A 71,521-nucleotide genomic window follows, 5' to 3' on the forward strand; every position below is an offset into this window, starting at 1 on the left:
GATATATACTAATTATTAACATTCTCTTGAAGGACCAAAGCTTTGCGTAGGAATGAACGTGTCACATATGTTCCCAATGTAAAGATGAAGAAGAAACCGAGGAAGAGATGCTCTTCATCCCCGTTGCAATTTGCAATTTACATGGTAATTACGCAGAGCTATGTCACAAAATGGAATCAACTCGCACAAGACCGGGTAAACTTAATTGAGATCATTGAGAGAGGTGGGACCCTGCGTGCGCTTATGGTTGCGGCAGGGGCGTAGCCAGAAATTTTTTCGGGGGGGGGGGGGGTTCAACCATACTTTATGTATGTTCGTACGTGCGTTTGTATGTGTGCAAAACTGAAAAATTTCGGGGGGGGGTTTGAACCCCCCCCCCCAACCCCCCCCCTTGGCTACGCCCCTGGGTTGCGGGTACTCATACTTCAAGAAGGTGGCTTCTCTTTTCCGTTCTTTTTTCTCTTTCATTCCATCCAAGGAGGAAGGAAAGCTTTCCTTCCTCAATGATTCCATCCCGTCAGAGCTGACAAGATGGCGAATTCGACAAATAGTCCAGTTAAAGTCCAGTTGTGGTGGTCAGTGTGCCTAAAGTCCCTAGATTTTTCCTTTTTACTAGATTTTTTTCTTTTTACTTAAGTACCGACAACTGCCTCCTCTCACGGCCCTCTCTCACGCGCAGCTGGCGTCCGACGCCATTTTCTTCCTAACTTGGAAGATTTACAAAGCCATGTGCGTCTAGTACATTAGCCACGCATCTTTCAGCGGACAATATGCTACCGCGACGCGCCTTTCTCCTCCCGTCAACCCCCTGTCATTAGTGAATGGGGGACGCGTTTCACCGGGTGCTGGAAAAGCGTTAGGAAGAACATGGCTACCGAAAACGAGCGTTAGCCAATGACAGGGAAAAATCTAGGAACTTTAAGTGTGAGGGGTCATTGAAGGTACAGAACATTCTGTCTCGTGCCGTGGTTTCTAGAGTTTCACAGTATTTCAGCCACGGTTAGAACCAACGTTTTGTTAGAACCATAGAGTTTCCTACATTGTTGTAAGAAACTCTATGGTTAGAACCAATCGAAAGGTGCCCGAGAGCGGGCATCGCAAAAGATTAAAGTCTGGGACTGATTTGACGCCATAACCACTGGGGAAACTTATAAGGAGGAATTGAAATGAAAGCCCAACATATCGCGGAAAGCTGCAGCCAAGTATTCAAAGTTTACCGAATGTTTACACTATTTTCGCTACTTAATGTAGAGAGCGCTCGCGAGCATTCCGCTACAAAGCCTCGCCAAATACCATCATCATCATCGAACACGCTGATGTGTACTACATCCTCTCATTTGTCCATGCCTTTCAAGTTAGCGTTGATGGCGTCGGATATGCGTGTATAAGTTGCAAGTGTATGTTGCATTCTGCGTGACCGTTTAAAGGCATCACCATGGGTAAAGGGTACAACAATTACATGTGCAAAAAGCCATTTCATCCTGCCTCACGGGACAACATCAAAAGGGTGAGGAATGCTGCAGTTAGCTGCAATGGCGCAGTGGTGCAGATCGCTGCTATGCAGCCTTGATGCTGTGCGCCGGTTCTGTTTACAGCTTAGTTACGCAAGTTTATAGGCGAAACCTACCGGTAGACTGCCGTTCATTCCGTTTTGCTTCCTGTCAGCATTGTCTTGTGTTCAGTTTTACGCCGGCTAGCCTAATTGTCGATCTCAGCACAAGCAAGCGAGCCCTGCGTGCCTTATGACGTACTAGTACAGCGATCGTTCCCGTGTTTTCTGTAACGAGACCATGTCGTGCGGATTGGCCTTCTGAATGTTTTTTTGTCAGGCCGTGTCAGCAAATTCCGTGATCCCAAGTTCAACGCGCGATCGGCGCTGCTTTGATTTGCGAGGAAATGTCTTCGAAAAGCGGATGACTGGCGCTGTTTTTTTTTTTTTTTCCTGCCCCCCCCCCCCTTTTTTTTTTTCTTGCAACCTGCATCTCTGAGCCGTTTAGTGCATGTCAGCATTGTGTAACGCTGCTTATGAAGTAAGTGGGCTCATCAGCGGGTATTGGGGGCCAGGTATTGAAAAGTTGCGCGTGCCCGCTCTTATGTTTAATCTCTGGGATTACCTTCTACAGGCTGTTTTTGCGGTGTGTGCTGTCTGACGCTTACTTTTTGCATCGTTTTAGGCATGGATGGCAGAACAGAGGACTGAGAATGAAAAAAGGAAGCAAGAAGAGCTGAAGTTGCAGTATGAGAAAGAACAGGACCTTTATAACAACAGGTAATGCCGTTGGTGTTATTGTTAGATTACGTGGAACAGCAGGTTGCGACAGGTATCTTGCGCGAATTAGGAGCTTCCAGATAGCAAGTCGCGCTACAGCTAATGCCACACTAGCCCACTAGAAAACGAGCTTGGAAATGTATACTTATTCGCTGCCCCTTGGCTGTGCTCTGTATGGCTGTAGAGTTTTGCTGGTCCTTTCAGTGGGATCAGCACCTGAAAATAAGCATTAGCTTTCAGCAAAGAACAATCGGGGTACTTGTTAGTGAACAAGGTAATTCTTCATTGTGTTTTCCATCCCGCAGTAGGGATTTGGGGCGCCTGCAATTTGGTGCAGTTTGGTAGCTTATTGGCTGGGTGATGCGGGCTCTATTTTCTGCCACTGTGGTCACATTTCGATGGAGGCTACATGCAAAAACACCTGTGAACTTGGTTTTGGCTGGACGTTAAGAACCCCCAGCTAGTCAAAAGTCATCCGGAGTCCCCCACAGCGGCATGCCTCATAATCATAATGTGGGTATGGCATGTGAAGCCTCGGAATTTGACAAGTACTGCTGAATTGGGGGAGTTGGTGCATCATGTTGCATTGCTTTAGCACAACACGACACGGTAACAGGATGAGTGCACGTCCTGTCGCCTGTATTTTTCCTTCCTTGCTTCTGTCCCTTTCCCTCAGGCTCATACCGAGTCGTGCTGAAGTATTATGCATGGCAGCAGAACAGTAACCATTTATGATAAAAAAAGGCATCGCTGTAGGCATTCTGCACGGTGTTGTGTGCTGTAAACATACTCGGCAAGCTGCTGGTTCCATGCTGCAAAGAAATTTCTAAATTTTCTTTTTATCTTTATTGGGCGGAATTAGAAAGTTCTGTATGGTTGTCATGCACTACACACTTTCACCTCATGGCTCTAAGCTCGGAGCATTGGTGGTTAGGACGTCTATTTAGTATGGTCTGCATTGTTGACTCCGGATTCTTGTAGCGTGAGAAGTTCATTAACAACCCCTTAATGCATTTTCTTCATTGTTTATATATTTTGCTTGTGTTGACTTAGTTGCTTCTGCCTCTTTCCAGGTCTCTGGTCAGTAAGGAGAGCAAGGAAAAGCTGTCACTCAATTTCATGTATGAAGCCCCACCAGGTGTCAAAAGAGGTAGGCCTTACATTTTCAGTGGCTTTGTAGTTGTCATCAGAGGATAATGGCCTCCTTTGAACTAAGAATATAATTCAAGGGACACTCTTCTTTCTTTTTGTTAGCTGTTTATGAAAGCTCTGCAGAAGATAAAAAAAGCATTAATGAGGTGTAGCTCCTGACATGATAGCAAAAAGCTGTCTTGTTCAGCTCAGCAAGACCTTGGAGTACCACATTTATATGAAAGATGAACAGGGCCGCAACAGTGCAGTGTATTTATTAGAATGATATTGCACACTTTGTCAGTGGTTCAAGAGGCACCCTACCAACATTATCACTGGGATCAGGCTACATAAAGATATAGGTCCAAACAAGAGAATTACTTGCATTAGCAGCACTAGGTTGCTTTTTGGTCGCACATCTTCATGATTTGAGCATAAATGCCATACATAGTGTTACGGAAAAAGACGCCAGCTCAGAGGGATACGTATCCCTGTATTATTTTCAGCTTAGGCGAGCAGCACAACCGACGCGAACAGCACGCGCCAGTCTGCCTGTTTCGTCCTTCTCTTCTTCTCCTTGGCCGCGATGTCACTGGTACGTAGCATTACCCCCGGCGGCCGAAGCACTGTCCCGGAGCTTTAAAGGTCGTTTTCGGAAGCGGTGTTGTAGGGCTTGAGCCGTGAAACGTGAACAATATCACTGGACCGAACAGATGGCGATGGACAGATGGGGCCAATCTCATAGGTAACAGGTGTTACTTGACGCAGTACACGGTAAGGTCCCGTGTAACGAGACAAAAGTTTTTCGGATAGGCCCACCCGATGATGAGGGGACCACAGTAGCACAAGGGCACCAGGAACGAAATGTGCGTCTCGATGAGAAGCATCGTACCGGCGTCGTTGCTTGGTTTGCGACGCCGTCAGCCGAGCGCGGGCGAGCTGTCGGGATTCGTCGGCTCGTACAATTGCGTCTCGGGCATACTCGCTGGTGGACGAGGTGGAGGTAGGAATGATTGTGTCCAGTGGTAAAGTCGGCTCTCCTTCGTACAGGAGATAAAAAGGGGAAAAGCCTGCCGTGTCGTGACGCGATGAATTGTACGCAAAAGTTGCGTAGGGTAGGGCAACATCCCAGTCTCGGTGGTCCGGCGACACATACATAGCGAGCATGTCCGTAAGTGTGCGATTAAAGCGTTCTGTTAGCCCATTGGATTGAGGGTGGTATGCAGTGGTCAGTTTGTGCTGTGAAGAACAGGAACGTAAGGTGTCGGCGATAACTTGAGACAGGAATTGACGGCCACGGTCTGTGATCAGTTGTCTTGGGGCACCGTGAACCAAGATAACGTCCCGTAGCAGAAAGTCAGCAACGTCGGTTGCACAACTTGTCGGTAGAGCCCGTGTGATCGCATAGCGTGTGGCGTAATCTGTGGCCACTGCGATCCATTTGTTTCCTATGGTTGAGACGGGAAAAAGGTCCAAGAAGGTCTAATCCAACGCGGTAAAAGGGTTCCGTGGGTATGTCCAGTGGTTGAAGATGGCCAGCGGGTAGCAGCGACGGTGTTTTGCGGCGTTGACATAACTCGCACGTGGCGACATAGCAGCGTACTGAGCGAGCAAGGCCTGGCCAAAAGAAACGGCTGCGTACGCGCTCGTATGTGCGAGAGACGGCGAGGTGTCCAGCTGTCGGCGCATCGTGAAGTTCAGTGAGGACACTGCGTTGTAAATGCTTAGGCACGACAATTTGAAGGTCAGGTCGGAAATTTCGATGGTAGAGGACGCCCTCTTGAAACACAAAGTGGCGAACAGAGGCGTCGTTTGGGGAAGATTCCGTGCGGGTGATGAGGTCAAGGAGCACGGGATCCCGTTTCTGTTCTTCCCCAATGTGAACCAAGTTGGACACTGAGAATATGGAGCAGATCGTGTTGGCGTCAGTGTCATCAGGATCGTCGACAGGGTACCGGGAGAGGCTGTCGGCATCCTGGTGCATGCGGCCAGATTTGTGCACGACTGAGTAGGAGAACTCTTGGAGGCGCAAAGCCCAGCGACCAAGCCGCCCTGAGGGGTCTTTAAGAGAGTTCAGCCAGCAGAGCGCGTGGTGGTCGGTAACGACCAAAAACGGGCGCCCGTATAGGTATGGCCTGAACTTGGCGACCGCCCAAACGAGAGCCAAACACTCACGCTCTGTGATTGAATAATTGCGTTCGGGGGCGGATAAGAGGCGGCTGGCGTATGCAATAACGCAGTCGTGGCCACGTTGGCGTTGAGCAAGCACGGCGCCGATGCCATGACCACTTGCATCCGTGCGGATCTCAGTAGGGGCAGCAGGGTCAAAGTGGGCCAAAATTGGAGGAGTAGTGAGGAGCGCGATGAGATTGGAGAACGCAGAAGCCTCTTCTGAGCCCCATGTAAACGGGACTTCTTGCTTGAGGAGCTGCGTAAGAGGTCTCGCTATATCCGCAAAATTTTTCACGAAGCGTCGAAAATACGAACATAGTCCGAGAAAGCTGCGGACATCCTTCACAGATCGTGGAACGGGAAAGATCTTGACTGCGCTGATTTTCGCCGGGTCTGGCTGTACTCCGTTAGCGTCCACTAAATGGCCAAGTACTGTAATTTGGTCGCGGCCAAAATGACATTTTGATGAGTTCAGCTGCAGGCCAGCACGACGGAAGATGGCTAAGATGGCTGAGAGGCGTTCTATATGAGTTTCAAATGTTGGGGAAAAAACAACGACATCGTCCAAGTAGCACAAACAGGTGGACCGTTTAAATCCTCGGAGCAAAGAGTCCATCATTCGTTCAAAGGTTGCTGGGGCGTTACAAAGGCCAAAGGGCATGACCTTGAACTGATATAGGCCATCGGGGGTGATAAATGCCGTCTTTTCACGATCCATATCGTCCACCTCAATCTGCCAGTACCCGGAACGGAGGTTGATGGAAGAAAAATAGCGGGCACCATAGAGGCAGTCAAGGGCATCATCTATTCGTGGCAGAGGGTAGACGTCTTTTTTTTGTAATTCTGTTTAGGTGGCGATAATCGACACAGAAACGCCATGTGCCGTCCTTTTTGCGCACTAGCACAACAGGGGATGCCCAAGGACTGCAGGACAGCTCAATGATGTTCTTGGCGAGCATTTTGTTGACTTCAGCTTGGATAATTTGACGCTCAGTCGCCGACATGCGATATGGGCGTCTATGAATAGGAGGCTGGTCAGCTGTGTTGATGCGGCGGGTTACACCAGTAGCTTTTCCCAATGGACGGCCGCTGAGATCGAAAACGTCGACGTAGGACAGCAGAAGCTGGTGGAGCTCGTCAGTCTGCTGCGGCGTTAAGGTGCAAGCAATCATCGACCGTATCGCGCTGTCGGGACAAGGATTAGATTGTTGCTGGGCATGGGGATCGGACAGAGCGGTCACCGTGAGAGCAGCCACCGCGCTGTCTTCTAAGGTCGAAAGTAATGCCAAAGCGATGCCTTGCGGGAGCACTTGCGGTGTCAAACTAAAATTGACAATGGGAAGGCACGTGGAGTTCCCTGTGACAGAAAGAACAGTGTGTGGTAGCGTAATACCACGACTTATCAGGACATCGGTGATAGGGGTCCGTACATCGTGAGGGGCAAAGTGGTCCTGATGGGAAGAGTAGGCCTTAGGGGCAAAGTGGGCTGGAGGTGCGTAGTGGGCCGAGGGGCGAAGTGGGCAGGAGGGGCAGCGTGGTCTGGGCTGGTTGCAGAACGAGGAGCGGGACGATTATTGAAGGAAGGCGGGAAATTTTGTGCAGGAGGACCCCAGCGACTTCGGCAATGACGAGATATGTGTCCTATTCGGTGACAGTAGAAGCATATGGGCTTGTCATCAGGTGTTCTCCATTCGGACGGATTACGGAACGCTGGTGGCGAGATAGACGGGGTCAACGTGGGGGCGTGAAGTGCGGCGGGAAGTCGGTACGGGGAGGCGTTGAAATAGAGCAGATACCCATGCTGGCAATTTCCTGTCGGATGACTGCTTGAAGAAGGGGTAAAGGGACGGAAGGAGGTGTGTCAGAGGATGGTGGTGCCACGGTAACAGGGGCGGCTGCTTCAAGTTCACGCCTAACGAGTCGGGTCAAGTTATCGCAGGCGTCCGGCTGCCGGTATGTAGCGAGGCAAGAAGACGTCACTGCGGTATTCGGAAGGCACGGGAACAGTTGGGAGACACGCCTACTTTTAGCCTGTTCCAAGCGACGACATTGTTGAAGTACCGCATCGACAGAGGACACGACACGTTAGTGCACAACAGCAAGTTGAATGCGTCGTCGGCGATACCCTTGAGTATGTGCGCAACTTGTTCTTGTTCAGACATGGTTTCGTCGGCTTTGCGGCAGAGGGCCAGGACATGTTGAATATAACTGAGGTAGGACTCAGTGGAGCTTTGCGTGCGAGTCGATAATTCAGTCTTTGCGGCGAGGCGACGTCCAAGAGAGTTGCCAAAAAGTTCGCGGATCTTTTCCTTAAAGCTGTCCCAGCTGGTAATCTCATGCTCATGGGTGTCAAACCAGAGACGAGGGGTTCCGTCCAGGTAAAATATGACATTCGCGAGCATAAGGGTGGGGTCCCACCTGTAACTGGCGCTGACGCGTTCGTACAGGCGCAGCCATTGGTCGACGTCAGAACCTTCGAGGCCCGAGAAGGCAGGCTCTTTCACGGCGGGAAGCGTGACGAAAGTGGGTGCAGCCGGTGGGTTGGCAGGTAGGGCAGGAGGCAATGCGGGCGGCGGGGATGTAGCCAAGTCTTGGGAGGCCATGGGGAAATCCTTGAGACAACGTCCGCTGCGGAGTTCCGTGGCGAGGTAGGGGATCGCACCACTCCACCAAATATGTTACGGAAAAAGACACCAGCTCAGAGGGATACGTATCCCTGTATTATTTTCAGCTTAGGCGAGCAGCACAACCGACGCGAACAGCACACGCCAGTCTGCCTGTTTCGTCCTTCTCCTCTTCTCCTTGGCCGCGATGCCGCTGGTACGTAGCACTAGTGAGAGCCATACATCATTCTGAGGTATTTTGTGTACAATGCTTTTTAAAAGGCCCCTAAACCACCCAGAGGTCGAAATTTAGTTGTGGTGTGACAGTTGTGCATGATTCTGCGACGAACACGTAGCCGTGAGAATCAAAACGCTGCCATTGCTCGTTTCACTCTTTCCTTCGCTACCTTCCACTCGTCTGCTGGTCTCCTCTCCCAAAGCCACTTTGCCCTCCTCGCCGAGTGCCCCTCCCAATCTCACGTGACATACCGTCATCGCTGATGTGCTCTTTGAAACAGCGGGCACTTCCGGTTGCCGCGACCATTATACTCTTAGACTCTGTTGCCTCACTAATACCATGCCCCAAAATTTTCCAAGTACACCACGTACAAGCCGAGTTCACTTTACATGTATTAACAAGTGCAAAGGAATGCTAACACAAAGAAGAGAGACATAGATAGTACGGTTGCTCTTTGTTGTCTCTTCTTTGTGTTAGCATTCCTTTGTGCTTGTTAAGATGTCTAGGGTCAGATATCGCCAACTAATCTGAATTTCTGCATTGAAAAGCCAAGTTGTCACACAAACCATGCCCTTTATCCCTCGTTTCATTACTGCAGGCGCTCTGGTAGCTACATAAGGGAGGAAATCGGCAAGGGAGCAATTACATTGCAGCACATCATGGCTGTCAGCATTATTTACCCTTCTTGTCACGGTCACTGCTTATCCCTTCAGTTTAAACCCTAAATCTCTTTTGAAATGCTGCTGTTTTGGTTTTTCAGAACACCAGAAGGAAGATGACGAGCCTGAATTCAAGTTTGAGTGGCAGCGCAAGTACAATGCACCACGAGAAGAGTAAGCCTGTCATTTTCCTCTGACTACTATGGCACAAGTGCTAATCCAAAGGGGGTAGTTTTATCTAGAACAGTCCGCTTTAATATATATGCAGGAGCCCTGCAACACTTATCCAAGTAATCATCGAAGGACCTTGCTATTGAAGTTTATTGCCTCGTAAATCAGTTGCTGCAAGTTTAAGTCCGTTAAGTATGAGTCGAGTAACAGGGATCTGTCGCACTCTTTAAGCGCTTTCTCTCTCCTTTTGTCCCGATGAGCTGTTGAGAGCTACACAAGGGGGGGATGACAAAGGGCCAAGAAGCTACCTCGTCATACGTCGTGACCTTGAGCACTTCCTTTTCTTTTTCTCTTTGAACGCATCAGTTTACTTGCAGTGGGACCATGAGTGCACTAGTGTAATTCAGTAGTATGTAATTCAAGCACTATAGAACTCTGTGGGTACATCGTGGTACCCTGTGGCGGCCACGGTAACTGCGCAGCACATCAATGCTCAAATCAGCCAATGGCCAAGTCTCTTTGCCTATGATGTAGGCAGTACATTTTGCCGAGGAATTTGCCAAGAGATGAGCGAGTGATTTCTAGCTGTCTTTGAAACATAGTTGTAAATTCTTTGCCTTGTGCAGTGCTTTAATATTTGGCTCATGTTCAATGGAACCTTGACTACCGATGGGCAACGTTTTCTCACCATATTTGAAAAGAGTTGCAGGGCTCCTTTAAGAGACCAAAAGTACTTAATCACCAAGCAAACTTCAGCCCACACAGCTGTATTTCTGAGGCTTAGCAGCTATGGGTTTGTACTGTTCAGTACAATGGCATGGGCTTGATTCCTGGCCAGGGCACCGGCATTTCAGTGGGGGCACAAACACCCAAAAACTTAAATTGAGGTGCACATTAGAGAACACCAGGTGGTCGGAATTAGGAGTCCCCCTACTCATTCTAATGTCATAGTTTTGGCATGTAAAACACCAGAATTTCATTTTGTACTTTTGCCTCTGCTGGTAACAAGCTGCAAGAGCATCCGCTCCAGCAGTCTTTTTAATTTCTCATTGACGCTTGAAAACTTTTCTTGTGTAACCAATGTTTTCTGTGGGCCCTTTAAAGGAGTGTACTTACCAAAATTGGACGGTAAGCTGACTGGAGCAGGAGCTCTGCATGCTTGCAAGAAATGTTGTGATGAATTTTGGTAGAGAACAGACGGCTCAAAAGTAATTTCTTCGAATTCTGAAGTCTAGGAGTGATGTGTGGCTTTTTCTCCAGACTTAATATAATAACCATCAGCAAAACGTCGGGAGAGAGCTGCCAATGGCGTGAAGTTGGAGATGTGTACGGCAAATATGATGAGGCTTCTGAGGGAATATAACCGCCGAACCACTCTGACCGCGTGTAGTATGCAAACATTTCAGCGTCTTGTGCCAAAGGATAAAGAACACAAGTGGTTTTCCACCTCCACTTGCTCGCATCCAGGCAAACGCTCGTGGTCGGATTCTTCAATGACGATAGTGATGACAACATGGTCTTGCTGCCGGGAGGCGCAGCTGCGCATTTTAATAGAACTGGTGCTGCAAAGCGGTGGTACACATTTTAAATGTAGCGGACGACACATCTGTTTGCCAGCATCATGACTTTCGTACTCCATGTGATGATGCGGTCACACGATACTTATTCATGTCGTCACTCGTAGGTTTTCCACCGCTTGGTGGGAGTTTTCAAAATCGTCAAGTGCGCCATGTAAATTGTGGAATACCAAACCACTTGGGATGCTGTCGTGTGCAGGTTGCTATCAGGGTCCCCCATAAACTGCCTTCCACATAAAATTATCGTAGAAAATACTGGTGTCTACACTGCTTTAAGTTTGTGCCATAGAGAACAGACTGCTTTTTGGTGGTATCAGTCTTGAGCAAAAATGGGCAAAAAAAAAGAAACGTTTTTTCACAATCTGTCTCAGTTTCTTCTGATCCTAAGAGGGATCGTTTATGACTCCAGTGTGCATACCACTTGTCATACTTGTCTAGAATTGCACGTGCAAGACAGGTTGCCAGGCCTGGCTTCACAAAACCCTTTCCAAGATATATTAATAAGCATCTCCCTCCCTTACCATTGCAGCTTCGCCAAGGACAACAAGGAGATTCGTGACCAGCCGTTTGGCATCCCTGTGCGCAATGTTCGCTGCATTAAGTGCCACAACTGGGGCCACATCAACACTGACAGGGAGTGTCCGATGTTCAACCAGGCTTCTACATCTTCAGGTGAGTCAGGTGGCTCTGCACGAAGCACAGCATTTTATCTGCCACTTAACATAGAGCGGTAGTTTTTCCTATACCTTCGTATTTTGATGGGATGAAAGTTGGGAAATACGACGATTTGAACATTATTAGAACACCCGTTTCATACTTCTAGTAAAATGGTGGTTCTCATTTCAAGTTCAGGGTTGATAAGAGATGGACATTTCCCTTACGTGGACAATAGAGATGAATGTTAGGTGCGCTTATGTGGATAAATTTTTCTTGAAAAAATTATTTTTGTTGATTTTGCACTAGTATGCTGATTATAGAGCATTTGGACCTTTGGGCCTCGGTAAAAGTTGTTGAATCCTGCTAACTTCACCTTCAATTTTTTGCTGGTTCTTTTACTAATAACCAGACAGTGGCAATTATCCTGCATCATGGCAAGCTGGTATGGAAATTGATTGTGACATTGTAGCCCGTCTTTTGTTTCTGCATTTTTTCTTGCTTACTGAGCCTCCAAGCTTGTTAGGCCAGAAACAAAAAACAAAGCTTGCTTACGCTTGCCATGTCCCCAGAATATAAAAAGGACAGACAGATGGGCTAGTTGGTATGACATTATTCATACAGTAGCGTAAAGCACCACATGGCCGGCGGAAGAAGCACTGAAGCGCTGTGTCCCATCTCCTTCTTTCACCATTCGTGTACTTTTTTTTCGCTGCTGTGTGAATAATACTGAGGCTTAAGAAGCATAAGTTTTTTTCTTTGGTGACACAACAGCAGTAATGGAGGTATCAGCACTTGACATTCCCTGGTGCGTTGACAACGCTGGTGACAACGCTGGTGCGTTGAAATATGTGTGAGTAGATGTGAGTGTAAACGTAAGCCGATATAAGGCTAATAGTAATGCTGAAGATGAATGAGAGGACCATAGGTCAGCGAAAAAAGTGGAGCTCGCTGAGACTACTCAAGAAACATATTTTGCGCTTAGGGCCCACTCGGACTTAGGCTCACTAAAATTTTTCTCAACCAGACTCTCTCGAACTCGCCAAAATATTACTCACCCGTACTCACTCAAACTCAGACTCGCGGACCGATCTGAGTCTTAGTAAGACTGAGTGAGTCGACTCATGCATGAGTTTGCCGACCTATGCTTATGACAAAATAAGAAATCAAAGATGGCACATTACCAATATTTCACTGCTGGCACTTGTGTGGCACACATATTTTTAAATATAGGAAGCCGATCTCCAAAGTTGTTGCATTCTCAGCAAGGTTTGTGTGTGAGAAAAAAAAAAATAAGGTAAGCTGCCGCACCTTTTCGTCAATGTTAAACTGTGCTGGCGAGCATCACCTGAGTTAATTTGTTACTGAATATCTGCCACCAGTATTGTCCATTGTCCTTCATATGAGAAGGAAAAAAAACAATGATTTGTTTCTCTTTGTGTTTTGTTGCTGTACTGTGGAGAAGTCCCTGCTTCCTGAATTGCGAAGAAATTGCTGTGTAGCACTGTTTCACACACATCTGCATTTCTTCTCTCCGGTGCTGGCATGTGGTTCACCCTTCAGGGATGACTGGAAGATTTGTGGCATACTAGCTAAATGATATCACTACTGCTAGGTGGATGAAGCATTTCTCATCGGGATAAACTTTCACCATCCCCTCCATCTTGGCACTTGGTTTCCATGTTTTAGGAAGAGTGTGCCCCTTCACCCATGATGGCAGCAAACGGCATTCGAAAGCAAATACTCTTTGTGGTTCATCTGAAGCCGAGCATGTCGTTGAAGCAGCCAGCCTGTTTTGTGTAAAGTTGGGTTGAACGAGAGAAACAACTTTAATAAAACCAGGGCCCCACTGGCTATTGTGGCTCACTGGGCCTGATGAGGTGTCAACAGTGTGGCGAGTTTTTGGAGTTGGCTGCCTGTATTGAGCCTGTCCACACAAGGTTTCCTTTGATCTCGTCTGCTGCTCCAGCCAAAACAGTTTTCATGCTGTTTCTTTGCTTGCACCAAGGGGCTTTCACCACTAGCAAGGTTCTGTATTGCTGGTTACAAAGGCTGGTTGCTAAATGTATAGAACACTCACCATATTTTTGCGCATGTAGCCTGCACAAGCAGTTCAAGAGATTTGAACACAAAGTAAAGTTCTGGTGCTGCTTTGTAATAGTGGTCAGCCTGCTGCAGTGCATGGCAGGGCAGTGAAACCGTGCTAATATGATTTCAGTTGATGTGCATTTCGGTATAGGCACTGGGCGCGGGACGAGTTTGGACTGGTGGCGCCTCTATCGGTGGAAGCGCCGAACTAACGGCATGTGGGTGCCAGAAAGGGGCAGGCGCTGCTGCGGGGACACGGGGCTGGATGTTGGCTGAGCTTCACTGTGCTTGTGTCGCTTGTGTTCTGCGCTGCCGAAATGTAGGGGTGCGAATAGCAAATTTTAGAACCGAATCGAATAGTGATGACCACGAATCGGATACGAATAGTACAAATCGAATACTGTTCGAATAGTAAGACAACCATTTTCAAAGTAGCTCTAGGCTGGTAAGGTAACAGTTTCTAAAACAGCCCAAGAATTCCACAACATTTTATTTGGAACAGATATTCACAAGCTTTAAGCAAAAGAACATTACAATTACTTTTAACTGAGTAAAAAATATTGCAATTATTTAACCTGAGGCAAGCGCGTATACAGTAGCAACTATAGAGCCTTCGAAATATTTTGTAACTGCTGGCTGAAATATAGCAGTGACTACAGTTTTCGAGGTGGTACTTTGTCAACAGCTTTTAAACAAAACTGATTCATAAATATTAAGCAAGTTTCATGAGTTCATATTATCATGACTGTCATGCTAGTGCATTGATGTCATGTCATCGCGGATTGACGACACTGCCACATCGGCGACACGAGTTTTAAGCAAAAGCGCCTTCATCCTGTGATCGATATAATAATAATAATAATAATAATAATAATAATAATAATAATATCTGTGGTTTAACGTCCCAAAACTACTATGTGATTATGAGAGATGCCGCGGTGGAGGGCTCTGGAAATTTCGACTACCTGGGGTTCTTTAACGTGCACCTAAATCTAAGTACATGGGCCTCAAACATTTCCGCCTCCATCGAAAATGCAGCCGCCGCAGCCGGGATTCGATTCCGCGACCTTCGAGTCAGCAGTCGAGCGCCATAACCTCTAGACCCTTGTGGCGGGGCATGTGATCGATATAGCTTCGGTAGTCCCGTAAATACATGGGCTGCACCTGGGTAATTCGATGATTGAAACAAGAAAAGTTACCCCTCCCAGTTCCAACGTCTCGTTACTTCGGGCATTTTTCGTCATTGCTGATTATTCGATAAATATTCGGTATATCGAATATGCACTATTCAATTCGAGTACCGAATCGAATAGAATGCTACTTCGATTCGTTATTCGCAATTTTCGAATATTCGCACACCCCTACCAAAATGCCTCGGGGAACAAAGTCCGAAGCAGGCATGTTGCACTGTAGGCTGCACAAACAGCTAAGCAAACATGGATAAAGCTGAAGAGTACATCCAGTTCCATCGGTTCCCGTGTACAATCGCCGTCGACTATTAGGAACGGCTGAAGCTTCGAAAAAAAAAGAAAACGGGAACAGGATTGCGCAAATACAACTAACGTGTGCGATTGGCGAAGCATCTCGTAAAAAAAGATGAAAAGTGAATGGGAGACGTACGCTCTCCTTTTTTAAATGTTAGGAGATAATATTAATGTGTAGGCAGAATAACAAAGTATTAAGAAAATATAAAAGGTGCTACCTATGTCTAGCTCCACATCGTAGCTTATCACATTGTTTCGTCTGCGGGGAGCACTTGCAACACAATTTGCAGTCGTTGTCTAATTTATATATTCTGTGATATCGTGCACGTGACCTGCTTCGTGCAATCGGTGATCCTTCTCTAGAGCAGACGCACGAAAACGCGTACGCCAGCTGATCAAGCCTCTAAACCACAGCGGAAAATAACTGGCAGCGATATGGGTGCACTTGCGCATTCAGGACTCGCCTTCCCACGAGGTGCCCTCTACAGACAACAGCGAGTTCGGCAGTTAAAATGCAAAGATGCTTATTTTACAACGTGTTGCAATCGGGCCTGTCTCATTTGCAGTACTGAAAGGAAGGAGGCATCGTGCCCCTTCTGGTCCGCCTCCGAACGAAAACAAACGCCTTAAAGCACAGCACCCCACAGAGAACCTCCCTCGTTCGATTTTGCGACGACGCTCCTCGGTGGGAAGACATGAAAGGGTAACGCGTCATCCTTTCTAGGTGACTTGGCGACCGTTAAATGCGCCCACGACCGCAAACGACTGCGCAGGAGTCCCAGAAGCCTGGGGACGGGCCCTGTTATCTGAACACATGTTCGACAGTCGAACGCTACGCGCATTGTTCAAAATAACACCGTTGCTGCCGCTTCTCTTTGCTTGAGAGCTAAACGGCAAACGCTATAGCGTACAGCTTCGCATGGTACAACAAGAAACGCCGCCGCTTCTTTTCGAATACGGTCCCCAACGTAACAGAGCCTACTCCGCGTCGTCTGCTTCACATGCCAGTCTCGTCTCTGCCGCCGCTTGCGGCGCTGTTCGGGAGGGGCGCTGCTGGCGCCTTAAGACAGCCGCCCGGTGCCTATTGCACTGCTGGTAATGCGTTTTTACACTTTCATGAGTGAGCGTCTCGTATCTCAGATCATACGCAACCCAGGTGAATGCACGTTTCTTTTGTCCCAGTACTTGGCAGTGGTGCATATGCTAGCTCTCTGCATCGCTGAGCACATAGGCTGCTCGTGCAAACTTTCTTGGAGTAGTCGAAGCCACATATATCGAACTCGCAAGAAAACTGGAATTCGGTATATCGTAGAATTCGGTATAAAACTTTTAAAGAATTTACTGCATTTTTTTGAAGAAATTGCTCCAGTACAACTACGGGTACTTAACAGCAAAATTTACGTCTGCAGCTCCTATCTCAAAAAATTGAAATGGAGAAATCATTTTGCTTGGCATATACTGTACAAAGTTCAATCAAGCTTATTGCATTTAAATGAGAAGTTTAACATGTAAGGTCTCTAAGAAACATAATTTTTAAAATTTAGACCGTCAATCCCTTACCAGAATTCTTAGAAGTTGTGCCAAAAAGAATTAAATACGAAGTTTTCAGCTTTCAAATACTGAATAACAGTAGCACAATTCCGTATGCTTACACTTATGGTTAAAGTGGACAATATTTGTATTACATGCACCACTCTTAGATATACCACAGGTCTTTCAGTAAAACTTTTGCTAGCCCTTGCAAGCTTTAACATATATCCTGCCTAAGTATATCAAATTTGTCGGCTTTAGGGTCTCTGACAAATAAAGCTTACAGCACTCCTATGTCCGTTCTGATTCGGCACTTGGGGAATAGTGCGTATTGGAAGAATCGCTGCTCGACTCACTGGCAGGCAGAGCAACCGGCGCACGCTTCCATGGCGTAAGCGAACTGTGTCAGTGAGCGCACGGAAGAAAACTCTATGGTTGTGCGGCCCATCTGGAAAGCAAAACGAGTGAAAAAGCTATAGTAATCCTTCGTCTTATCGCCAACAAGACGTAGTTAGTTTTTCCGAGACCCCAAAACAGGAAATGCAATCACAGCAGCGTTGTTTGTGTAATTTAGCGCCACACGGAAACAGATGTAATCGTGCCCCGGGGAGCAGTAAACGAGAGAGTAACAAGTGGTCACCCTTTGAGAGAATAGAAACCAGCTTTGCGAGCGCAAGAAGCGAAAACCACCCGAAGGATGAAACCAAAACCAGCCGGACCGCGTGCGCGCGTTATGATGCGCAACTGAAATCCACCGCACCGCTTTGGAAAGCAAAAAAAAAATAAGACTGAGAGGCATCGGCGCATTAAAAAAATTCCACGTACTCCCGAAGCGTCGCAGCACATTCCAAACAAGAGAAATAATCGAAGAAGGCACCGCGGGTGCACTCGGTTGTGCAAGCGATAGCCGGCGCGCCGTTTGCGGAGCATAAAGAAAGCAACAACGGAGAGACATCGGCGCATGAAAAAAATTGCACGTATTCCCGAAGTGTGGCAGCACATGCAAAGCAAGAGAAGTGATCAGAAAAGGCACGCACTTTAAACCAGCTGCACCGCGAACACGCTCAGATGGGCAAGTGATAGCCGGCATGCCGTTTTGGGAAGCAAAAAAAAAAATACAATGGAGAGACAAAGGTGCACGAAAAAAATTCCACGTATTCCCGAAGTGTGGCAGCACAAGCCAAGCAAGAGAAATGATCGAAAAAAGGCACGCGTTTTAAAAATAAACGCTATGCCTTAGATGTACGAAGCTTCCTGGTACCTTTGGTACCAGGAAGCTTCTGCCGTACATGTACGGCGAAAACCCTCAAGGGATTAGTTAAAGGGACCGATAACTGATTTTTCTCGACCTAGTTTTTTACGGCACAATAGAAAACTCATCCTTCGTAGTGTTTGTAGGTGCAGCGGTTAATCCCAAAAGCATGTGGTTATCTTATTAGCAGTATTTTTCGACCTGAAAAGCCCTTGAACTGTACGTAGATGTCCTCCAGCAACGCTGAGAAGCAATACCGATGCCGATAGCCCTCCTCGCATTATGCTCAAGGTTTTGCTTTCACAGGAGTGGGTGAAACTGTTCTTAACCTCCTTCATATTGATATTTTCAACCGTTTCGGAATAAAAAAGCACGTAGAATAAGTTTTCCGAACGCTTGTCGTCATGTGAGATCTCTTTACTGCCTCTCAAGCTGGATGGTCGTGGCCTCCGTGATTAGTTCTGGCAACGCGTCGCCGGAGGTAATCTCTGAGGCCGCGAGGCACTCTTCGTACTTTTCCAACACGTTCGTAGGCGCCTCTAGGCCTTTAGCTAACAATGTTCATGCTGCCGCTCATGAGCATGGGTCATACATCAAGCGAAGGCAGCGCCACTGTTCTGCTCAGTGCAAATGAATGCATGTCTGCACGTTTTACATTAGAAAAGATTATAATAAAATGTGTGCTGCATTTCAACGCTAATATAGTGACAATTGATAGCGTAGACCAGTAAAAGGTCACGTAATAGGTACATGTGCACGTTCTCTTTTTTGCGGCCGAGGCGCCAAAAGTAATTTTGAGTAAAGAAATAAAAATATAAATTCACGTTTAATTAGAAAAGCAGGGTTTGTTTTAGACTATACAATAGACAGTCCTTCTGTTGGGTTATTTCAGTTCGTGTTCTGATCGGTTGTCAGCCACTTTAATACATTTCAATCTTGTGAAAAATATCAAGCGTGCACCAAGGGACTTTAGCAAACATGCAGTATAACCATATAAGAACTTCTCTTATGGTTGTCATGGTGAACTACAACGTACTTGTGATTTCAAGCAAAATAAAATTTACGACATACTCACTTAGGAGAAAATCAATTCCTTTTTGTCCACTGCAGTGATGTAGTAGCTACGGTGCTCGGCTGCTGACCTGAAAGTCGTGGGTTCGATCCCAGCCGTGATGGTGGCATTTCAATTTCGCGCAGTACGTGGGCTAGAGGCCCACGTACTGTGCGATGTCGGGGCGTGTTAAAGAATGCCAGAAGGTCTCAATTTTCAGAACCGCCTCCACTACAGCGTGCCTCATAATCATATTGTGGTTTTGGCACTTAAAAGCCCACAAAATATTATCATTCTAAAATCAATTCTCTGGGGAAATTTATACTCATCTGGATTACATATCGCATCTTGCTTTCCTCCTTTGAGTTCAAGCTGAAGAGTTGAGTTAATAAACCAACATGTGCCTTTTTCTTTGAATTCATTGTTTTTCATTTTATGACGCCGTCCTTTTCAACCAGGCTTTGTATATAAAACGATGATTGCTTTTGTGCAGCCTGCCTGGAAATAAAATTTTTACTAGCAGCTGTAGGCACAATTTCGCATAAGTGCATTAATTTCGACAAGCTACATTTATGCACAGGTTCTTTGTAAGCTCATAAATAACAGATGGCAACCTTTTCGAAAAATTCTGTAGAACACTAATTACTTTAAAAAGCCTTAATCGTCATTCGTGCCTTGTGGAAAGGGCTGGCTGTGCATCACACAATAGTTTCTTTGTGTGCATATAATGGTGTGTTGCTATACTGCCATTGACAAAAGGTGCAGAATGTAAGCTCAGAAAAGAGGAAGCAATCTGCTGCGTGGAAGACACATTCTTGTTCCGCTAAAAGCTGCATGCACAAACTTTAACAGGATTCTGCCATGTGCTGTTTAATATTGCTCAAAATGGCGGGGTAAGTTGCACAAATCTTTTTCCTTACATTTTTTTCAACTCCTTTAAGGACAAGGCCTTTTGGGCAGTACCAAGATGTGGTAAGTAACTGTTGCACGCTGAGGTCTGCATCTTGTTCACTCTGATCGGCAGCCAAGTGTTGTTGCCACATTTAGGGCAACATTCGTATTTTATTTCTTCTTTTTCTGTTTTTTGACTAATTTTGGTCAACAGGGATTGTTGTGAAGCCTGTGTGCTAGTGGAAGGCATGGTCTGCCGAAAACTTTCCTTCTTGTTGCTGCATGAGTTTGTTAAATCGATTTAGAGGATTGTAACTGGTCATATAACCAAGCCAGGACATGAACAAAGGGCTTTCATTTTGGCGCATAAAATTTCCATTTTACATCATCGTTGGCTACAATATTCAGTGTGATGGCTATTTCATGAATATCTGCGTTATATTTGGTGGGGTTGCGCTCGGCAGTTCTTATGTAGGTGGACTGGCTACAGCAGCTTTTTGTCCATTGGGTTCTTCCAGGCACGAGGTTGGAGGTTCTATTCCTGACCACATTGTTCCACATTTCTGCACGAGTTCAATGCGAAGACACTTGCATACCCTTTTTCGTGGTTCACGTTAAAGAACTCCAAGTTGTGTGGACCCCTTTACCAGAGCATTTCTCATTGTATGTTTCTGTGTTATGTCATACCAGATATTAATTCAATTCTGCTTTGTAAAAAAACCTGTTAATGTCTGATAGACTAGGCTGGAGTTTATTCCCCATGTTCCACAAAGCTTGGGGCGTAATTGATCTTTCTCTGGCAAATCTTGAAAGTGAGAGATGCAAAATGCTTATGCGGACATGTGTCAGATAGGTACTGATGTTATGGTTTTCATAGCAGTAGAAATTTGTGAAAATTGCCTCTGGCTGTACTCACTTAATTGTGTAAGATCACAAAATGGTTCTCTTTGTCTTTGTCCAGGTGGTGTAAGCATGGACCCTTTGGAGTTGATGAAACAAATGAGGGATGATGGCCTCCAACTGAAGGCCAATGCCTTGGGACATCGCTTCAATGTGAACCAAGCAAATCAGGTGAGTGAAAGCTCTCCAAGATATCCAAGATATCATACTTCTTTTGGAAACTTCACGCCATTTGTATAGCAGATTCCTTGAGGTGTTCTTTAAGTTTAGAAGTTTTATGCTTTCCGAGGTAAAGCTGCTGCTGAAGACAGAAGTTCTTGTACTGTATAATCAGGTCATCCATTGGTGTACCTGAACTCTATTGATGAATTAACAATTTGAGCTGCTTGAATTACAAAAATGACCAATGTGACGTGTTAAGCTGATATCTCTTAGAGAAAGATTGTGTTGCAAGCTTTCAATGCAGATTTCAATGTTACTGTTGCCTGTAAAAGGGACAATTCAAAATGATGTTGTGGAACATTATCTCTATTACAGAAACATGGCCATGTAGTAATCATCAAATCAAGAAGTTTAATTGTGGGTAAAGGGACAAAATAGTTTAACAAAAATGAAAGGTAACCCTTAAGCTACAGCCAGTGGGTTGCATAGGTTAGCTACAATGGACTGCCTCCGCAGCAGGTACAGACTGTGGTACCTGCTTCCTGTATGGCATTTTTCTTATGTAGCAATAGGTGCTTGTCTGCCTGTGTGTCTATATATACGAAAAACTCTTTGCGTGCTATAGTTTGCACAAGTTGCCATTCATCTTCCTTTTCTCGTTTCACATGGCAGCTGCTTGTCCCAAGTGACGACGAAGATGGTGATGACCCGGAGGTGGCATTTTTGAAGTCCCTCAGCACCAAGCAAAAGAGAAAACTCTTGCTGTAAGACCATTTTGATATTCATCGTACTTTGTCTTTCTCAACATTCATGTATTTGCTGACAACTTGTTTCAAACCTTGTTATTACAGCCCTATAGAAGCCTTCACATTAGTACTCCCTAGTTTGTGTACAGAAACAGTATACAGTGTCAATGCACATCAACGTTGATACTAGAGGTAAACATTTAATCGGTCCAGAACGTTGCTACGGTAGAATTTCGTCCAATGAAACCGGAAGGAAGTGTAAAAACCTGTTCCATTTAACAGGAGTTTTGTTTATTCAGAAAGATGCACAGGAAGTGCAGCACTCGAGTGCACAGCGAACCAAATTAGTGGTAATAGTTCTTTCATCTAACACTTTCCTGTCCGCACCTATACTCATCGGCAGTATACTGCCGATGGTTTCAATAAAAAATTTTATCGCGTTCGGAGCGCTTACGGACAGCTAGCGCTATCCAGCGCATAAAAGGAGAACTCTTTTTCTAGTTTCACTTTTGTGTTGCCTTTTTCACCGCGGGGGGATTTTTAAAGCGCCTTTTAATCGCGCTTGGCGAGTGCTCGTACTTTCCGACATGGTGTCGACGTCGCGCGTAGCTGCCCCTCGGAAACGGCGAATTTCAACGGATTCTGATGAGTCTGCATCAGAATTTTGTGATGGTGGTAGCAGCGAAGACTCGGGAGATGACTTTGATTCATCAGACTTTAGCACGGACGGTGAAAGTGCGTCAAGTAGCCCCAGAACGTCGACAGGTATCCGCCGGTAAGTTCCGCTTTCTACTCCGAACCGTTTCATCGCGGCGGCGATCATATCTAAAGACATCCGGCGTGTTCTAAAGGTCTCAGTTCTTATCTGCAGGGTGTCAAAGTTGTTTGGACGGGATCACTTGGCGGCGGCGGCACAAAGAGTGGAGTTTTGCGCGAGAAGACTGCCGTGTGTTGACCTCGGCATTGCGCTCCGTAGTGCCACGCGGCGCTTTGTAAGAGCCGTGGACTTCTTCGCGCTGTTCTTCACAACAGAAATAATTGCAGAGATATGCAACATGACTAATAAATATGCGTGGATGCCTATTTTGGAGAAGCAGTCATACAGTCAGAGAGACGGATCATGGGAGGAAGTGACTCCCGATGAGATGAAGAAGTTTATCGGTCTTCTCATTTACATGGGTATCGTGCAAGTGCCGCGCTTGCACTGCTATTGGAACACGCGGAAATTATTTTCTGGCCTTATTCCACCTTTGGTAATGCCAAGAAATCGATTCAAAGCACTACTTGCATTCCCCAGTGTGTCCGACCCCGAGAAGACAACTGTTGCGTCCCATGGTAAGCTGCATCGCGTAGCTTCACTGCTGAAGCACATCAACGCCTCATCCGCTCAATTTTTCCGACCTGATCGGAGCCTCTCCGTTGACGAGAGAATGGTAAAATCCAAAGGCAGATCTGGAATTCGACAGTACATGTGGGACAAAGTTATCAAATGGGGATATAAATTGTGGGTTTTGGTGGACTCCAAATTGGGTTACACTGTTCAATTCAATGTATACACGGGGAAGCGCGAAGCACCAAGCGCATGTGGGCTCGCATTCGTTGTTGTGATGCGGCTGGCAGAGAACTACCTGGATCAAGGCTACATAATTTATTTGGATAACTTTTACACGTCGACTTTATTGTTTGTGCACTTGCTGGAGCGCAAGACGCTTGCTTGTGGCACAACGCGCAAGGATCGTCTGGGCTTTCCAACCGAGCTGAAGGACACTCAATGGGAAAAAAAAAGCAAAGAGAGGAGATGTTCGGTAACTACGGGATCAGGACGTTCTGTATTTACAATGGAAAGACAAGCGTGTTGTTCACATGATGTCAACAGCCCACACAGCCAACAAATTCGTGCTTGCGAAGCGCAGAACGAAAGTGAACAATACATGGCAAGAAGTATCTGTGAAAAAGCCTATGCTGATTGACAAGTACAATGTGGGCATGCTCGGCGGCGACAAATCAGACCAGCTAATTGGGACCTACAATGTTCTGATGAAGTGCGTGCGCTGGTGGAAAATGCTGTTTTTCCACTGTATAGATATTGCTGTTGTAAACAGCTTTATTCTATTTGATGAGCACCGTCGGCAGCATCCCGAAGAGCCTGAATTGTCAAGAGGTTCATGCTTCGATCAGTTCGCGTTCAAGCTAGAACTAATGGAGCAGCTCCTAGGACTTGATCAGCAGCAACATCCAGGTCCCAAGGCTCCTGTGGCTGTTCCCGCTGCAAGTGCCCCTAAGGATCAACAGCACAAGCCCCAGAAGCTACAAAGATACAGGAACTGCAAACTGTGCTAGCAAGAACGGAAAGTTGAACAAAGAATGAATGTTTTCTGCGAGACATGCTCTGCACACTTATGCTTCACCACATCACGCAACTGCTTTGCACGGTGGCACGATAGCCACTATGGCTAACATTTTTTTTTTGTATAAAATTAACTTGTACAGATAGAAAGTTCATCTTTGCAGTAATGTTGTATATAGCCTTCTTCTTTAAAGTGTATATTTGGAAATTTTTTTAGGTTGCATTGGTGCAAAGCAGCATCGATGTTCTTACGGAGTTTTCTCGTTTTTGTTACAAATATTTTCATTAAGTATTTTTCTACAAGAAATTGTTAAAAATGTTTGCTTGCAAATAATACCATTAGAAAGCACAATTTTTCAGCTACAAATTGATACCATACATTATAATATAAAGCATTTGGTGTAGCAGTAAAAAAATTGTTTACTAGACCACCCAAAAACTGCTTATTTTCCTTCGGACAGGAAAGTGTTAAGCAATAATCAACTGTAACTTACTTTTCTAGTAACACTGCAGCATTGATATTTTAGTATGACTGGGCCAGCAACCTTGGGAAGTCATGCTTTATCAGGCTCTACTGCCTGCCTTGAGTCAGGGGCCCAGACAGAGAATATCGTAAGCTCCCTGCATGTACTGTGAAAGCATTGTCACTATTTCATTGGGCTGCTCACCTCACCCCATCCTTTCCTTTCATTGACCTCAGATGAATTGAATGGCTAGTAAATGGATTCAAAATTTTTAATGACCTAATTTGGGACATGCTTTGGAATATTAATGGGCGGTAGTTGTGAGCAATAACCAGCAAGGACTGCCATATTTACTCATATAATTTACGTGCTTCTTTTTCTTATTTCGGAGCTTTGAAAAAAGAGGTGCATAAATTATGTGAAAGTTTCGCTAGCACGATCTCAGTAATGTCTTGGGTTCATGGCACGGGCAACTTGGTGGGTTTAACTTGGTTCTAACCGAATAATTTACCGATTACTATACATAACAGTTATATTATCTGACCGAGAGTAGTACCAAGTGACATTAAGTGCCGGCAAACCCCCCAACTTTCTCTGTCTACACGTCAAGCACTCTCAACATTGGGAAGAATAGGGGATATGTGTTGCGTCATAGGAGAGGCAGAAAATTTAAAAAAATATTACACCATCTCCCGCTAAAGGGGACCATGAGGCGATGCGAAGCCAGAGCACTTGCACGATCGCGTTCCGTTGGCGTTCGTTGGGCATGCTACCGACCTCGCGTCGTGGAACGCAAAGAGGGACGCTACACGCGTCGTATCTTCCATCTAGCCTGGCCGTTAATTCTCACAGGGCGAGCGGGGAACGCGGTCGACAGGCGGGCGAGACGGGGGCAGCGTAGGAGAGGAGAGAGAAGGGGAGGGGACGCGCATTCGCTCGAGCTCATCGCGGCGTTGCGCAGGAGAGAATTTCGGCATGTCTAGCCCGCGTTTCAGAGGAAGAGTGAAAAGGGGGAGGGGAGAGGGAAAGTGGAGACGGAAAGTGGAGAGGGTGAGTGGAGAGGAGGTGTGTGGAGAGGGTATGCGCATGCGCAGTAAGGGTGGTCACGCCGCACACCACCGGATTGAGCTCGGCCTTAAGATACTTCGCATCTAATAAAATAAAATGCAGACAAGGGCACACCTTCTTGATATGTACCTATGGAAAAGGGGTCTAACTGTGCACTAAACAACAGTTTGTACTCGCAGCCAGATATTACAAGGCCTTTCCTTTTTACCAAATTGGGGAAAAATTCTCTGGCTGAAACACACAACCGTGCAATTGCGCACGGTGGTGATTCCAAGAAGGGTTTCAAAACTTGGACAGGGATCATGCCGCAACATGATCTCAAAGCAGACGAGCCATGCGGCTTTCCAGAATCTGTCTGCATAGCTGTTTGTATGCTACACTGAGTGGAAAACAGCACTGCTCTGTTGAAACATGGTATCTGCTGCTGTGTGGATTTGACCATCCATATAACTATTTTTGTACAGCCTGGGCCTACTATAAGCTTATGTCATCACTGTGTCGGGACCCTCGGTGTACCACAAGCATATGTTTGTCATGGGAGTACTACTTGTGTAGTGGGGCATCTTGATGCCTATACTGGTTTTGACTGTGCATGGGTGCAGCACGTATGTTGATGGGCCAGTGTGGCAATTGCGAGCTGCTTGCATTCGTTCCTGCATGCGATGTGCGCTTGACGCAACCCTGATCAAGGAGATGGCAGTGAACAGAAATGCGGCATGGTTTGGTTGTTACCTATTAAGAGCGTACAGCACTTTACAGCAGTACTGCGCTAGACGCGCTGCAGAGCAGGCAGTTGAAGATGCCTATTGTGATAGGCTTGTCAATGACAATTTTTACCGGCGTGTTTGTCGGTGTCCACCATCACGCATCCATCCATTTCCTGCGCATATCTGTATAGGCATTACTGCACTCATGCCGAAGTACGAATCATTGGTCAATCAGTCTGTGCACTTACTGAGAATGAAGATCTCTTGCTGCACATCGTGGCGATGGCCACGCTGTGAGCTGGGTGTCACAGCCTGACAAAAGGTGTTGTTAAAAAGCTGAGATGACAAAGAAGCTGTGGATTGAAGGATGCAATCAGAATAATAAGTTTATTTATGCAAGGTTCTTGACACTGTGTACTAAATGTCTAGGATAAATTCAGCCAGCAATTGGGGATATTTTCAGCTTCGGAACCCCCCCCCCTCCCTCCGCTCTTGCCTCATAACTGACACCTCTGCATGTAAGCCTCTAAGCGTCATCATTCCTTGGCTAGCGCACCGAGCATCATCAAATACTCACCTATGCAGGACTTCATGCTTTCAAACAGAGCCTGTCCTCTTTCTTCTCACTGGTCTTACCTGAGCTGTAATCTCTCACTAATTGCACAGGAAGCTAAACAAGATGGCGAAGAAACAAGACCCAAAAGCTGATAAGAAGAAACGGAGCAAGGACAAGAAGAAGTCCAAGAAAAGAAAGCACAAGCATGGCGGCAAAAAGGGAAGTTCCAGTAGTGAGAGCTCCGACTCTGGTGAGTAGCTTGTGCTTCCTTCTTCTTCCCTTAGAACTGCAGGAGCAATGGCACCCTCAAAACTACGCCACAACTTAGGTTATGGAGGATGTGGTGGTGCTACCATTCAGCAGCTCATTCTTTAGACAATTGGCTCCTCGAAACACGACCCAAAAATAGGTTCGGCATGTCAAGATCTTCTTGGAAATTTTCTGGGAGTGTTTGCTGAAAGGACCGGATGTGAAACATTGTGGATCTTGTTCCTTGCACAAGGTAACCCTTAGCTTTGATTTTCACCATTGCGTGGACACTGCCTCGTGTATTGCATGATTATTCAGGCCCAAATTTTGATACCGATCCGGCCAGCTGTTGTATTGTGCTGCTGAGGTTGAGGTGAAAGCCATTAGTATTTCTGTATTGTTTGATCAGCTCTTAATCTCCGCCTTAAAGCAAAGCACGAGCGCAACCCATTCCCTGTTGCGTCTGCCAGGCAAATTTTGTTGTGCATACCACCACGTGGCAGGCAATGGAACAAAGCCTGTGTGAGGCGCGGCTTTTAATGTCAGCACAGTCCGGTAGGTAAAATACCGTTGTGCTTGCTATGATGGAGTCAGCAATAAGAGTGGTAACACGCATTGGTCACAGCCGTGGCCTTCAATCCTAGTGTGCAATGAAAAAGGTGTGGCTTCAAATGCTGAAATCCTTGGTCAGAGTATCCGTCACAGTGTAAGTTGAAGCATGGAGCGTAAAAAATGATCAAGCACCAGCATTTGAGTTTGACATTTTGCTGGCATTTCCCATTTCATGCAGCCTTGTGCTTTTTTTTCTTCGCTTACACATGTAATTGGTCACGCTACAGTTTATTCTAGCACTGAGCTCTGCAGGCACACAAGGTGGTGTGTTGTGTGTGTGTGACAATATGTGATATGAGAGTCGTGGCTAAACAAGCCATACTTCCCACTGAGCAAGATGTTAAAAATGAGTATACTTGCATGTTAGTTAGTTCTGGCTCTTGGAGCAGGTGCTGGGTCAGTTCCTCCAATGATGCGTTTAAATTTTAAAACAATGTATGGAGCTTGTACCACAGCTTTCATTTTGCAATGCTCTCAAGACGTCATTTAGTCATCAGTCTTTCATAACGCCATGATCTTATTTATTATGTATTATGCTTATTTATTTTGATGAGGCAGCGTGAATGGTGTGCTTTTGAGATATCAAACACTTCGTGCCCTCCTAACTTGTTTGTAGCAAGCCAGGGAGCTCCCGATGAGTTTCAAGTTTTCGTTTTTGTAATCTGACGTAACAGAGCAGACATCTTTACTCATGTTTGTCGCTGTGATCTTTCAAACTGCAGTGGTTTGTAGCTAATCTCTCTAGGTTAGAGAACAAAAAGGGATAGCCAACATTCTAGCTCACATTTAAAAAAAAGAAAAAAAAAAAGTGGACCTGGGCAGGCCATGTAATGTGAAGGGAAGATAACCGGTGTTCCGTTTTTTGAGTGACAGGTTGGGCACCATAAGATGGGAAGCGTATCCAAGGACAGTGGAGAATTAGGTGAAGGGACAAAATTAAGATGTTGACAGGCACAAAATGGGGTCAGCTAGCGCAAAGTAAAGTATATCAGAGATCACTGGGAGACGACTTCATCCTGCAGTGGACATAAAATAGGCTGCACATAGTGAGAATGGTGACATGGGGATAATGGTGAATGTCTGTTGTTATAGCGGCCTCGCCGTGGTTCTGTGAAAGGAATAATTGTAACAACATACTGAACAATTTGTAGCAGTGCTTTCTCCAACAACATACTGCAGAACTTTGTTTTGACTGTGAATTCCCAAAGAGCTAAGAGATTTGATGGTATCAGTGCTGTTGAAACAATCTTGCTCTTAAACGTGATAGTGGGATGATGCCACTTGGTAGGTGCAATTAGTATTGGCCTCGAGGCCCACCACTGGAAACGCCGGCGCCACCGTCGGCGTGACGTACTTGGCAGGATCACGTGGTCTCCGCCGCCGCGTCGGCTGCTTGTGGCGCACTGCCGCGTGCTTTGAAAACGAGTTTCAAGTCCCACATGCGCTGCGGTCTGTTCAAATTCGGAAGTTTTCTCTCATTTTCTACTCAATTGAAACCATTTTAATAGAGTGGCTGCCTCCGAAGGCGACGAACATGGGGCTCTACCGCTCGGTGCCGCAGCGCCGCGCTTACGCAAAGGAGCCCAGTGTCAGCCTGCACTGGTAACCGCGGGACAAGAAACAGCGTGAAGCATGGGTTGTAAAGCTAAGAACCGGCAAGTAGCCATCCGCTACGAGTCTTGTGTGCAACAAACACTTCCACGACGAAGACTTTTGGTGCTGCGTCGGGCCTGCGATGTTCGGTGAGTAGCAGACAGCGCGCACTGAGACGATGGCTCGCGCGCGCTTCCCGCCGGCAAATGATGCTTATCTGCCACAGGATGGTAAAAGCGCTACATTTTACCACGTGCGATGCCATCTCAGAACCCTCCAATGCGACCTCTTGATCGTCGGCCCCGTGCTCAGCGTCCACAAAATCGGCTGCAGATGCGCAAGTCATTGTTTAGATACGTTAAATTAAAAAACACACAGGGTTCCTTATGCATTCGTTAAAGATGACTAGAAGGCGAAAGCCATCTTCTTCTTGTCAGTCGATGTGCTGATTCTCCCACGTTACTGTATTTTCTTTCTTTTCCTAGGCGTGGCATGCTAACATGCTCGGTCTCGTAGACTGGTTCTCCTTCCACCAGCAATCTCGAAGTGGTGAAGCTTTGGTCTATGAATTTGTTGATCAGAGAGAGCGGCAAGTTCACTGGAATGCAAACGGAACGATAATAAGGAGCATTAAAAAAAGGCGTCGCATTTGCTCACGTTTTGTGTGAGCACCAAACGAAACGAATGCGCTGAATAAAGAAACAGAAGCAGCGGCATTTGCCCGCTGAGAAGACCGATCAATACGCAGTGCGAGACAACTTGTCAAATGACATTGAAACGTACCCGAATTTAGACCGAAAAAGAAAAAAAGAAACACTGAATCGTCGGGACGGCAGATCACAAAGTTGTCATGCGCACCGAAGCCGCAGTTGTAAGGAAATTGTTTTTGAACTGCTCTGATAGCGTCCGCGCAACAGTAGTTGTTTGTTTACTCACAAATTCTCATGTTTTGCGGCCTAAAGTTCGCAGCGCGGTGCCAAAACGCGCTCGTAGCAAAAGCGAAACCAGCAGTACGAACATACATGCAGACGCTCATACATGTAGAGGCACCGTCAGTCGTCGCGAACCCGTGCGATCGCTGGCTTGAGGCTTCTTTCTGTTATGCTCCGTTTGGTTATACAGGCAGTCTACTCTAACGAGATATTTCACATAGTTTGCACTCAGCGAGTGACTACCTTTCACGTAAGAAGCCGGTTCAGCGGTCTCCAACGCGGTGACAGCGTGAAGCGGGTGCTCGGTTTTCTGCAAAGGGACAGCGACTGTAGACTATCTTGTGCTTTCAGTTCGTAGAAAATGATTATCTTGACAGTAAAGAACACAGTTCATTTCGAAAGTACTTACAGAAATGCCCTGGAGGGCTCCCGCGAGGTGTTTTTGTAGAGCGCCGACAGCAAAACCTATGGGGAGCGCGCCGGCGGCATCCTGCCTAGCACGCAATCGAGGCGCGTCCGATAGAGGGCGACTCCGTAACTCCTCGAGGCCAATACTATTGTATGTGGTTTAGAAAACATAACGATGGAAGTTTGGTGCAGCGTGTGCGCTTGCAGACTGTTTTTGGAAAAAAAGAAACATGGTTGACTCTTTGTCATAGGAATTGGTTTAACAGGAAAGTGAAGCGTGTCTTCACGGGAGTAGTTGATTGTTTATTGTACATTGATGTATGAGACCTTTCACAATGTCTATTGGTGTTTGGCAGCTATAGCACCGTTGGACATGGATTCACCCACATTGTCGCCTAATGGCACATTTCCATCCCGATGACTAACGTCCATGACCTTGACTTAACCCTTGTGGTTGCTGAAGTAGTTAACATACACCCGGACACAGCATAGAGTGAATTCCACACAAAGATGGCATCAGCAAGCACGTAATGAACACTGTACCACACAGTGCTTCAGGAACGTGAGAGGCAGAGTTTGTAGCTTGAGCCGTGAAAGTGAGAAGGTGTTCCGCTAACCACTGGCATCTCTCGCTGTACCAAATCACTCTCTGCGCGACATTTGCCCGTCGACGTCATTGCCCTTCTGTGCCGCTTATTGCAGCAGTTTTATTAGGCGGTGCTATCGCACTCAAAGCCGTAGGCGGCGGAGAAATGCCATTGGTGCATGTGGAAGCTGTACTACTCTGTCGACGAGTGGTCACGCTAACATGACACTAAAGGCAAAGCATGTGCTGCATCGTCACCAAACTGAGTCATTGTGTACAACGCATTGCACCGACCGTACAATTTCCTACAATAATGCATTGAAAGCCTCTGTTGTGCTGAAACTATGGAAGCACTCCCTGTCGGCACTCGTTACTGTCACGATGCATTACTTCACTTCACCGCTTCCAGATGGCAACACCGCCGCACCAACATGAGGGAGGTGTGAGAGATATAAGATGCACTTTTAAGGCCTCATGCATGTGTGTCGGTAGCGCAGTGGCTAGAGCACTGGGCACCTGTCGTCGTGGACCGATAGGTTGTGGGTTCGATTCCCAGGTTATCCAAATCAACCAAATTTTTTCTTCTGGTTTTTCTTTGTCATTGGTTCGTGTACATTTTAACGATGTCACTTCCGTGATGAAAATATCTGGGTGAAGTCTTGGTGGACCCTGGCATAAAACACTTTCATGTTAATAAGCGTCTTCCATCCCAGGGACAGAGCATCTGCCCAGGTTACATCGCCTACAGCAGTGGCTGGCTTTGGCTGTTCTTGGCCTTAGTGCACTTTTTATGGTGAAAATGGTGGGATGTTAGTGTTCTGCAATTTCATGGTACCAATGCCAGAATAAGTATACTAATCGTCAAATCTATACCAACCCGTGATGGTTGTATCCTGCTGTCTTTAAAAAATTATCAGCTTTGAATCTAGCAAATACAGTACAGTAAAAGCTCGTTAATTCGGATTTCTAGGGACCGGAAAAAATGTCCGAATTAACCGAATGTCCGAATTATCGAATGGTCGAAATAAACACAATAAATGCACGAGTTTTTTCAACATACCTTTACTTAACAAAGTAATCGCGGATGCTTGTCTGTTTTCGAGCAGAAATTCGCGCGGACACAATTTTTCTGAGCCCTTCAAGGTGCTCAGCAGCTCGCATGATGTCTGCAGTACCGCAAAAGTTTCACCCGTCATCCACGCTTTTCGGTTGGCACGGTAATCCACGGGAAGATTGTTGATGTTCTTAAAGCAGCGTGGCTTTTGAACCTTTCCGATAACGAGAAGCGGCAAGCGCTCTGTTCCCGTCACGTTGGCGGATAAAAGTACGGTTACTCGTTCCTTGCTTCTTGCCGCCGATTGAAGGATCCCCTTTCATCACTCTTCATCACTTCTTGTCGGGAGAGCCCGTTATTCAGAGCACGCAAAATTTCTACTTTGGTGGTGAAGTCCTTGGCCTCGTACTTGGGCCGCTTCGCCGGCGTTGCCATCGGCGGAGAGTGCGGTCGCACGAGAAGTCAGCACAAAAGCACCAGCAACGATCAAGCTAAAGGAGCCGTACTGAAACGTTCCTCGATAAATCGGCGATCAACGATGCAGCACACCAACGGGAACAAAGCAACAAATCCCACACGCGAAAAAAAGGCGTTCAACCAGTCTCAATCCAAGCCAAGTCGATAATTGATGTCCATGGCGATGCTGCGTTTGAGCTTCACTTTTGTTCCGAATTGTTCTTTTTTCGTTTTCGAGCCTTGCCAGCGGCCCGAAAGTCGCCGAATTATCCGATTTGCGGTCAAATCTGTCCGAAATGACGAGCGCCCAGTCTCATAGAGTGATGTGTATATTTACAGGGACCAGATGACGTGTCCGAATTAACCGATTTTCCGAATTAACGAGAGTCGAATTAACGAGCTTTTACTGTACTATTGTGTTCTTTCATATTGATTAGTTGCCAGTGCCACTTAACTGCTTATCTGCCATCACGCATTTATAATTCTCCTTGACTCATGAAATGAGGATAAATGCCTCCAAATTACGCATCTATTTGTGAAGTCATTTGCAGAGATCTCGCACAGGGATATCGTTTATGTAAAGATGCATTGTATTATTATACTGTATACACGCTGCAACTATTGGGAGTGCTAACAAGACCACATACACCATTTTGCAGTCCTGGTCACAGCTTTTACTTTGCTGCTAGAGGTAAGCAAATTGTTATTATGCTTATCTCCAGCAGCACAGTAAAAGTGGGGGCCTTCTCTGATTATATAATAAGTGAAGGCTCTGAATATATGTATGTGCAGTCGGCATTAGAAGTGCAGAGGCCACGAGACACAAGAAAAGGCTGAATACATATTCCCGCTGCCTTGGCAGGAAGCCTTGGATATAGATTTCTGGCCTCTTCTAGAACATGCTAACAACACGTACTGTGCAGTTCTACCAAATATACTAGTCACAAATTGCTGGGAAATTCAGTTTCCTCGAGCCTAGTGGTCTCTTAACTGTTGTCGCCGACTGTGCATAACACATACACAATGAGAAGGCTTGTATAAAACCACCAGTTAAAGCTGCACCATGTCTACCTTTTGATACTCAATCCTACTATGTCTTCATAAAAACTACCAATGTTGTAAGACAGGTACAAGTGGTCTCATTTACTTTGAACACGCTGAAATTCTGAAAACTTAACATAGGAAGGAAGTCCATATGATACCACCAAACCATAATAATACTAGTAATTGAAAATTGCATTTTATTGAATGCAGCGGCTATCGCAGTGCAAACCACCCTGAAGCTTTGCTGTTGATGTTCGGAGGGCACGAAGTGTCTTTGTGGAGATTGTAAAGAATAGTCCAAGAGGTATATCAAAGTTCTAGGACCAACTGAATTGTGCAACATTTTACATTTAACAAGAGCTCAGATCAGCAGTCTAGCTGTTGTAGTAGCTCAGATCCTTTAACATTTAATTAATCCTAACTACTTTCCTCGTGTTGGGCAGGCTACTTGTTAGTCCATTTGTGAATTGAAGTTAGAATGTCAGGAAGGTAGAGCTAGGCTTGTCTACAAGCAGTGTGCATTCTTGGATGGTAAAAAAATCACCTTATACGCTTACGCATCAATGTAGAGCATCATTCATGAGGGTTTATTTAGTTCAGCTGTTCCAAAATGCAGTGCTACTGCTGCTAAATCAGTTGTAGTTTTGTGCATTTCTTGTGCTTTGACATTACACATTGGTGTTTGCTTTAAATTAAGCACGATTCATAGTTATACACTTTGCAAGGTGCTCATTCCTGTAACTGGACCTATCATGAAGGGTATTTTCGGGTACTATTATTAGTTGGAGTGTTTCAATATGTTGTCATCGGTCCTCTGCCCAGTCCACTACAGAATTTGTGTCGTGTTTATGTGCTGTCTGGTGTGTCGGGTTCACTTGATGTTTGCATTGTTCACGTTTGAGTTATCTTTCCTTTTTATTTACACCAGATGTCAGTTGTGTTCGTGTGTGCTTTACTTTTAGTAATATGCAATTTTAGTTCTTTTTTGTTTACAAAAGAGAATAACTCAGCTGAAAGAGCAAAATTACATTGGTTTCATCCATCAGATGTGGCTAAGCGAAGAAAAGATCGCAAACGGAAGAAGCATGCTGGAAGCAGCAAGAAAAAGACATTCAAGAAGGGCTCCAGCCACGAGAGCAGCGGATCGAGCAGCAGCTCGGAGGAGTCGAGCTCTTCGAGCGACTCTAGCAGTCGCTCATCCTCTTCAGACGGCAGCGACGACCCGCGCTCACGCAAGCGCCGGGCCTCTGAAGAGCCCAGCACAACTACAACCGACGTGTCATCCTCCAAAAAAGCCAAGCATGGCCGCAAGAAGAAAGAGTCCAAGAGACACCGGCATGGCAAGAAAGCCTCTGGCTCAAGTGACAGCGAGGGCAGTTCCACAGGGGACAAACACCACAAGAAGAGGAAGAAGCACAAGTCCTCCAAGGACAAGAAGCAGCACAAGGGAAAAGCTCCGATCAAAGAGAAGACAACCAAGGGCGTAAGCAGCAGCCTCGTGGATGAACTGAAGGAATTGCTCCCCAAGACGGGCGTAGCAGGATCCCTCTTCAGTGATGGCAAAGCGCAGAAGCCTCCAGGGCTGCTTTTCAGCGACCCCTTGAAGGACCTGCTGCCGAAGCCGGCTTCATCTTTCTTGGACGATGACTTGGAGGAAGCCATTCCTAGGAAAGACCGGTCTTCCTCTCACCACCTGGCTGACTCCTTTGCAGAGAAATCATCAAAGAACGGCCCCTCCATGTTTAGTGAATCACTGAGTGACTTTTCAAAGTCAAAGGACACCTCTGCAATGTTTGAGGAGTCCTTGAATGACCTACCAATGAGGCATGTGGCTGAGCCTCCAAAGGACGTGCCTGCATCCAAGCCGATGTTTAAGGACACTTTCAAAGAGCTTGTCACTAAACCCAGTGTTGGAACAACCTCTGGTGTGTCAATATTTAGTGGAGACCTTGACGATCTGCTGCCCAAAGGGCACGACTCCTCTGATGAAGAGTTGAGGAAGCCACCATCGCCTTCCAGGGCAGGCACCAAAAAGGAACTGGGCAAGCCACAGAAAGTGATTGATTTCGATTTCAACTTGGAAGGACTCGATGAAGAGCACGGCTTTGGTGGCAGCGCAAAGAGTTGCCCCAAAGTGACTGCTGGCGGCAGTAGCCAGCTGATCCACTTTGACATCGACTTTGAGAACCTTGAAGCAAGCAGCAGTGTACCGAACAGCTCCAAAGAGAAGTACTCGCCATCATCTCCAACTTCAGTTATGAAGAAGGATTGTGGCTCAGACCCTGAGCCTGACATGCTGAGTTCCCTGCTGAGGAATCCATCTCCACCACCACCTCGCAGAAACAGCAGCTCCAAGTCAAGCCCGGACCTGTAGCTGTGTAGGTGTTTTGTTTTTATGAAAAGGGAAACCAGTGCTGTAGCTGTATAGACACACACATTTTATCGCATTACAGCTTCGAAATCACTGTCGTCTTGATTACCAACGTCTCCCACGCTATGTTTGTTAAATGCATTATTGTATACGTAACGGGTTTCAAGCCAGCACCTTGTGCATCAGTGTACATTTAAAAATTCGATAAAGGGGTGAGGTGACATGGTCTGTTGATTTTTACTGTATCACACTCTGTACACAGGTGGAACCAAAGGTATGTGGAACATAGTGCTGGGTTTTAAGTTCACAAATTTGCACCATTGCGAAGTTTGCAAGGCATTAAAGTGTCAAAGCGTGAGCTTTGACAAGCATCAGTGCAGTTAACACAGTGCCTTGTTCTGTTTAGTTGTGGTTCCACCTCGTACATGCCATCTTCACGGCAGCACACGGCCTGTTGTAGAATGTTTGTCATCGAATGTGCATTTGCCACTATTTTGTACACAAGCATAACATGTTTACGGACACTTTTTGCTTGTGTATAATCTGTGCAGATGTGCATTCATGAAGTGTGACATAGCTCTGGAAGGCTTATATTTTAGGGTGGAGTGGTGAATGGCAGCAGCGCTGTGAAGATTGCCATCTTATTTGCTCATCGTAAGTAACCAGGAACTTTTCTTTGTTTTGCTTTTCAAGTTCAAGCTCTTCTTAAAGCAGACAAAACGTGCTGCAAAGAAGCATTGGTACAAATTTCGTATGGAAATCTTCACTGTAGCTAGTCCCACCGTACTGCGAAACCAGAAGTTCCACTTTTAACTTATATAGTGCGAGCTTTTGCACCTCAATTTTGTTGCCTCATCCCCCCCCCCCCTCAGTTATGAAATATGCACATGTCTTGTACAGCAAATCCCACATTGGCATCGTTTTTACCCAATATGCTGTCATTTTCTTATTGTGGTGGTGCATTTGATGATTTAAAGTACTTATGTGCATTTGAGCCTTCATAGACACAGTATGTTGCCTAAAAAAAATGAATAGAGTTAATCTTTTGTCAGTACATGTTACTTTAATTTCTCTTTTATTGCACACAGCCAGCGTGTATGTACGCAGGCGATTTTTTCTCCGCACATTGTCTCAGTAAATATAAGTCCATGCCTGCTTTGTTTTTTCCATCTATTTTGCATGAAATTTGTCTTGCCAGATCTCTTCTGTGTAGTGACTGCTTAAGCTAATGCCCAATGGAAATAGGACAATGTCCCTATGTGTCCAGTACTCTGTAGAAGCATGTGAAAGAAAAATATCCTTCTACTGTTGTCATAAATGAATAAAGACACTGGGTGTTCTCCCCAAAATACATTAGTGTTGTCATCTCTCCAGTGTTTTGAAATAAGTTGCTTACAATTGGCCACTGTCAATACACCTGTTCATAAACTTTAAAAGTGACATGCAGCCTTACCAGAGAGCCTTTTGCACCAATCTTTAACGACTGCGGTATATATTGTGGCATGCGCAGCAGTGGCTACGCATACCTTGCGGTATATATTGCATCTGGAACAGTTGATCACTTGAGCTGTACCTTTGGTTTAACAAACTGTGTCACTGTAGTGTGCCAGTTGGCACCTTCTTTTAGTCATTTGGTACTAGTTTTTTTTTAGTGCACGATTCCTATCGCCACGCTGTGCAGTTGTCTCCTCTTGATTTCTTTAGATTCATAACTGGCAGTGCACCAAACAGTCATGTTGCTGACAAGCTCTAAGTCTGTGATACCTTTCAACTGCCGGAATCTGAATCATCATATTGGCTTACAATCTTTTTGGCATCGCAGTAAATATGGTGTTAGTGTGCACATTTTCGACAAGTGGATCCGCACTCGAGACAACCGTGACCTCGGTACTGTTTGAAACAAGAAACAAGCCTGTATAGTAATTGGGACTGCTCTTAATTCAGAATACAATTTGCAACATGCAGTGGAATCTATGGACGACCTTACTATATAAAGTTCCCGTTTTTTTTTTGTTTTTTTTTAACTCGTAAGTCGAGTCGCCTGTGACTGGCACTTTCTGGACCGCGATACGAACTCCCTTTGGAGCCTGCGCAAAGGGCGAAATCGCGATCGAGTCTCCATCGAAATGAGAAATTTATGCCAGTGTCAAACGATGCATTGCTCATCGCAATTAAGCCGGCTGGGGATCGAATTTCTCAATAGTGATTGGCTGCCTTCTGCAGCTTGCCTAAAAGAGTCAATCACGATTAAGAATTTCGGTCCGGATCAGGCCCGATCGCGATCTACAGTGACCGTTTCACACCGGTGTTAGATCCTGATCGTGTTAGATTGCGATCGAAAGTGTACTGCGTGATACACGTTCACGAAATTCGATTCCGCTTGTAAGGGAATCGAAAGTGAGCCGTGTGTACGAAATGCGAAGTTCAACGGAACGGGACACCACCCGTTAGAACTAGTATGCACTGAGATACTATTCGAGTCCGAAATCGCGCATCTCCGTGACCCCTAGCCGTCCTTCTGGCGTCGTTGCGTAGACCGCTCATCCGAGTGATTGGCATCGAATGAGAGCGAGCGACGATTTTTCTAGCGTCCGCTTGATCGATCAGCAGGGTGCGGCGTCCGTCTCAGCACTCTGCTCGGGCCGAACGCCGTCCGAGTTTTCCCATATTCCTTATTCGGTTTATTTTATTCCCTTCGATCTGGGAGCGTCGCCCAGCCGTAGCAGCTGTCGCGCGATTCCGCACTCGTAGTTTCCACTCGAGTCGCCATCGAAATGGGCCATCGCGCCCGTGCGTTGCGGAAACGCGGCGAGCAGCGATCGTTTTGCTTCCGCGCGCTCGAATCCGCTGTTGCTGCGCGCGCGTCCCATCGATCGATGTGAACGTTCCTCTCGCCGACACTCCCTCAGCTGCCGCCACCGCCGTGATGGCGACGACTTCTGCCGCGCACTCGTACGACCGCACGAATGATGACGACGACGCGGAGCCAGCCTTCTACTAGGGGCCCGCCGCTACCCGGGAAGTGTCGGCGGCAAAAAGAAGGCAACGCCATGCCGTAGCCCGTGGCCGCCGTGCTGCTAGACTCTCCCCCGGTGAGTATCTTGATGTCACTCGGCGCTTTGGTCGCAGCCCGCGCTCCCAGCATCAGGTGGCTACCGCCGAATGGCGTTGAATGCGGAGCCGTACATACGTGACTGCGACCGTGTCTTTTGAGACAACGCGCGGTGCGCGAATTGGTGCGCTGTGGCGAAGCTCCGTTTCGCCGCCTGAGTGCTTCGAGAGCGCGGGCCGCATCCTGGCATGCTCGAGCGGTTTCACTTGCTTTGAAACGGGCACAGCATATTGAAGTCTTCCGCCTTATTCCAGGATTATGTGCTTTTGTACTATTGCGCTGAAGTGAAATACTTTATCGGGGAGATCTTTATGTCCGATATGCCAATAGTAATGTAATAACAAGGGTGCCATAAGGTGCAATCAGTTTGTGGTAATGTACAGTTGGGTTTTTAATTCAACTATTGTGCTGAAGTGAAATATTTTGTCTGTGGAATCTGTGTCCAATATGACAGTAGTAATGAAGTAATCAGAGTGCCATAAGGTGCAGTCAGTAAATGCCTAATGTACAGTCGCAGCGGAAAAAGATTAGCACAAGTCGTACCGGAGCAACAAATTCTGGAATAGCATTGGAAATTTGGACTTTGGGATTGGTTAGCCAGCAACTCCTACTTTAACAGGCAGATGGTGCCTGCTGCACTTATCATCATGCGGTGAACAAGACGTGCAATGTCGCAAGTTTCTTTGTGCGTTATTTGCCGCTTATGGCAATCTTTCTTATGTTGCAACTGTACATGTGCACCTAGTAAAGAGTTTTGATAGCTATTTTAATGTATGGCCAGGTTCATTCAGTAATACCAGCTGTAAACCAAGAACTCTGCTAGAAACATTTGAAACACTGACATTAGAGTATAAGCTCTAATGTCAGTGTTTCAAATACTGCGAAATAGCCATGTCGATGTATACCAAACTAGACTTCGTTTTGGTGAACGCTGAGAGATAGTTGTATTTCACCTTATCTGTGGGGCTTGTTTGGAAATAAAATTAGTAGTGAGATGTTTTCGTGCATTCAAGTTTTTACATGGGCTCTTCTTTTTTTTTCTTTCCAGAGCACCTTCTTCACCCCGGTAGATTTAACCTTAATGAAAAACCCTTTCTACACACATTAAAGTGGAAAGAAAAAAAGGAAATCAACAAAAAACCTTAAAAGACAGACAGAAGTGATTGGTTCATAAGTTCGCTAGGATGAGTGGAATGGCCGAGGACTTGGTGGGCGCTGAAGAAGAGCCCGACTATTCGGTCTTTGAAAACAAAACGGGGCTGGCCGAAGACATGAAGTTTCTGGCGAGCATGCCGGAACTTTGCGATGTAACTTTTCTCGTGGGAGACACGAGAGAGCCCGTCTGTGCCGTCAAAGCCGTGCTGGCTGCACGGAGCAGGTAACCACGCAACACTCTTCAACAAAAAAGCGGCAGCGGTTGAAGGCTTGCGTGACTGAAGCATTCTTACTGCTGTTGCTTTGTTTGACTGATGGTTTTTTTCCATTTTTTTTGTCCCAGATTTCTTTTCGTTTCTCTTGTGCCACTCATTGTGCACTGACTTCCCCAGGCCTCAGCAGCGATTAGTCTGGGATTATCCAAAATCGAAACCTTTGTTCACCGACCCGTGCCATCTAGTTTTGCACATCTAGGAGGCATTGGTCGGTGTTTTCTGTTCGTTGAAGAACGTAGCAGCCACTCATTGCTTTCACCAGTAGCAACTGTGCAGGTTTTTCACCTTCCATTTTTCTCCTAGGGTATTCCACAAAATGCTGTATGGTGGCTTCCAAGGAACTCCAAATCGTGACCGTGATGCTTCGTCGAAAAAACGAGATCTGAATAAGGAGACGAAATTGAAATTATTCTTGAAGAGAAGCAGTGAGCCTATGCTGAACATACAGTTTCCTCAGGTAAGTATGGCTCTGCCTTTGTCACTAGAACGAGTTGCCATGCCAACGGCTTAACCTTCCATCTTTTTGCCACTGTTCCAGAATGGACGTTGTTAACGCTGGTAAAAAAACGTGCAGCCTGTATTGCCCGTTACTGCTGTGGACAAATAAGAGTGCTTGTTTTTCTTTTGTTGCAACGCTGCATGTTTAAAAACAAGGTACTAGCTGTACTGTAATATGCCTAGTGCCAAACTAGCTGCGTTTATCCTACAATCTCTTGACCAAAGTACAGATCGTGCATTTTTTTTGATGCAGCACTTTACCGAATTACTTTTCGGTCACTTGCTTAGTGCTTATTGCTGAAATCATTGGAAGTAATGAGAGTTTTGCAAATTCATGTGACTTCAATTTTGTGTACATAAAATATTTGCTTTTTTGACAAAATCGCAAAAGGGGTACTGGCACAGTCGGACCCAGGACTCGAAATCATATCGGCTTCAAGAATCTTGTGCATCCGTTTGTCATGGTCTTTGTCAACAATAGAACAGTAGTTAAATGGCAGCCTACAACTGCAGCTTGTACAGTGATGTGCAAGCCAGGCATTACAGGAATTTTGCACATCATTTGCGCAATTTCCAACATAGTCATTGATGTGGCAGCCCATCTATGCTGTGCAACACTGTGTGTGCCACGTTGTATGTATGATAAAACCGTAGTGTGGTAAGCATTGGTGATGACACCGGCCCTTTGCTGCAAATGCCACAAAGCCAGTTTTGGTCTTGCATTCTAATGTAATGCTGCTGCCATTAGGGTGCTGCTGCCATTAGGGTCAGGCGTATTCATCCTGACTAGTCAAGTTACAGAACTCCTGATGTTCACTTTAAGCGCCTATTTTTATGGATTTCACCAAGCAAGACAAGTACGAGAAACAGCTGTGTAATCTAAACTAAGCTATGCTTTAGTAGTCCAGTGTTGTGGAAGGAGGTGATGTTTTTATGGGAGCGTTAAGTTAACCCACGAGTATGTAAAGTATGAATGAAGTACAGCAACAACTGCACACTATGTCTGATAATCATATGCAAATGTGATTTGCCATCTTAAGAGGAACTTGCTGTTTAACGCACACTGGTCTCAAGATAATGGGATCTGCAAAAGGATCAAGCAGGTGTTTCATGGGCAATTGTGAAGAATATACATACAAGCTGTAATCTGCATATAATTGTTGTATGTTCTTTTTCCTATACACATTCATTTCAATCTTTTCATGCAGTTTCTGCGCACATGAGCAGTTTGAAATCCTAGCATTTTTCGTTCCTTCACACCATCAGTTGCAGCACCTATATCCCTGGTCTTGTTTACTCTGAAATTCAGTCGCACTTATGAGAGAAAGAAAATGTCCATGCTATCAATGTCTCCTGGTGCAACGCTTGTGCTGACCATTGGAGTTTTTGCAGCCACAGACACATCAGACTCTGATCATAGAGGAGTTTGAGCCTGATGTATTCAGGCAACTCATTGAGTACATACACACTGGCTGCGTCACCTTGCAAGCCAGAACACTCCTGGGTAAGTGCTCTATGATGGCTCCTCTGATTTTCTCTCTGGTACTGTTGAGAACAGGATTATAAAACATAATTTACTGAAAGGAACTTAAAGTGTAAGGAGATTTTTTCGCCGGGCGGATTTGTTTATTATATAGGAAGAAAAAATGCTACGCAACTTAGACGAGGATTGTGCTAGCATTTATCATTCACCCTTTTGTGCGTTATGCGCTTTCAGTATCTCGCATGTCGACTCACTACATTCATGTTGGCTAAGTGTAAAGTTGGCTGTCAAGGGAACAACTATGGTTTTCCATAGAAAATAGGTGCACTGAGCATAGAAAACAATTGCACTGAGGTATCACAGATGAATTATCTCAGAACATGTGGAAAACGTTGCAAGTTGGTTTCCTGCTGGGAAAATTGTTTTTGACACGCGTGAACACAGACGTATTTGCATAGTATAAATATAACTGTGACAACACACTTGCAACGCGTTTCAGTTGCTCGATTGCAGACAGGATCAGAGTGCCCATTTTTTGCTGCGTTACGAGTTCACTGTGCTTCCAGATAAAGTTTCTTTCCCATTGCTATTGGCTAAAGCAAGTACCCATTTGACGCATTTCCTGCTACAGTAGTGCACAGCATGGATGCCTCAATGCAGTGTGGCTCTGCATTCAAAGTATGTCACAATAGCAAACACTGTCAAGCAATTTCTGCATTATAAATTCTAAATATGCATCATGCTTAATTGCCAGGCTTGAAGCACTGAACTATTTGCCTTTGGAACTTGTTGTGGTGTCCACAAACTGTAGAAGTCATTGATAAGTATGTTTGGCTTGTGGTCATTTCCACAATTACAATAATAGCTCGCATTCTTCATGATTTTCGTTTCACATATTAATGTACGCACTCTCTCCTGAGATTGATGCTGGTCATTTGTATAGCTTTCTTTGCATGCCGCAGTTTTGACATTTGTGGGGCTCAAATTTGAGTGCATAAAAGATATACAGTGTCAGTGTTTCGAAGTATGAGTGTTCATGTCTTTTTCTTAAAAGGTCATCTATCTACAGCGTTTCAGTGGCAATTCTTAGCTGCGTTTTCTCATTGGCACTAAGCAGCTGTGATACAGAGCTTTGTGAAGAAAAAAATGCTTGAAAGAATCGAGCTAGTTGCTCTCAATTCAAATTTTGTGTGTGCATATACCATACTGTATGTTTGGAATCGCATGGCTTAACATATTTCACTGATTGTAAGGGGATATCAACCTTCCGCTCGATGTTTTAGGACATTTGAACACTTCTGCTTTTTGTTATGCAAACTGCTTTCGAAAAGTACCATATTGCAGACCCTGTGGAACTAGAGGCGCAGGGGCAGCACAAGCGGAGCTGTATTTGTATTTGTAGAGCAGGGTAGCGAGTGAGGACACTTGCTGGGTGCATTGATGCAGAGATGACAAGCAATCAATTACATAACATACTGTGAGATTTTTTTTAATAGTCATACTGACCTTTGACTCTGTTTATTGTGTTGGCACAATAAACGGAGTCGGTATGTATGTTTTTACAGACAGGCTTAATGAACAACTTTCACACAATAAGTTGCCGGCATTTGCAATCAATACGCGGTGCCTTACATATTGGAAGCTGAAGGCACGCAGGCAATGTGTATCTGGATGTAGTAATAACTTCATATGCTTTAGTTCTAAATTAATATATTAAGAAGTTATCCTATAGAAGGATCTCCTCAAGTGCCATTCCACTGCAAAACGTGCTGATTGTGACAACTCTCTTCTACCCAAGTAGCCTCTGCATTGAGAGTGGTTTTTGCATGGAAGTTTGTGAGACTGCTTCGTAGCTAGATGACGCGTGTTCATGCTCCTTCTTTTTCATTAAAGGTTTGATGAATGCTGCCGATTACTATGGACTGGAAGAATTGAGGAAGGGCTGCATGGGATTTGTCCAATGCTGCATTAGCGTTGACACAGTGTGCGCACTGCTGGCGTCAGCAGAACGTTACATCCAGTACAAGTGTACAAAGTCGCTTGTCCAGAAGGTATGTTGCTTGGTCAAGCTTTCTATGGGCAGGGTCCTGTTGAAGCATTGCACTGACACTGAAAAACCTTTTTAAATGCTTCCAAGCATAATAGTACATATGGGTGAAATTAATATATCATAGCCTATGTTTCTGGTTGTTGTAAACTTTGTACTGGCTTACATTAGTACATGAAGGCTAGAAATAATCAGACTTCTTTTTTAATTCAATCCTGCACCAGCATGAGACTGTTCACATCAACGTATCTCATTTGTAAGGGTGTTTATTGTTTCTTATAATAACTTTCATGGCTCAGGATACCCAAAAAATCTTTAAAAAAACACTAAATTCAAGCAGTGTGAATTGTAGCAGAATTCAGTGCTTAAAAAGATGAAGTGAGGTATGTGGCCAAGGTACCGTATTTACACGATTGTAGGTCGACCAATTTTATCAAAATTTGAAGTCCGAAGTTGGGGGGTCGACTTACAATCGAAACTGAAACTAGTTTCGAAAATTTTCTAAAAATCCCCGCGTATTGCCGCGAAGCTAGCTTTTCTGCACAGCTTTGAAGCACTGTGGTGAAGCCATCTTTGTACACCAGAAATTGAGATTGTTTTCTTCAGCGACATCGTAAATAAATTTCCTTTATGAAATGCTCTCGCACTTTTATTTTTTCTCTTGATGTGCAATTTTAGGGGGTCGACCTACATTCGAGTCGACTTACAATCGCGTAAATACGGTAGTTTGAATTCCATAATGATATTCACAGCAAATGTGCAAATCTCTGAGGCCATGTTGCAGGGTGCATCATATCCTATGACTAGGAGGTGCATTTGCTCAGGTGCTTGAAGGATGTTGACATGAGTACCAATCCTGCAACGTTGCCAATAATTTCTTCAATTGTGTATCCTGCTCATTTGTAACCAATATAATAGGAATGAAACCTTGTAGGGTTTGGCCTTTAATGAGTACAAGACACATTTGATGCCTTGCACAAAAGGTTTTGCTGAGGTAGCGTCTACTAGAACACCTGCTTTTGCACAGCTCGACATACGAACTCGTTTATGTCACTACCTGTACTACATTCACCACTGCTCTCATACTTGTAAAGTTCTTTTTCATTGTTCTTTTAGTGCAGAGAGCCTGAATACATGTCCTTTTTTCCAGGTGCTTGAATTTGTTGACAACCATGGCAATGAGGTCCTGAGCCTTGGCTCATTTGCCCTGCTGCCAGAGCATGTTGTACGGCTCATATTGTCACGTGAAGAACTTACAGCTGACGAGCTCACAAAATTTCAGGTGTGTAGTTTTGTTTACGCCCATTCTTTTCTCTCTCACCATTTTTGATAGGCATTCAAACATTGTCACGAGTTCCAAAAAGGACATCAGTCATTTGTTGCAACAGTTGCAAAATTTTATTCGGTAACCACAGAAAGTGTGCTGTAATTCTGAAGAGTATTCATATTGTAACAAGTCAAAACTAAGAAATGAGACAAGCAGGTATTTCTTTGTTATTTTTATTTGGATAGTGACTTACCTATTTTAAATTGTTTTCTTACATGCTGTAATTTCTGTAGAATTCCTTGAATTGCAAGAAAAAGGAAACAAAATTACTGTACAGTTGTATCTTTTGGGTGGTGGCTAAGACTATCACTACGGAACAGGCTGCTGTGCACTGGAGCAAGCGGTACTGCGACACCATGCCGGAGGCGGAGCTCCGGGAGGTGATGGGCAACTTCCTCGAGTGTATCGAGTTCTACAAGATACCGGCAGGCGTGATCATGCGGGAGGTGCACCCACTGGGCGTGGTGCCAGACCACGTCATAATGAATGCACTCGCCTTCCAGGCAGATCCCTCCAGCGTCGACATGAACAAGATCAGCTCGCCCAACCGCTTCCGTCGATCCACCATATTCAGGTGCGCACTTCTCCGTATCTATGGGCATTCTGCGTCTGGCACGCTGCGATTGCGGGACACTACCAACAGCAGGGTGCACGGAAGAAGTTGAGATTTGAGACTAAGGGCCACATTCTCAGATGTAGTAATAGATATGGAACACTGCTTCACGCAAGGACTGGAAGACAAAAGGATAAGCATAGATGAAGCACTTTGTAGCACTCCTAACAAAATCTTTTATGCAATAAGTGCAAGCAAATGAGCTCATGCTAATCATGTTTGGCTACCGAAACGTTGAGTGGCAGTGGTGTAACTTAGCCATTGTCGTTGCTCAGTTCATACCACTGGCTATAGGATCTTTTGAGCTGCGATTTATTTCACAGTGTGAAAGCACAGCACGATTACACGGAGGGGACGACATGCCCGCCTGTGTTCTTGCATTCCTGGGTTGTGGAAACAAGCCCAGCAATACAGACAAGACCAGACACATTTGCTGCTTTCACTCCCTAAAAAGATTTCTGGGTTAAAACAGTGCTACTGTGAAGATGAGGGAAATTCGAGAACTCTGGACAGTACTCAAGGCAGTATTCACAATCACTGGTTAGGATATACATATGGCGAATTCCATTGAGAGAACAGGAGTAGGGGCGCCGTGCAGCGAGGAGTGGGGGGCAGAGCTCTGAGAGCAGTGTCACTCGATCTGCCACTGGAATGCATCACGCTTCCAGAGAGCAGGTGGGAGGGAGTAAAAAAAAACAAGTGAGGAGAAATGTTATGCATCCCAGCATCCTCTGCTGCGAAGCATGTGTGATCTGAGCCGGGCGGTCGGGGAAAGCACATGTGGCAGTGATCGGAAGGACGCACTCGCTTGCTCGCCATCCTGCAAAGTTGCCGCTTCCTACTATTACATGATGGAATCGCAAGCTCAGCACATCCTGCTTTCTTTGATGCAATGTCAGCCACCGTCTACTACAGAAGTTAAAGTGAATTTGATTGCTTTTTTGCTTGTTTGAGCGCGCACGTCGCACATGCATTTTTGCGCACGCGGCCACGCGTTTAGTGATTGTTTGTAGGGACCCTAGCCCACTAGGCTTACCGTAAAATGCCGAGCAAGCGCCCCCCTTACGGGGAAGGATAATCCGACCAGATTTGAAGGGGGGGGGGCTTGCTTGTCCCGAACCGAAATTCAAGATTGTCAATTATTTCGGCAAGACGACGACGCTTTGCTGCCACCGTCCCCCGTGCATTTGACGACAGGCAAGGTAGACGAACACTACCAGAATCTACCGCAACGACGTCAAAATTGTTGGAGCCAGAGTACCACAGACGCTTCGCTGCCACCATTGCCGTCGTACACGAGCAAGCGAAATACAAACAAGTAAGGAGGATTGTTGGGAGGGTATGAGCAGATGTGACGTTAACAAGTCACGTGACTTCCTGCGTTCTCCGCTCACTCCGCTTTTCAACGGGGAGCAAACTGAACTGCTCTTCGCTGCTCTCGGCGCAGCAAAAGCGCTCTTGCTCTACCAATGGATGACGGTGTTCCAACTCCTGTTCGACCACTGAAACACGCCGGCTCTGAAGAGAGCACTTTCAACGTGCTTTTGAGTGCTCCTGCTCTCCCAATAGAATTCGCCAATAGTATCATCCACTACGTGTAACTCGCGAAGCAAGCATGACAAATACAGTCTTGCGCACTTCGGCAAATGCATATTTGAGACTGCACAACTTATAAAGTGACAGTAGATGTCATGTCACGCAAATATAAAGAAACTGAAGTTGACCCACCTAGAATGTGGCCTTCCGAGTTACATGTGTGATTACCTCTCATAATCACTTGATTGTGTGCCATCTTTTTGCAATGTCACTGAAATATGTAGTTGAACACAGCATCACTTTTCTGCTTCACAACAGCACTGCACTGCTCTGAAAACATACCTAATCAAGTCTGTTTAGGACACTTTGTTGCTCTGTAGTACGCATGTGTCATGGCTCGGAAAGCGCTTTTTTGCCTTAAGGACCAACGTACAGGGTTTGTACGAAAAGTATTGTCATTGATTAAATTGTAAAGCATCTATACCTCACAACAGGCTAGAACCATTTGATATTGGTGGTAGGGGAAGTTAGCTTACGCACGTGCGGTTGCACTGTCATGTGCTACCATCTGGAGAGTAAGGCAAGACTTTTCCATGAAACTCATTTTCATTTCACGTGCTAGCCACAATGCAGCGCTCAATAGAACAAAGGATTGCCATCAAGTTTTGTGTGAAACTCAACAAGTCCGAAGTGCAAACTTTTCCTATGATAAAGATGTTTGGTGATAATTGTTAGTCGTAACGTCAAGTGTACCGGCGGCACAAGGCCATTTTAGAAAGTCGTAAAGAGGTCAGCGATGAAGCTCATGCTGGACGGCCGTCAACGACCATCACCGATGGCAATGCGCCAACCACCTTCGTCTTGACCCGCTTCCTTGTCAATTCAAAGGTGCCAAGGGCTCCCCAGTTGCCCTACAGTCTTGACATGGCTTCTGCAGACTTCCTTTTGTTCACACGCTAGAAAACTCCCATGAAAGGGCATCATTTCGGGACAGTTGACAAAGTCAAAAAGGCTTGCACCAAGTCTTTAAAGGACATTCCGGAAGAGGCCTACTGTGACACCTTCGATGCCTGGAAATCTCACTGGAAGCGGTGTATCGTCGCAGGAGGAGCCTATTTTGAAACCTTTAATTGTGTTGTACTGATCTAATCAGTACATCTTTTTTTTAACCGACTCATTGACGTTAGTTTTCGGACATACCCTGTAAATAGGATAAGAGATCTTCAAGATCCATCACAATGATTGAACTATGAGGACACATTAACACTTGAATATGGCTGGTTATCCAACTCTGCAGTGACATATACAGTACAGGAATGTATCTATAGGCATAGCAATGGTCTGAGACATTATTGCAGTTTCCTCTGCACTATCGTAGCGTACTTGCACTGTTATGGTATGAGCTTTGCTCCTTTGCATTTCACAGTACTCTAACTGTCTTTTTCGTTTATCCAGCCAGGCAGAATAATGTGGGCGTGCCTTATGTGAACGAGTTTAATAGAAAAACTGTACGTTATTAATTCAGAAAGCAAAATGAGTAGTTGGGACTAACTTTGCTAGGAACTGGCTATCAAGCTTAGTGCACTTCCATCTAATAATGCTCGGCTGGTGTTTATCCCTGTTCAGGTTCTAGTTCATGAGCACTGTACATATTTCGGACAGTGATTGAACACATGCTTGATAGTATAATCTATAATTTCTACTGACACCTGCCAATGTAATTGGCAAGTCGTGGAAGGTGCAATCGCTTAGGGCACTTTTTAAGTATGGTAATAAAGGTGCATCATATCATTTATGATGCATTGCAAAAACCTGCAACACAGCCTGGTCGTCATCATGCTCAGTAACCTGAGCATGCCTGTAGCACCATTTCACTTCTCCTATGTGGAGTGCACTAGAGATTCCTGGTTAAGGTGCCTGAAATGTGTGTTCAAGCTTAGCCACTACGGATGTGCCTTCATTTCATTGTTTGAGTCAAAATCTGCTGGCATCCAAACACATTTTCTAAGTACAGACGTGGCCCACTTTGAGCCGTCAGAGCTGCGCCATTTGATCCCATTGATCACACTGGTGGCTCTTGCTGAAAGGCAGTACTGCCAGCCATGTGTTCATGCGTTGTTGTAGGCAGACATTAGGCCTGGACATTTGTTTGGGCAAGGAATTGCGAATAAGAATTGGGCAGATTGGGGAACAACAACTGGGGGAATAATTGGGCAAAGTTTGGGAATAAGAATATGGAGAAACACAGGCCGTTGCTTGTTCACACATTTTTTGGCATTACACATGCTGGTCTAGTTGTAGTTGTAGCCTTAAATTTGCACCATTTAGTTTCACGCTAGCTAGCAGTAGCAAGTAGTCACACACTTTCTGAGTACGAATGCACACACATCTCAGTCTCTTAACATTGTAAGTGTTGATGTCATCTGCAATCTCTCCTGCACCATGCACACCTGCTGTCCTTGTACGGCCACGTGCATGGCACCTGCACCAAGGGCATTTCTTGAAGGGAAAAAATGGGGACGGGGTTGCGGAGCGCAGTGTGTCGCCCCTCAGGTCGATGTCGATAGCCGACCCGTCTCCCGCGAAGCCGCCCGAAAGCGACAACCAGATCAACGCCGAGGTGGACAAGGCCCAGACGAAGACCAGAGGCCGCAGCAAGAGCACCTTCTCCCGGCCCTACCGGCGCAGCAAGACCCTGGCCGAGAGCTAAGGGCCATCTCCCAGCAACTGAGCCTGTCTCTTGTCCTTCTTTCTTGCTTGACTCACCACCGTGCGCATTCATGCTCGGCACTGTTATGGTCACGCAAGGTTGCTCAGAATTTTCTGACTCAGGCGGAGTCTCAAGCAGTGTCTTGCAACTTGTTTTTATCAGGCACACTGCCCTCTCGCTAGTGTTAAAAAACTCCGCAAGCCAGGTGTCACCCCTTTTTTGTTTTTACTTAACGTTAGTGGGCCCACTGCTGCAAGCACTCTCCCTTCTTTCTTCCACTACCGCAACTGCTCTTTTAGATGTCTCTTACTCAAATTCTAGGAATTTTCACTCACTAGCCTTTTAGTTCTATTCAATTTACTTGTTTTCAAGGTTCCCATCAACAGTTAACAGTGCTTTAGTGCACTGTTAATAAACTTTCTGCAAGGTATAGTGTAGCAAAGTATGCCCTTCTGTTTTGTTTTTGTTTGTTTGTTTATTTTCTTTTTAACTGAGAGAGAATGTAGAATACATTATGACAGCATGTAGATATACAGCATGTTAACAACGAAACATTTACATTGTCTCAGGGCCTTAAATACACATCCTCAGTTTTATGATACAGAGGTGCGGCCCGTCCACAGGAGTTCACGATCTACCCAGTAGGTGCGTGCTGGCCCGCTCAAGAACTTGGGTCAAGCGACGGGTATGACAGAAGGGAACAAGAAACTAGTGAATGTAGTTCAGTAAAGCGGGAGACCACAACATCTTTTCAAAGTTGCCACATGGGTGCCTCACAACTGTTCCTTTAGCGTGACAGCACATTTGCATGCACCACGCATTTTTCTGTTTGCATCAGTGAGCAAGATACTGCGTGAGAAGAGAGCAGTAGCCGAAGCTTTGTTTTCGCACACGTGGTGGGGAAACGCGAGCCAAGGTGGAAGGACTGGAAATACTACTTTATTCAGAGCTGTCTCGTCATTCCCTGTGGCGGGGAACTGGTTTACTATGTCCCACAATAGCTGGCACTTGGGGGACAGGGTGCGAAATGCTCCTGCCTCTTTTTGAGAAGCGCGTAATCGTAGCATCTGGCGAAAATTGCACTTTTGAAGCTGTGTCGCTGGGACACCTGCATCGCCTGTCACATTGGTACAATGAGGTTCTTTTGAAGTAGCAAGGAAGGAAGTGTCCGTTCTAACTGTCGACATATTACTGTATATTTTTGCTCTCGTTGCCCATATTATGTGATCTCTCAAGCTTTTACCGTAAATGCCTGAAAACCTGAGGCTTTCTTTTTTGTGCATCAAGTGCACAATGTGTGGCCATTGACAAACACAATATAATGTACACTGCATCGTTATTTTTGTGCAGAGAACACATTCACTTGAAACCTTTTGTGGAATAACTGGCCATGTTCAATGGCACTTCATGTGTTTTGTGCTCGTGACTCAGTGTTTCATATTAAGAAGCATTTTAGGTGAGTAGTACTCGTCCTGCAGAAAGCTGAATCTTTAAACCCTCTCTTAGAAAACAGACAATGGCATCTCCCACATATCGTTTTCCATTAGAATTATATCAAAGCAAAAGATAGTTGGCAACCACAGCACCATCGTGTGTTACTCACATATGCGAATTTGCATTTCCAGTGGACTGCATTTCTGTTTATGAGTATGAAGGGCTTTGGATAAATTCCAAATGTGGCCAGCTGCCAGCTTTGACATATTGATTGTTGCATGTTACTTTCCTCAGCTTTTTGTTTGGTGCTTTGGACTACGTATCATTCACTGGCTCAGCTTCGAGCTAGTCGTTTAATTCAAAAGAACCCAGTGGTTCTGTGTTGGCTGTATGCCACATTCATAATCAGCCAAGGACATTCTTATAGCTTGTTGTAGTTCACTGTTGCTGATGCAGCTTAGATTACTTTGCTGTGCATCACGAGGTCACAAACAGTTCAAGTTGCATACCCATGGTAGCTAGCTTGGTGTTTGTTGGAAGGCCATCTTAGTGAAATTAAAGCCCTACAGTGTCTACTAGTTGTAAAAACACTGTTACCGTCACACGAACAGAAAAAGCCAAGTAAATAGAGAATAATTTCAACACTAAATGCCCAGGTGTAACTGTGGAACCACATCTTCTGAACAATTACTTCCAGGCATTACATAAGTGCAACATTAACAAAATTTGATGTTACAAAATATCTGTAACATATCATCTCATTGGGAACAGCAGGCTCCGGCTCCTGTGGTCCAAGATACTTAAATCAATGCAACACAGTTACATTTCTTCCTCACCTAGGAGAGTTTGTTACCTGTGGTGCTAGGAAACACTTGCAAATACTATATCATAAATCTAGTAGTACTACTAGACAGACTGCCGAGTGAGCTGCTTACTTTGCTCCAAGTGCTGTTATTCCTTCTAGAAATATTTAGTTGGCAGTTACATCACCAACAAACAGAAATTAAGTTATATGCAAGACAGTAAGTCATCTCATGCGATCTCGTGTCTCTGTGACTGAAGCATGAAGAGTTAGTACTACTGTAACCCCCCTTTTTTTTCCTCCTCCTCCACATAGCAGCACCCCTGCTTCTTGGTTGCCTTTAGCTGAAGACTAAAGCACTCATTGCCAAAAAGAATTCTGTGGTTACTAAGTTGTAGAGGCATCAAGGCCTTTTGAAACCTGTAGAAACCCATGTTTCATTAAACACTTCACAGCTCTCGTTACTAGATTTCATGTCCGATCTGATAATGTTGCATTGGCCTGCGAACCTTTGCAACAAGTAGTGCATCATTTACATGTTCCAACCATGCACATTGTTTTATAACATGCCCACTCTAAAGTTGACACTTGCCTTTATGTTGTTTCATTTCTCATTAATTCTTTGCACGTGTACATGTCTAAAGTAACTCGGAGGGATTTTGAATTGTGGGCACTGCTATTATCATTGGTTGAAATGTGACAGACATTCATATTAGCATAGCAACCGTTTATTAGAAAAGCCATATTATCTTTAATGTATCACATCTTCCCATAAGGTAGTCAGAAATTATTAATAGAGAGTTTGTTGCCAGGAAACCTATATTGAACTCTATCGTTTTGTTCGACCAGCTGGGGATTTTCCATAGTGGCGAGACATTGTTCTGCAGTGGTTGTCAGTGCTGTCTGTGACATATATGTTCGGTAACACATCAGTATGCTGCACTTTTGTGTGTTTCCCTGTGTAAGCGGCCTGTCTCATCGTCTGCATGTTGTTCCCACATTACCACTGTTGTTTATTACCTAGTGTTATGAAGCTGAAAGCATTGAGAGTTTTATGGTGTTTCGGCACAAAGACCCACCCATTCCCAAAGAGAAAGATTGCTCAAAGTTCACCTTCCACAGTGTGTTGCCATTTGAAGAACACGTGAACAACCAGTGTTGATATGTGTGCTCTCTGCCCCAGGAAGTAGGATGCTTGGAACATTCTAGCATTAACCATCACTTGTATAGTAGGTGTGCATCCACGGTGCATACTGCAGCAAGTATTGCAGCCACATTGAGGACAAACCTTATAGTTTTGGAAAGGAAATAATGCTATTTTTAAATTTGTTATGCCTCACATACTTTTATCCAGGTTTGTCATTCAGAGAAAATATGCATATAATATATACACATATAATATTTAATGGTTGTAGTTTCAATGCCTTAATCGGAAGCTCTTCAATATGCTGTGATACAGTAATGTCCTGCAGTGTTTGGTGTGTCTGCAGATGTGTTATCACTCACTAGATTTACCGAAAGAGATAATATTTGAAAGTGGACAGAAACATAGTTGAGGCGTCTTCCTGCCAGCATCAAGTGTTCAGCCCTCGTTCAGATCAGTGGTAATTTCCGTAGAGTACGTGTGTGTTGTCGTTCATGAAACCCCATTGTCACTGTATTCATTTAAGTAGCTCTGTTAGTTTGGTGAGCTGCTGAAGCAGTTCACACAGACAAGGACTCAAAAGTGATAAACAGTAGTTGCGATAGAAAAGCCCCCTTAGATGTCTTTGCACTGCAGCCTAGCATTTGCTCTTTTTGACAGCACAGTTAGAAAATGAGGAATATGCTTGTTATTGGTTTGTACAAGTTGTTCCCCTGTCGCCCTTGCTTTCTACTTTTTTGCCATGAATATGTTAGCATCCTGTTGTTTCCTGATGGACATTTGGCAGCAAGAGTCTTCACCGAGTACTATCTGTGCATCATAGTAAAGCCAACAACAGCTCCACGCTTGGAAAAGCTGTTGCAACGTGTCTGCAGCACAGATGTGTACACGAGGTATTATAAGAGCATCATTTCAAACAATTTTGGGATGCACATTCTGTCACCTCGATTACCCCGTAAAACCTCCCTCCACAGCCACCTTGCCATCTAAGTATTGCTTTGCAAGGAATGTCGGACTAGAAAAGGGGCAAGGGCATATGTCATCCGATGTTGCTATTTCTGGACTCCGATCCTGTCAAGAAGAGTTTATAGCTTGTTGCAGAAGAGCATGTTCTGCTATTTGTTGTTGAAGTTATCGTCGTGGTATTGCTGTGCTGACTCTACGCCCAGTGGAGTGTCTTGTTGTGGTGCCCGCCCCATTCGTACAAGCAGTGTTGTCAACTAAGGCTGTATGAGCTGTAGTGCTTTTATAGCAAACAGCACAGCAGAATATAAATGTTATCCGTGAGTATGGAAAGCACAAGCTCTATGCACGTAGAAGTTGGGGCAGTGCAATATATTTATTGTTCCGCCCTTTGGAAGAATCCTTCACCAGTTTTCTCTTGTGCGAACACATGTTTGTAGTAGCCCCATTGTCATTGTCTGCCCCTCAGAAATGTATTTTTGTAAACGTGAGGGTAACAATAAAATGTGTCTATTAAAGTGTGCCAGCTGCATCGTGAGTTTTCTCACAGTGCAACTCCGTGTACACGTAACTCGTGTTCGTGGAGAAGCCATTCTGAGTGGAGTAGTTTTCTGGTTTGCTTCCTGCAAAATGACAATTTCCAAACGTTTAGCTACTGGCTATTGTTGTCCTGACCTGGCAGGAAACGCATGGGAAGTTCTTCCTGCTGACCCGGGAGTCTTTAAAAATAAAACTCGGGAACATTGAAGCGCCTACTCTTGAACGTAGGAGACAGCGGAAAGGAATGGCCACCTTCTAGAGGTGAGCACCCACACTACCAAATCAGAGGGTGCTGAGCGAGCGCTGGAGCGTCCAGGTCAGGATACATCTCTACTTATTACAAAAAGTGGTGGGTGCTCGCCGCCTCTGGGAATCGAACCCAGTACCTCCGGCAATGGAGGCGGGTGGGCTGTCATTGCACCAAGGGGCGTCCCTATATTACAATGAAGAAAGAAGAAAATCCAAATCATGATCGCATCACGGACTCTTGTACGGTAAGTTTTAGCATGTTCCATAGTGTCTCCCTCCGCGCCAGATACAGCCGCCATGCTATAGCTGCGCTCATCGCATCCTCTTCCAATACCGTGTGCACAGCATAAAAGTGCAGAGCATGATACAGCCGCCATGCTAGCTGCGCTCATCGCATCCTCTTCCAATACCGTGTGCACAGCATAAAAGTGCAGAGCATGAAACTTACTTGGCGTTTTTTTTAATTTTTTTTTTAGGAAGAGCGAAGCTATGGTACGTTTCAACAGGTGTTAGTCGGGCAAAGTTTGCCGCGTTTATCAATTTGGCATGATTTGATAGTTTCGAGCAGATGCATAAAAATCCATGACGTCGTAGAGGTCTAGCTGTCCTGATGAAGGAACAGGGTAGCGTCGACAATCCATCCCGATCCTCATCTTTCCTCTGTGTGCATAAGTGCCGCTGAACAGTCTAGCCCTTGCACGGTTCCAGTATAACAAAAATTAAAACAAACAAATTATTTATTTCTGATTTAACAGATATAAGATATTCAAGTAATTCAATCGGTATTCGGTGATTTAGCAATTTGTTCAAAGCTATCCATAACCGACACCGCTCCAACGTGTCGTAAACGCTGCGTGAGTCAGATTTCCTCATCCAAATAAAACGAGGAAATGCTTACATGAGGTATGGCTACTGGACCGATTTTAGTGACGTTTGGTGCATTGAACAAAAATATCAGAGGGAACCTAAGCATTTCTTTTGAGTTGTGAATACCAGTGCATTGAAGGTTTCTAGCCCGAAGGAAAACTTTGGTGCAGAAATTGGCTGACAAAACCTCGTCTTCAGACAGAAACTAGCGGAAAATAATGAATTTATTGCGTTAAAAAAAGAATGGACGCGCATCTCTGCCCCTCCTCCGGTGGTTACTGCGTTGTCAGCGCAAAAGCTATGCGTTAGATCAGGGATCTCAAACTCGCCTCAGCTAGCGGGCCGCAGTCACGAAATTTATTCTCGCAAGGGCCGGGACAGTGAAGACGGTTGGAACCGGCGAGGGGGCGGGGATGGGGGTGTTCAGATTGAACAATATGTCGCTACTATACCATTGCCATTTGAAGGAATGCCTTTACCATATTAGGCTAGCCACCTTAACCATATCTCATATATGGGTAAGTAAATTCTATCTCTCTTTTTTTTTTCTCCCGAAGCGGGAGGGAGGAGAAATCCGGTATATCGGAGGAGGAGGCAGCGAGACCCTCCTAGCGGCGAGCAGCATGGCTATCCTAAAATCCCTAGATTTTCCCCTCTTCTTAAGTACCGACAACCACTGAAGCATCGCGGACGAATCTCATTGGCTAACGCTCGTTTTCGGTAGCCATGTTCTTCCTAACGCTTTCCCAGCACCTGGTGAAACGCGTGCCCCGCTCACTAATGACGGGGGATTTGCGGAAGGAGAAAGGCGCGTCGCGTTAGCATATTGTCCGATGAAAGATGCATGTACTTGGGGTACGTGTTTTTGTAAATCTTCCAAGTTAGAAAATGGCGGCAGACGCCAGCTGCGCGTGAGAGAGGGCCGGGAAAGGAGGCAGTTGTCGGTGCTTAGGTAAAAGGGAAAAATTTAGGGATTTTAGGCTATCCAGCACGGTGGACTTCGGCAACCTGTGTTGTCAGTTTGGTTACCTTTTTAGGCCGATGGCGGCAGAAAAAACGCCTTGGCTACTTTTTGGCTACTTCCACGTTCCCTCGATTTGCGCCAAATTATCAATATATTGTGACGTCGCAGCCGCTGGCGTTTATGCGATGTCAAAACACGGCGACCTAGGCTTGCTTCTAGCTCCCAAAATTCACTTTGCCAGTTGCATTACAAAAAAAGAAAATGCTTTTGGATACGTGGGTGGTACTCCAGCATGAGGGCTCATTTTACAGATCACCTAATGCTGAACGCGAGTTAAAACTGTAGTTGGAAATGAAAAGGACAATCGAAAGCGCTCCGCAGCCAGGACGCCCTGCATTCGCCGACACAAGTCGGATATCTGACGAACTTTCTGTACTATTTCTCAGGGTTAGGTACCGACGGCGACTCGGGAATATTAACTGCTTTGACTTTGTCATCACGCAAAAAACAAATGCGGAAGTGACTACAATTTAAGCTTACATATTCCAGCAATTGTGATAGCACTCTCATTTTTGTTGTCGGGACAACAAGGCTATTGCTTCTAGTCCATTTAAGAAAAGTCACGCAAGACGCGTAAAGAGAGTCATTTCTTCACAGCGCAAGGAGCTTCCTCATCGTGCAAGAAATTATTGCTAAGGTGAACAGTTAACGCAGGGTGTCTACCGACCGGGAATTCTCAGGGATTTTGGGTAGTCTGGAAATTCTCAGGGAAAACTAAGGGAAAATGTGCTCCCATCAGGGAAGTCCACAGTAACTTTATTGAAAGGCAACGAAAGTCGCGGTAGCGCTGGCTCGATATTTTGTGAACGCATTTTTGAAATCAAACGGCCGCTGCGGCTGCGGGAAGTGGCGCCCCTAGATGCTGTCATCGCCTTCGGAGCTGTGAAGTGGGAGAGAATCCGGCTAATGCGTGGCATGCGGGAACCATGAAGCACAACACATGGTATCGCGAAATGTTGTCAGGGTGGTCTGTGGTTACGCGGTGTAGTTCTGTATTCTTTCTCGAGCGTGCTGTGCGTTAGCGCCCGATATGGTGTTTTTGTTATCGCCGCGCGTCAAGTAACAAGCATGATTAGTTGTAGAAGCGGTAGCAGTAGATGTAACGAGCTTGAGTTATCTTGCAAGCGATCGCGATCGTTCTGGAAGCGGATGTCTTCGACAAGGCTGGTATCTAACAAGTCATCCCGATCGGCGAAAAAAAAAAATAGACGACGTTTGTTGGCTGCTATCGGAGAGCTCACTCGCTCTGATCCCGAGCTTCAAAGGCGCTATTTAGGACTCCGTGAAGAATAGAATAAATTTCCAGGCGAGAGCTAGCGTAACTAACGGGCCCATTCACAGTAAGTGAAAGTTTTTTTCTTTCTTTTTTTCCCGATGAGGGTACTGCTGAAACAAGTTTTAGGCGCTCGACCGATATTTTTGGGGGCTGCAGCTCGCAATTACCAGCCACACCACGTGGATGTTTGCTACAAAGCCAAATTACAAAACTTTTCAGAGCCAAGGCATAGCGGCGACCGAAATTCGCGACAGCAGCACGGGTCCCATTTGCTCGATTCGGCGCGCGATGTCCGAAAACAGTAACGTTTCCACCATAATCGGATGTGCCGTAATTCAGGCTGTTGCCGTGCTTTCATGCGATCTTAGCCCGCAGCTATTTTGCTTTTTTTTTTTTTTGCGATAGCAATTATAGACACTCCGACGCGGATTTTTTGCCTTCGCCATGATCTTCCTTATCAAGTCCAAATCGTGCGAGCGCTGCCGACGAACGGGGCTCAAGCAGAGATGAAACGAGCCTATCGTCTCGTTCGCGCGATGGGCACATGGAGATAGGAGCCGGCGGGTTGGGGAGGTGGGGGGGGGGGGGGGGGGGGCTGCGTAAGTCCGACAGGAAGTGCGTACTTTGTACCAGCGGGCGTGGTCGCGTGCGCCGCGGTATCTTGAGTGGGGATCAGCAGACGGCTCATACTTTTGTAGGTGCACGTTGTGCTCTTATTGCAAAGCTTCCGTTGAAGCCAAAGCAGTGGCGGACCCAAAGGGGGGGGGTGTGTAGCGGCGATCCCCCCCCCCCCCCCTCCCTTCAGTGCCTGTCGTCCACCTCCTTTGTCAGGCTGCCTATTGAGTTTGCCCCTTTTTTCAGGTTGCTTTGCCTGCCACTGCCCAAAAGGGGTAAAGAGAATCTTGTCCCTGCTCTCTACCTCTCTCATCGCTCTACCTTTTCCTGCTTCCTTATGCACATTTACAACGAAGGTTTCTTAGGCACCGCAATAATCTCCTCTCGGCTGTTGTAAATATGCGTGACCCACCAAAATGCACTGCTGAGTGGGGGCTTCAACCTTTGTACCCCCCCCCCCCCCATTAGGTACCTGAATCCGCCCCTGAGCCATAGATATGGATGGCACTTCTCTTAGTGCAGCGGCTGCGTTTCTTGAAGGAGCGATCTGCTAGCCTATATTCATATAAAATTCCTCTTTGTTGCTGTCGGATTTACTATTTTGCTCTCGCGGTGAAACTGTGACTTTTCTTCTAACGTGGGATGGTTTTCGATATTTTGCGTTCGTGGAGAGCAAATGGTTCGGCTGGTCAACATTGGAGCAAAGGCGTTGCTTTGCTCTGGGCAACGCGCGATGATTTGACAACAACCCGCCGCAGCAGAACAAGCGCAATTCCACAGTGCATTAAAGGGACCGACAACTGATGTTTATCGACCCAGTTTTTTACGGCGAGACAGGAAGCTCACCCTTCTTAGCGTTTGTAGCTGCAGTGGTTTATCCGAAAAGCACGTTTTCGATCTGAAAGCCTCCAAACACGCATGGAGGCTTGCTCCAGCAACGCTGAGAATTGATAGCGATGCCGCTAGCCCTTGTGAAAGCTGTCGTTGTTCTGCTTTCGCAGGAGTTACTGTAACTCTGCTTAACCACCTTTATTTTGAGCTTTCCAACCATATTTAAAAATAGCAAGCTCTTACAATGAGATCTGTGGCTTTATATACCTTCCCAGTATTTGTAGAGCGTTGTGTGCGCCTGCGCCCAAGGTTGCCTGCGCCTGTGTCATGGGTGGCTTGTCCTGGCGTCGTTACTCTCTCGATACACAAGCCAAGCCAAGTAATCGAAAACGTAACTGTGCGTGTGCACGGCCGCACTGAGTAGCAGCGCGCGTCATTTCTGAGACGAAGTGTAGGTAGCAAAACTATGTCGCTCCAAAATCTTAGCGACCTGGAAACTGCGTGCACGGTTGCATGAGCACGCTGAAAAGTTGCTCAAGACGCGCTGACGAGCATGGAATCATTACGCCACGTGAAGGCAGCGCCACTTTAATGCATATTACTAACGCAGGCCTATGTGTACATTACTATGGAGTAATATCTTTTAATATAAAGAAACGAACAATATTTCAATACTAACAAAAAAATCGTCGACCGCGTACAGCAACCAACGGTCACGTGGCCGTCTTCATCGGATCATTCATGCTTTTGCCGCCAGAGGCGCCACAGGTCATTTTTCGCGACTTTCAATTAAGAAATAAAAATATAAATCCATCTCTCACGAAAAAAACAGGGTCGGTTTGAGTCAGTGCAACGGACAATCTTTACATCAGTGGAGTCAACTCATTTCATATTCTGGGCGGTTGTCGGTCCCTTTAAATCCGCATTTGTTTCGTATTTACATGTGACACTCTGGCAAGGCATCTAACTGTGATTGCTGCACCTCAGGCTCACCAAAATTGATTTTTTTCACGCAAGAAATAAAAAAAAATGTTTTTTCATGTTGCCATATTAGTCGAGCATTCTTGTGGCATTTTCTGTTTAAGATTAATCCTTCAGTAGCTAAGCCTTGCATGAAAGGTTGAATTTCAGTTTAACGAAGTTTCTATATAACGCAGCGAGTTGCCGCTTTTACCAACTTCGCTACGTTGAGGTTTAACTGTTTTATGTACTATTCAAATGGGATTAAGTCGTTTCTATTTTCTAACGTGCGTATTAGAGAGTGACATCACCGAGCGATATGGCCTCTATATACCCATCTTCACATAAAACAAAGTTCTGCTTCACTCAGGGAATTTTAGCAAGAACACTCAGGGAAAACCTGGAAAACTCAGGGAATTTAGAAAAGTAAACTCGGTAGACACCCTGTAACGGTTTAATCTCATAAATTATGATGTTGAAGGGTTCTTGCTGCACTTATTTGCATTTCCGCCAAAAGGCTCTTGCATTAAGTCATTTAATGCCGCAGTTTTCGCATACGCATGGCTGCGTTGGCTACTTTTACTGCCCTTGGCTCATGGTGGCTACTTTTTGGCTATTTTTTCCAATTTCATGCCTTTATCATTTCTGCCTGGTAACCCTGCTTGGGCCAGTACGAAATCGCCTTTGAACCACAAACATTCGAATAGGAAGCCGTCTGTTGGCTTTGCCCGCCAAGTTCCTTTCTGGCGCAGAAAGCTCTCCATAGCGAGATGAAGGCTCATATTTATTAAGTATGGGTCATACTTGTTGAACATTCTTAAGAAAATTGAAAATAAACATATGGGACAAAGACAGTCATGTGCGGCCCGGGCCGCCAGCGAAAGTTCCGCGGGCAGCGTAATTCAGACCCGTGAGTTGGATAAAGCAAGACGCGATCAGGGGCGTAGCCAGAAATTTTTTTCGGGGGGGGGGGGGGGGTTCAACCATACTTTATGTATGTTCGTACGTGCGTTTGTAGTGTGCGTGTATATAAAAGCAGGCTAAACTGAAAAATTTCGGGGGGGTTGAACCCTCCCCCCTCCCCTTGGCTACGCCCCTGGACGCGATGGACCCTGCCTTTGAGCAGTAGCGCGCGCACTTACACGCGAAACACTAATATTCTCGGAGTTCACTAAGTTTAATACATCCGTACTGACGGGGTTTCTTGAAGGTTACTGTTTACACTTTATAAGAAAAGGAGTTACAGCACAATGTGGCTGGTCACAGCGACCAAGACATCTTAATATGGGCTTCGCTGTTTAACAGTAACTGTAACACAAGAGAAGAACACACTGGCGACTTTCCCGCGCATATGCTCACTCTTAAAGTTAGTGCACCTAACCAACTATAATAGTCCGAACTTAGTCCTACTATTTGGTGGCTTGCAAAGCCTATAGTTAATAAATCTACTTTTCATAAAGTATGAAAACTTCGTAGCCATGAGTGCGACCGGTACGGCGCTCGCACAGAGCGCAAAAGCTGCATCGTCGCGGCGCGTGAAATGCTCGCACAACACAGAATGAACGGCACATCCGTTGAGCGAAACCGGACACGACCGCCGAGGCGACGGCATCGCCTTCGGAGCCGCTGATCGCGCTGCGTAAGCATGCGGCGAAGCTGTGACGCTGGCGTCTCGACTCTGGCGGTGATTCGGCAAGCCGGCGCCTTGCTGCTCGCCGTTCTGGTTCTTCTTCAGTGCCAGTGCGGTGATGCTTGGCCATACCGGCATCAGCGTAAGCGCGCGGGTCCAGGCGCGACGAGGAATGAAGAAGAGTTGCCTCTGTACCTGACGCCGTACGTGGTACAGGGCAGGGTACGCGATGCCCGCGAGCGCAGCCGCGTGGGCGCCATCGGGGGCTCGCCGGACATCGAGAGCTACGCGGGATTTCTGACAGTGCGAGAGCGACAGCTCAACCACCTGTTCTTCTGGTTCTTCCCGGCCATTGTGAGTACAGGCTGCTACGGGTCATAGGACGCCTGTGAGCGTACGGCAGTCCGTGTGCCTGAACATGCACAACATGTCTGTAAGAGGCCATCTTTGGCATATTGTTTCTGCTTTTACTTGTGTATAGATAAAATAGGAGCATTTCCACAGAGGGTCATAGTGATCGGGGCAAGTGTCTCGACTGGACCACGGCCGCCTGGATCGGGGCGCGCGGCGGTGTCGCGCGCCGAATGGGACGGCCGGAGCAACACCGCCGCGCGCCGATGATCCAGGCAGCCGTGACTGGACATACGTAAGTGCCACGTCATGTCAACGTCAAGAGTGACAGTGTCATCTCGGCTTGACTCTGAAAACGACAGACGCTAGAGGATGGGTAACATTGGAAATAGTGTAAAGAGGAACGTCGTAAATGTGTGTCTTAGACAGAACTTTCCCACAATATGAGACGTACCAAGTATTGCGGAACGCGCCATTTTTGAAAACAGCGGATCGCCTCCTCCGGTTATTGCGATACACTATGACGTCAGAAGCGACGCCGCTTGCTTATATATGAAGCAGCTTATACAGGACCTTGTATAATTTGGTATTCAAAAGGTGTACACGTCGCGATCCCGAGAGGCGGCTGGGAGACGGGGTCTCTTCACCGCCCCTGCATGGGGCGGCCTAGGCCCAGGCCTCAATTCGTCGGTTTCTTCAATAAAGCTGTATCACTCACTCATTCAAGATGTCTTTTTTTTCCGTCAGAGAAACAATAGTATTTTCTTTGTTCCCGCACGCCTTGTTTCAATTAGGAACGTACGTCAGCCTACGCAATAGGCACCGTCCGCTCACCAGAGGGCGCTACGTAAATCTCATTTTTACTCATTTTTCGGGACGAGAACTGCCGTAGAAGACTGGTTACAACTTTATTTTGAAAAAAAAAATAACCAGTAATTGATTACTGCTAATAAATTACAGTAAAATGTAATTGATTACAAGTAATCGATTGCTTGTAATTAGGGGTGTGCGAATATCAAATTTTTCGAATGCGAATCGAATACGAATATCAAAGGAAAAATGCCTCCACAGTAACAATATTTTATTTAACATGTAGCTATTTGAAAAAAAAAAAACATTAACAGCTTGACTGGCAACATAACATGCACTGCTATCTCCAGAACACAATGTCCAGGCTAGCACAATGCACATCACAACACAAGCAAATATCACGGCACAATGAAAGTAATGACTAGATATAATTATCATGAAGAAATATGAGTTGCTCCACATGATCAGGCAGTAGGCGCTCCTTTCTAACAGAGACAACCCCCCCACTGCCACTGAAAAGGCACGCTCGCTTGGAACAGAAGTGGCTGGTATAGGGAGGTACATGGGGCAAAGCTTTGCCAGACTGGGGTATCTGAAGGTGCCTACAGTCCGCCACCAGTCACATGGGTCACTGTCTTTCTTCAGAAGTGGTCCCGCATAGTGAACGAGTGGTAGTGCGGCACGTTACGGCCGCATAATATCGAAAATTTACGGTTACATGATCGCCACCAGCGCTGCACGTCGGAGATGCACCAGCAATAAATCATACGTATTGGGGCGCTTGTCGCAGGCAGATATCGTGCCTCCGTGTACTTAGGATGTTTATCGTTCCTCTCGGCAACGTTTTTAGCGATACGAACGCAGCAGAAATGTGGAAGGCGAGATATTTTATGCACGATAGTTGGATCGCATATTCGAATTTTTGGAATATTCGAAGTTATCGAATATTCGAAACTTCGAATACACGATTTTCGAATAGAATACGAATATTTCGAATGTAATATTCGGCGAATATTCGAAACGTTCGAATATTAACACACCCTTACTTGTAATGCGTTATGTACAACTCTGGGATCGCGTCTAGTCCGGAGTGGTCCGCCCACTCGTGGCGTGGGGAGGCGCGAACGTCGCACGCGCATGGCTCGCATCTTGCCCGACCACAATCACGGTCCGCTAGGCTGTGCGTGCTGGCACTGCACAACTCATTCAGAACGTATTCACGCCTGAGAATGGTCACCGCTCAGGGCTACAAACCGAGACCTGTGCTGAAAGTAAGACGTACTGAGAGAATGATGACGTGTCTCGAATGCCGTTGGGGGAACGGAAAGTCCAAAGAAATTCAGCGTTATTAGTCTAGATATGCTTTAGATATATTCACATTCTGCAAGTGCGAGTGTTTAGTCCAGTGACCTTGCGGCATTATGGGAAGATTCATTGTGACTACTAAACACAAGATGCGTGATCGAGTGTTACGACACCATTCAATGATGATTCTACAGCTTGGCCTTGAAAAAGCGTTAGATTGTGTTCCACATCTTCTCTTGCTTGCAATCCAAGGCCGTGTTGGATCATTATCAGAGATGGAGTAACTTTGGCATACCGAAACTGCACGACACGTTTGGTGGTTAAGAAGTCATTGGGTGCGCCCATTAACATAATGCGCTCAGTTTGGACTCGACCAGCGGAAGGGGAGCGCCTATGCATCCATATATAATGATAAAAATATTGAAGATACGCCCAGCGTGTCAACAAGAATATCTACGAAGAGTCATCTTTGGGAGTTGTCCGAGTGACGCATAAATGCAGTTTTACCGTAGGAAAGTGTGTGGTTCCCGCCTTACCTGGAGCTTTGTTTTCGGGCGTCATCAGCACGGCGTCTGTCTTCTTGTTTCTAGCGTTGATCAGCGTATGTGGAACAGCCACCCGAAAGGACCATCCCTCCATTATCGAAACCAGTCTTTCGCATCAAATATTCGCATGCTCCGAATTTTGCTTACACAGGGTGATTCTTTTAGATTGTGATCACAACTAAAAAAATGGAATACCAACTAGCCCGTACCCAGGCCTTGATTCTTTTAGAGCTGACCTATTTCAATTTTATGTAGTTTTGTTCTAAATTATTCGATTTCAATGCGGTTTGCGGCAGAGATTCAGGAAGGATGAAAAGTGAATGGCCCGTCCAGTTTCTTGATGTGCAACGCCGAAAAAAAAAGAATAAATAAGAAATGGGTAAAACCGCGACATTCCACGAAATCGCATACGAGAAGGGCGCCAGGCGTGCGCGAACGCGCATGCGTGAAGGTGACGCGGCGCGGCGCGCGCGTGGGTGTATAGAGTGTTTGGTTTTTACGTCAACGTAACGTAATGAACCTGGCGTCGCCAAGTTCCGCTGCCGCAAATGCTGCGTCGGACTAGCTATCGCGGTTTTCGCTATTTATTTTTCGTTCCTTTTTCTGTTTTCGGTGTTGCACATCAAACAACGGGACGGGCAAATAAATTCTCCTCCTTCCTGAATCTTCTGTCGCAAACCGCATCAAAATCGGATACTTTGTAACGAAACTACAGCCCAATGAAATAGGTCAGTTCTAAAATAGTCACCCTGTAATAACATCTGAGTGTTTAGTGCCAAAACCACCTTATTATTATGATACACGCGTGCCGTAGTGGACGGCTCGGGAAATTTCGACCATCTATTGTTCTTTAACGGGCACTCATATCGCACAGTACACGGGCCTTAACCATTTCGCGTCAACCGAAATGCGACCGGCGCGGCCGGGATCGAACCCGCTACCTTCGGGTCATCAGCCGAGCACCGCAACCACTGATCTTCCGCGGCGGACAGTAATCGCCCTGTACATATGTACAGGGCTCCATGTCGGCTTGACAGGTTGTATACAGAGAGCTCGGCGTATCTAGGTGGTGGTTTGGAGGGTTCAAACTCCCACCTCTCCCGCAATTTCCACATTTTTATGCCTGTATATAGTATACGCGCACACATAAAAACACACGCCTGAACATACATAAAGCCCCCTCTCCCCGAAAAAAAAAATTCTGGCAACGCCCCTGCATCTAAGAGATCCATGTTAGCGCATGCAAGAACAGTACTTGAGAAGTAAAGAGAAGGTGGGAAAAGGTCTGGCTCTAACGTCCCTGCTCCGTCGTGGTGAAAGGACCAGTTCAGGGTGGGGGGATCCCTTGCTGCGTTACGGAGACATTCTCCGTCATTATAGAAGCATTCGCTGCACTCACCGTGCGCCACCACCATCCTTCTCGAGAGATGAAGCGGTGGCACTGCGTCAGTTGCAAACCGACACTTTTCCTAAGCTTGTCTCCCTGAACAAATTCTGGCCACACTGTTACGCCGACAATTGTCCGGGCTGCGGCAGGTCACCCTATGGTCACCCCCCATCTTCCACGTCAGTATCGAGGGCACGGCAAACCTTTTCCCACCATTACCACCCCTCCTTCGCACGCAAAGAAGAGCTGTGGGACGACGCCCTCGGCGACGGACCTCCCGAGGTCTTGCGAGCCATCATACAACGGGCTCGACACGTCGCCGGAGTCGTCCTAGGGACCCCGGACTAGGGGTTCCTCCCATGCTTTTTGTTCTACTTACATAATAAAGATGTTTTCTCTCTGCTCCGCAACGAGCTATCATCATCGTGAACGGGTATGTGCAGAATTTGGGCAAATCCCGCTACTCACTGCTCCGGTGTGGCCTGCAATCATAGGCGTATCTACCGGGGGGGGGGGGGCAAGGGAGGCGCTAGCCCCCCCCCCCCCCCCCCCCCGAGAAATGTTGGGGGGGGGGGGGGGGGCGGAGCACTTTTGACAGTGGTTAGTGTCGGCTGCAGACAGGGAAACATACAAGCATACAACTGTTTGTCACTTGTTTTAGTAATACTGCTCTATAAAACGTTAAAAATGGCAATAGGGCTAAAATTATGCAATGGTACCCTTCCCCTTGGACCATCAAAGGGCAGGTAATATTCAACCGCTTCATAGTCCAATGGGGCAGAATTATAGTGTAGTCTATGGCCTGCAGGACAGCTTTAGGCCGCCGTGTTTGGCTTCTGATAATTAAGATACAGGGTCCTACGTAATAATTTACGGTATAATTAAAGTATACTATGCCTAAGTTGTTTTTATGATGATTCAGGTATAGGTCAACGCGTGATCGCTTGCCACTGGTTTGCATGATGAAATGATGTATCTTAGGTGTACAAGTTCGAGATGGCTCGATATCGTACCCATAATTGACACCTCGTTCACCATTTCGGGACGCGATTTAACATTTTCCTCCCCCTCTTTCTTAATGGTCCGAAGGTGCTCAAAATGTTAAGAGCACGTCCGAAATGTCGTAAATTAGTACATTTCCAAAGGCTATAGGCTTACCTCTTTGGTCAAAATGCACCCATGATCACTACTTTGAAATTAGATAAAACGTCCAAATGTCGTAAATTAGTACATTTCCAAGGCCTACCTCTTTGGTCAGAAATGCACGCACAATCATTTTTATTGAAGTTGGATGTAACGTCCAAATCTCGTAAATTAGTACATTTCCAAAGAGGCTTACCTCTTTGGTCAGAAATGCACCCACAATCACTTTTATTGAAGTTGGATGTAACGTCCAAATGTCATAAATTAGTACATTTCCAAAGGCTATAGGCTCTTTGGTCAAAATGCACCGACGATCACTACTATTAACGCGATAGCGTTAAAGAGCCCGTGTCGCAGAAATTCCGCCGTCGGCGTCGGCACCGTTGGTTGTGAGCGAAAAATCATCATCTTGTCCGTGACCGAAAAATCGAAAAAGCTGCAAATAAAATAAATAATAAAAATGTTGGGTCCGAGTGAGAATCGAACCCAGGCCGTCTGCGTGGCAAGCAGGTGTTCTACCACACAGCCACGCCTCTGCTTGGAGCTGTCCTGAAAGTAACTTTGATGCTTCCCAAAAATACGCGTCCTGTATACAGGTGTCACAGTACGAGATGTAATATGGCAGTAAGATTGCGTGGTACAAGTGTACATTGCCATCGGGCGTCACACCACGTCAATATCATAACGACTTGGTGGTTTAAAGACAGCCACCCATTACAAAAGGCACACAAATTACTGCGCGTATTCCCCTAAGACCACGTAGTGGGTGCATCGCAGCTTCGAAAAAGTTTCCTGCGCATAATTGCTCCTGGTTGAAAGCATGCTACCCATTACTAAGGCACACACCTTAGTGCGCGCATTCTGTTAAACACTCGTAGTGTTCGAAGTGCGCACTAGGGGCAGGATATTGCTATCGCGTTCAACTCTTAAAGGCGAAGCTTAAGCGTCCCCCAATTTTGAAATTAGATAAAACGTCCAAATGTCGTAAATTAGTACATTTCCAAGGCTTACCTCTTTGGTCAGAAATGCACCCACAATCACTTTTACTGAAGTTGGATGAAACGTCCAAATGTCGTAAATTAGTACATTTCCAAAGGCTATAGGCTTACCTCTTTGGTCAGAAATCCACCCACGATCAGTTTTATTGAAGTTTGATGTAACGTCCAAATGTAGTAAATTAGTGCATTTCCAAAGGCTATAGGCTCATCTTTGGTCAGAACTGCACCCACGATCACTGTTATTGAATTCGATGAAACGTCCAAATGTCGAAAATTAACACATTTTCAAACGCTTACCTCTTTGGTCAGAAATGCACCCACAATCACTTTTATTGAAGTGGGATGAAATGTCGAAAATTCATACATTTATGAAGAGGCTTACCTCTTTGGTCAAAATGCACCCACGATCACTACTATTGAAATTAGATAAAACGTTCAAATGCCGAAAATGAATACATTTGCAAAGGCTATAGGCTTACCTCTTTGGTCAGAAATGCACCCACGATCAGTTTTATCGAAGTTGGATGTGACGTCTAAATGTCGTAAATTAGTACATTTCCAAAGGCTATAGGCTTACATCTTTGGTCAGAAATACACCCACGATCACTTTTATTCATATTGAATGAAACGTCCAAACATCGAAAAGTAATACATTTTCAAAGTCTAGGCGCACCGTATTGGGCAGAAATGCACCCACAATCAGTTTTATTCACATTGGGTGAAACTTTGAAAAATCGAAAAATACAATATTTCATAATAATATCTGGGGTTTAACGTTCCAAAACCACGACATGATTATGAGAGACGCCGTAGTGCAGGGCTCCAGAAATTTCGACCACCTGGACGTGCGCACCTAAATCCAAGTACACGAGCCTCAAACATTTTCGCCTCCAGCGAAAATGCAGCCGCCGCGGCCTGGATTCGATCCCGCGACCTTCGGGTTACCAGCCGAGCGCCATAACCACTAGACTACCGTGGCGGGGCAAAATACAAGATTTCCAAAGGCTATCGGCTTCCCTTGTTGGTGAGAAGTGCACCCGCTGTCAGTTTTATTAAAATTGGATCAAAATTTATGTATGTTCGTGCGTGTGTTTGTATGTGTGCGCACATTATACACATACAAAATGCAAATATCTCTGGCGTTGGGGGGGGGGGGGGGGGTTGAATCCCAATTCAGCCCGCTGGCTGTGCCACTGCTGTGACGTCAGACAAAAGTGGGGCCTCGTTATGGTTGATACGAATTGCCGCAAACAAATGAAAAACAAAAAAAGATATTTTCTTGGCGGCGTTGGGTTTCGAACCTACCGCCCTGCGCTCTGTAGCCGAGTATCTCCTCCACTATGCTAAACGCCAACGCCTGCACAGTGTGAATGTATCTGAACCATATGAATGCGTTCTAAGAGTCATAAAAAACATGGCTTATCCCTCCGTCATAGGAATCGGTATAACACGAACGTAAAACGTGTCCTCACGCAAGTAGTGCTTATTGTGTAGTGATATATGAGAGCTTGTACAGTGTATGTTGGTGTTTGGCATCTGTAGCACTGTTTGACCTGATTGCACCCACGTTGACGCCTAGTTTTTTAACATATACCTGGTCACAGCGTATCGTGAATCCCGCGCAAAGATGACATCAACAAGCACGTAATAAACACTGGTACTCGATATGCGCTTCTTCAAAGCGTCATCATTTAAGGAGAGAAACGGCACGGTGTGCGCTCCCTAGTAATAGGGTAACCGACGCCTGTGCTCATGCATACACTACCACACTTCGCTTCAGCATCGCGTGTGGAAGAGGTTCGCAGCTTGAGCCGCGAACGCGCGCAGGCGTTGCACGTCCCGCTGGGTCTCGCTTCACCAAGGCAC

General features: G+C 45.8%; 3 protein-coding genes across 4 annotated transcripts in view; all 3 read left to right on the forward strand.

Annotated features, from left to right (window-relative positions):
• The first annotated feature begins 1,345 nt into the window (after positions 1–1,345).
• Positions 1,346–37,376, forward strand: LOC119387667 (corepressor interacting with RBPJ 1). The gene is made up of 9 exons (XM_037655129.2): positions 1,346–1,507; positions 2,175–2,269; positions 3,343–3,419; positions 9,174–9,246; positions 11,350–11,492; positions 20,732–20,841; positions 21,505–21,596; positions 26,831–26,970; positions 34,701–37,376. Exons 1-9 carry the CDS (start codon positions 1,436–1,438, stop codon positions 36,026–36,028), a joined length of 2,130 nt encoding a protein of 709 aa, XP_037511057.1. The 5' UTR covers positions 1,346–1,435; the 3' UTR covers positions 36,029–37,376.
• A 1,171-nt stretch (positions 37,377–38,547) lies between these two features.
• Positions 38,548–55,644, forward strand: LOC119387668 (serine-enriched protein). 2 transcript variants are annotated; one of them, XM_037655131.2, is made up of 8 exons: positions 38,548–39,117; positions 40,186–40,515; positions 40,871–41,024; positions 42,458–42,569; positions 44,442–44,599; positions 45,746–45,877; positions 46,243–46,496; positions 50,625–55,644. In XM_037655131.2, exons 2-8 carry the CDS (start codon positions 40,322–40,324, stop codon positions 50,779–50,781), a joined length of 1,161 nt encoding a protein of 386 aa, XP_037511059.1. In that variant the 5' UTR covers positions 38,548–39,117; positions 40,186–40,321; the 3' UTR covers positions 50,782–55,644. The 2 variants fall into 2 exon arrangements, with proteins under 2 accessions (XP_037511059.1, XP_037511058.1); XM_037655130.2 differs by having other exon boundaries at positions 38,557–39,117; positions 50,610–55,644.
• A 7,472-nt stretch (positions 55,645–63,116) lies between these two features.
• Positions 63,117–71,521, forward strand: part of LOC119387669 (probable serine carboxypeptidase CPVL) — a 20,002-nt gene continuing 11,597 nt past the window's right edge. The window contains exon 1 of the mRNA XM_037655132.2: positions 63,117–63,470. Within this exon, the coding sequence (XP_037511060.1) occupies positions 63,132–63,470 (339 nt within the window). The 5' untranslated portion in view covers positions 63,117–63,131. The remainder of the gene's footprint in view (positions 63,471–71,521) is intronic.

This window comes from Rhipicephalus sanguineus, chromosome 3 (genome assembly GCF_013339695.2).
Source record: "Rhipicephalus sanguineus isolate Rsan-2018 chromosome 3, BIME_Rsan_1.4, whole genome shotgun sequence".
Classification (NCBI taxonomy): Eukaryota; Metazoa; Arthropoda; class Arachnida; order Ixodida; family Ixodidae; genus Rhipicephalus; species Rhipicephalus sanguineus.

What these genes read in the sequence shown, in the direction of transcription:
- LOC119387667 (XM_037655129.2), top strand. Translation starts at nt 1,436, where the DNA reads ATGGGTAAAGGGTACAACAATTACATGTGCAAAAAGCCATTTCATCCT. An exon ending in ATGTGAACCAAGCAAATCAG is followed by an intron (nt 20,842 to 21,504) that starts GTGAGTGAAAGC and finishes TTCACATGGCAG; the next exon opens with CTGCTTGTCCCAAGTGACGA. An exon ending in TAGTGAGAGCTCCGACTCTG is followed by an intron (nt 26,971 to 34,700) that starts GTGAGTAGCTTG and finishes TTCATCCATCAG; the next exon opens with ATGTGGCTAAGCGAAGAAAA.
- LOC119387668 (XM_037655130.2), top strand. Translation starts at nt 40,322, where the DNA reads ATGAGTGGAATGGCCGAGGACTTGGTGGGCGCTGAAGAAGAGCCCGAC. An exon ending in ACGAGCTCACAAAATTTCAG is followed by an intron (nt 45,878 to 46,242) that starts GTGTGTAGTTTT and finishes ACTACGGAACAG; the next exon opens with GCTGCTGTGCACTGGAGCAA. An exon ending in CGTCGATCCACCATATTCAG is followed by an intron (nt 46,497 to 50,609) that starts GTGCGCACTTCT and finishes TGCGGAGCGCAG; the next exon opens with TGTGTCGCCCCTCAGGTCGA.